The sequence below is a fragment of the Cricetulus griseus genome (assembly GCF_003668045.3).
Source record: "Cricetulus griseus strain 17A/GY chromosome 1 unlocalized genomic scaffold, alternate assembly CriGri-PICRH-1.0 chr1_0, whole genome shotgun sequence".
Lineage (NCBI taxonomy): Eukaryota > Metazoa > Chordata > Mammalia > Rodentia > Cricetidae > Cricetulus > Cricetulus griseus.
In genome coordinates, this window is record NW_023276806.1 from 13,210,033 (window position 1) to 13,281,808 (window position 71,776).

The 71,776-nt window shown below is 44.7% G+C and overlaps 2 protein-coding genes across 2 annotated transcripts; both read right to left on the bottom strand.

Moving 5' to 3' along the window:
* Positions 1–19,394: 19,394 nt before the first annotated feature.
* Positions 19,395–25,647, bottom strand: CUNH1orf52 (chromosome unknown C1orf52 homolog). The gene is made up of 3 exons (XM_027395909.2): positions 25,330–25,647; positions 24,463–24,664; positions 19,395–19,894 (listed from the first exon to the last, which is right to left on the bottom strand). Exons 1-3 carry the CDS (start codon positions 25,597–25,599, stop codon positions 19,821–19,823), a joined length of 546 nt encoding a protein of 181 aa, XP_027251710.1. The 5' UTR covers positions 25,600–25,647; the 3' UTR covers positions 19,395–19,820.
* A 2,452-nt stretch (positions 25,648–28,099) lies between these two features.
* Positions 28,100–43,940, bottom strand: Bcl10 (BCL10 immune signaling adaptor). The gene is made up of 3 exons (XM_027395908.2): positions 43,703–43,940; positions 32,526–32,814; positions 28,100–29,541 (listed from the first exon to the last, which is right to left on the bottom strand). The coding sequence occupies exons 1-3, from the start codon at positions 43,757–43,759 to the stop codon at positions 29,189–29,191; spliced, it is 699 nt and encodes a 232-aa protein (XP_027251709.1). The 5' UTR covers positions 43,760–43,940; the 3' UTR covers positions 28,100–29,188.
* Positions 43,941–71,776: the final 27,836 nt, after the last annotated feature.

Consider the following 71,776-nt stretch of genomic DNA (forward strand, 5'->3'; position numbering starts at 1 on the left):
TTATTCTCTTAAAGGTTAATGTGGATTATCTTGAGTTCCTTAGTTGAGGAGGATGACCCGACCCCTGTGAGCAGCACCATTTCCTGGCTGAGATTCTGGACCACATGAGTGGAGAAGGAGAGCTGAGCAGCCGCTTGAATTCACGCTCTCTGCTTCCTGCCTATAGATGCGACTGACAGCTGCTTCAGTCTCCCAGTCACCTCGACTCCGACTCCGACTCCGGTAGTGGCTGTCCCCCTGACCCGTGGGCCGCGGTGGCTGTCCCCCTGACCCGTGGGCCGCGGTGGCTGTCCCCCCGACCCGTGGGCCGCGGTGGCTGTCCCCCCGACCCGTGGGCCGCGGTGGCTGTCCCCCCTGACCTGTGGGCCGCGGTGGCTGTCCCCCCTGACCCGTGGGCCGCGGTGGCTGTCCCCCTGACCCGTGGGCCGCGGTGGCTGTCCCCCCGACCCGTGGGCCGCGGTGGCTGTCCCCCCGACCCGTGGGCCACGGTGGCTGTCCCCCCGACCTGTGGGCCACCGTAAGCCCTTCACCCTTAAGTTCCTTTTGCCAGAATGTTTAATCACAGCAACAAGGAAAGAAACTAAGACACCCTCCAGCCATGCTGGTTCCCTTCCTATCTCTTGATCTCGTCAGAGCATTTCCTGCTCTGAAGAGACTTTAGGGCTCCTCCCTGTTCATCCTTCAGGTTGTGTCTCTAATGTCACGATGGTAACACAGTGATCGAAACAGGTATGATAAACTGTGAGGATCTTTTTTTTTTTTTAATTGACATTTTATGTTTACTGTCTGTCTTTCCCACTAATATGTGAACTTTGAGAACATAGGCAGAACCTAGCCTGTTTTCCAATCTCAGTTCAAATATTGAATTTTTTCTTCCTCTTCTCAGGGCCTGACAGATAGTCAATAAGGAATGAATGGATGAATACAGAAGGAAGTAGTTTGAAAATAAATATATAAAGACTAAGACATGAGGGAAAAATTATGAAACCCCAAAAATCCCAGCTGGCAATATTTGGCCACTTTTAAACCTCATGGTAATTGCTTTAGAATGAGCAGGGCATCAACTTCAGGTTGTTATAAAACAACTTGTTTTAAGTTCATTCATTCGTTATTAAAATGGTTATTATTGTTATTAATTATATTATTAATATATAACTATATTAAAATCGCAACTGTTTTGTCCTTAATCTGACAACTAGGCAATACTTGTCAATACTCTCCATTTCAGAGTTAATAATAAGAATAAATAATTAAAGCCAGAAAGGATAGCAGTGGTGCACACCTTTAATCCCAGCAGGAGGCAGAAACAGGTGGATCTCTGAGTTGGAGGCCAGTCTGGTCTACAGAGCAAGTTCCAGGAGAGCCAGAGTTACACAGAGAAACCCTGTCTCGAAAAACAAAACAAAAAAAGGAGTAAATAATAATGAAGTCCTTTCAGCTTGAATATATGCCACTCAAACAGTATCCTTAAAAAGCTAATCACTTCCTGTAATCCGAGTACTTGGAAGGTGGAGGATTAGGGAGACTTTACCACCAGAAGGGCTAAATACAGGCAACATTTAAAATGGTTTTGAGATCTGATGACTAAAAGTCCTGATCTTACTTCTAATACCCATTATCCCTACCACCCTACCAAACGACCTCCACAGTAAGAATTTATATTTAAATATCACTTTCAACCTTTAGGCCAATTTTTCTCTGTTTTAGGAATAAATCAGGGCAAAGCTTGCCTAGGAATTCATTCTATAATGAATGACAAAGATGATGCCAAATTTGTGGCTTTTTTTTTTTTTTTGTCTTTTCAATTTCACAAATTGAAAACAGTTCTCTAAACCATCAAGAACAAACTACCACCTGAAATCTGAAATCTGCTCTTTGACACCAGAATGAAGACAGCCCAGTACAGTAGGCAGAGAAGGGAGAGGCCATCTCAAGGAGTTAGGACCACTCCTTCCAGCACAGAGCACCTGAGTCCTTGAAGGTCATGGGACTCCGCCAGAGTGGCTCTCAGAAGCCGAAGCTGTAGGAAAGGCCTTGTTCTCATTGGCTGCTATAAATAAAAATGGAATCATTATATCATGTCTTGAAAGGGTTTTATAGAAATACCAGGCATAGCTTCAAGTACGTCAATTTATACAGCAACTCTCTTAATCCGTGCCTTGGGAGCAATGCTGAGCCATGTAACAAAGGGCACCACTATGGCTGCTGAGGCTCATTTGTGTGACAGAGTAGACAGTTTAGGCACCGACTTACAGGTCAAAGCCTGCAGCCCATGAATGGAGAAAGCCAGAGTTCACCCCGCCTGGCCTGCAGCTCCCAGGCACTGTGTAATCCCACTGAACCTGTCTGGCAGCTTGGTAGTAACGGCTGTTCCTGGCAGATAAGACCCTTTTGGGAAGCCTGATGGCTCTGTCAATAAGGAAACGGCAGAGTGCTCCTGGAACTTTCCAAACCATGAAAAAAAAAATCTCTGGTTTGAAAATGTGCCGATAACCAATCATGACAGAGCTGTTGAACATAACTTTTACTAAGGAACGATAGATCACAATTCTTTGTTTTCTAATAGTCAGTCATATGCAAATCCCACATCTTCTCCCAGATAGAAGCAGCTATTGTTTGCTTACCGGTTGCATCATCACCGGAGACTGAAGATTTCCACAGCTTTCAGCAGCCGTTTGGACAGGGCTAACAAAGCATGGCTAATGTTTCACACCTGGAGAGTAAGGGCAGATTCCATTTAAGTGTCATGAGTGCTCTTCCCTCTAGAAAGGTTGGTTTGGATTCCATCAGGGAGCAAATGACTGTCCAACCCACAGCCCATGAAAAAGCAAGGCTTCCAGCAGGAGGAAGGAAGACTGCCTGGGGCTCTGGAAGCCCAGACGTCGGGGCCCACTGATCGATCAACCCACAGCTCCTTACTAACACTCCCCAGAGATCAGAGAGCCCCCACATTTCCCCCAAGTGCTGCTGAGTCTGAACTCCTGGTCATCGAAAGAGAAAGAAATTGATGAACACTGAATGGCAATAGGTCTATCACTGTGAGAAAAAAGAAAGGTTACTTGGAACATAGTGCTGAAAAAGAGCACAGAGATGTTGCAGTTGGAGAAGTAGAAAAAAACAAACAAACAAACAAAAAAAACCAAAACTGGGTAGACAGACAGTAGTGGGAGAGCGGGAGTGAGAGAGCCAGGGGAGCCGGGTAGGTGCAGCTAGCTGGTTAGCTGAAAACAGGGGGTCTGTCTCTTAGTGTCTTCATTCTGACGGGGGTTATTGCAGCCCTGCTTTCACTAGTGACTGTGCTTTGCTGACAGCACAGCTTCAGTGTAAGGTGGAGTTGCTGGCAGTTATGTAGCCTCTTGTTAATAGACAGGGCTTCACTTGGTTAAAAGAATCAATATATATCAATATATGGATGAACTCAAGAGAAAAATTGCCTGTGCTGGGGATACAGCTCGACTGATGAGGCTCAGTCTGGAGAAAGCCTGAGTTTCATCCCCAGTAGTACAGGCAGACAGCAGAAGTTCAAGTTCATCCTAGGCTGCATAGTGTGAGTTTGGAGAATGCCTGGGATACATGAGACAGTGACCCAACAAACAACTCTGGTGGCTCAGGCCTGAGTCCCTTCTTCACTTTGGAGGCTGAGGCAGGAGGATTGCTGTAAACTGGAGACTAGCATATAGGGATTTCCAAGCCAATTTGGGCTACAGAGTAAAACTTTGTCTTAAAAAACCAAACCAAAACAAAACAAAAAACAGTGATTAGTTGGTTGTGTTTTTCTTTTCTTTTTTTCTTTCTTTCTTTTTCGGGACAGGGTTTCTCTGTGTAGCTTTGGAGGCTGTCCTGGAACTCGCTCTGTAGACCAGGCTGGCCTCAAAACTCACAGAGATCCTCTTGCCTCTGCCTCCTGAATGCTGGGATTAAAGGTGTGTCCACCACTGCCTGGTGGTTGGTTGTTTCTTAATCCCAAGAAATGAGTAATACCATAAGAATAAAGGTAATATATTCATAAGATATGAACATGTCCTCTTCCCCTCATGTTTATGTGATGAGATACATATATGCTGTGTGTGTGTGTGTGTGTGTGTGTGTGTGTGTGTGTGTGTGTGATAGTTACTTCCGTGCTTCTTGCCTGTCTAATCTGAACTACGTCCTGGGGTACCTTCCAAGAACACCAAATAGTTCTCAGTGTTTCATAATGGCTTCATGACTTTCCCATTGTCCACAGGTTGAACAAACCATAATTTACTCAATCAATTTTCCACCTAAAGTCTAATTTACCTTCATCCAATGACAACTGCATGCAGAAAACAGCTTTAACATGTATATTATTTTATACCAGTGTTTTTATGTTAATGGAAAAATTCCTACAAATAGGAATAAAAATCATACATGTTTTTTATTTCATAATTTCAAAGCACTAGAATGCTAGGCCTTATCTTAGGCTTGTCCCAGGAGAGCTTATAACTTAATTTAACCTGTTTCTCTTCATCTACATTTTGCCACAGGGCCTTTTACCTTTCTTTCCTTCTGTATGCCCTACTTTTCCTGCTTCTTCTGTGTCTGGTGGCTGCCTGGCTGGCCGGCCCCAGGCATTTCCTTCTCTTTCTCTCCAGTTCTCTCTTCCCTCAGTCTCTCCAGCCTAGATTCCTCCTGGTACTTTTTCTCTCTGTCCATCAACCCCACAAATCCCTCTACTCCTTGTTATTGGACACTGGGCTTTTATTATACCAATCAGGTGACTTGGGCAGGCATAGCAACACATCTTTACCTAATTACACAAATGCAGCATAAACAAAAGCACCACATCTTTACATAGTTAAAGTAATATTCCACAGAAGGGTGGGTCTTCACTCGTCAGTTGCACCTCTCTGAGAACGTCATCACAGGCCACCCAGAGGTGTGTCCTGAAGGGATTCTAACTCCAGTCCAGTTGACAACAAAGATTCACCACCAGGCACAGTGTAAGGAAGGAAGCAACCTCACCTTCTCTTACCACCTGTGGAGTGAATTATTTGGTGACACATGGGAAAGAGGCTATCCTTAAGAGATGAATTAAAAGTATAGCATTTTATGCATGCTAACTTACTGTGTGTCCCAGCATCTGGGGCGTCTGCAAAATACACAATTAAAGCAGCATGGGCAGAGACCAGCCAGAATAGTTCCGCTAACACAGGGGTGCTGCACAGACCCAGAAGACAGCAGCCCTGCCTCAAGGCTGTTTCTGACTTCTCTATTCTGTTTCGTTGGCTTATTTGTCTATTCCTATGCCAAGTTCGTATTGTTCTAATTTCACAGGCCTTTGGAGTATTTCAAAATCTGAGATTATTAGTGGGTTTTTCTTTTTTCTTGGCTAGTCTCATACATTTATTTTTACACTTGGATTTAAGTCCTGTTTCTATTCCTTTTGTATAGATAATAAATGTCTTCCTCAATTGCTGCCAACCATGTGTTTTAAAGACAGGGTCTTTAGACTGTAGACCAGTTCACTTTGGCTGTCCCACATATCTCTGGGATCCTCCTGTCTCTAGCTCTCCAACACTGGGATTATCGGTGTGCTGCTACTGTTGTTGGATTTTTACTTGGGTCCTAGGGATGGAACTCATGTCCTTATGCTTGTATGGTAAGCACTTTACTGACTGATACATCTCTCCAGACCAAGTCCATTGTTTTAAGGTGAACTCCATAGACTCATCACAACTAAAGAGCTTCTTGGAGAACTAGCTGAGGCCTTTCTGTGAATGTATCCACTTTGAGCAGTATCTCTTCTCTGGTTTTGATCCCATGATCACTCCAAGGAAACCTACTGCTGTCAATTGATGGGGAATGTACTGTGTATGTTTATCTTATTGATTGTTAAATAAAATACTGTTTGGCCAATGAGACAGGAAGTTAGATAGGACTAGGAGTCAAAGAGGATTCTGGGAAATGTAGTAGAGAAGTGCTGATCCAGGCAGGAAGTGACATAGCAAGGAGACTCATATTTAAGCGAAGGAAAAACAGGAAGGGCCGCTTTTCCCCTTCACTCCTGCTCCAGCGGCACGATGTGATCCACCAGCAAGGAGGAACGCCAATAAGGCGTCCGATAAGATAAGTCTTATAAAATATATAGATTTATGATAGTTAAGACTGAGCTAACAGATGAGAATCCTAGTCATTGGCCAAGCAGCATTATACCTAATACAAGTTTCTGTGTATTCATTTGGGCCCTAACTCAGGAGGGCGGCTGGTGTAAAGCGCACACATGATGGTGGGGCTCAGGCGGCTTATGGCGGAAAGATTTATCGTAACAGTCAATCTCTGCATTACCAGTTTCCAGGTAACCAACCTTAGACCTTTCAATCCTTGAAGGAAAGGGCTGGATGCTGACACGGCCAAGTATTTAAGAGAGGAGCAGCTTAAATTTCCGGTGTTGTTGAACACCTTATCAGCCCCAGTGGCCCAAGCTTACAAAAGGGAAACTAAGCTTCTAGATTGTGGTAGTTTTAGTGAGACTGGCCAGCACTGGCTCATGCATTTGAGAGTTTGGTCCTTAGTTAGTGGAACTGTTTGGGAAGGATTTAGGAGGTGTACCCTTGGAAGAGGTATGTCACTGGAGGTGGGCTTTGCAGTTTCAAAAGCCCATGCCAGGTCCAGGCTCTCTCTCTCTCTCTCTCTCTCTCTCTCTCTCTCTCTCTCTCTCTCTTTCTCTCTCTCTCTCTCTGCTGCCTTCAAATCAGGATCTAAGCTCTCAGCTACTGCCTCAGCTGTTTCTTGCATTCTCCCCACCTTGATGGTCATAGACTAACCCTCAGCAACAGTAACTAAGACAGTTGTTAAAACCACTGGTTGTACTGAGAGGCCCTAAGACAGGATTACTAACTTTTGTAATATTAAATTCTCCTATCTAAAACATGTCGAGACATTTTCTTCTCTTAAAAAAAAATCTTATCATTAAAAAAGTAACTTCTAAACAAATTTCATGTATTCATTACTTTTTAAAAAAAACTATGTACTGGGGCTGGAGAGATGGCTCAGGGGTTAAAAACACTAGCTGGTCTTCCAGAGGTCCTGAGTTCAATTCCCAGCACTCACATGATGGCTCTCAACCATCTGAAATGAGATCTGGCGCCCTCTTCTGGCCTGCAGGCATACATGCAGACAGAGCACTGTGTACTTAAATAAATGAAATCATTTAAAGAACTATTTGTTTAGTGTGTATTTGTGTGTCTATATGTCTATATGTGCACACACATGCTATAGCATGCACACAGAGGGCAGAGTTTGTTCTCTCTGTCTACCATGTAGGTTCCGGGGATGGAACTGAGGTCATCAGACTTGGAATCAGGTTCCTTTACTGGCTGAGCCCATCTCCCCAGCTTCCCCTTTCTTAATATATGTCTCAAACCTTTCATGTTAAATTTATTTTTAAAATTGTTTTGTTAATGAGAATGAAGGCTTTTCTCTTTCCTGTTTGTCAGTGTCTACTTTTTCAAAGTAGAAAAAGACATTATACTCTTCTATGGGTGTGTTGAAATGAATTTCAAGAGCATATTCCTTGCCTAGTCCATGGGAGCATTGAGTCTGACGGCCTGAGGACAAATCCTGATTTCACTCCTTTCTTCAGGAAAGTTTCTCAGTGTCTCTGGCTGTCCATTTCCTCGCTACAGGGTTCTGGAAAGGTATTGTGACACAGACTTAGATAAGGTACATTCCAATCTTAAAGACTGAGCTTCAGTGATAAGTCAGCCAGACAGCCTCAGCCACAAGCAGAAAGCACTCTGCAGGGAGGTATAAGAGAGCGCGTTCGAATTTTCTTGAGGTGTGCAAGGAAGGAAGACAGAAGACGGATTTGGTCAGTTGAAAGTGGAAGTACTACCTAGCTGTGGTTTTTCTAATTGGTTACATTTGTTTTCACTGTTCCTGTCAGGTTTTGCTTTAGTATAAGGTAGCACTAGGCTTGGGAGTCATCTCAGCCCAGGGGCTTTCCAACTAAAAGCTTTGAAACAGAACTAGATTAATGTATGCATAGAAGCCCTCAGGAAACATTTCCTATGTTCTAAACCTCAGAAGAACGTTAGCATTTACTGGTCTGATTTCAGTCACAGAGCTCCACATGGTGGCAGGTGATAGTGACCCCAGCTCTCCAAAGGTCGAGGCAGGAGGGTTTCCATTTTGAAATAATAGCACCCTATTTCAAAAAACAAAAAACAAAGGAAACAAGCAAAAGTGCAGTTGCCATAGAAAATTCTAGAAAGAACCCATTGTGATAGACAGCTTTTGGGTTTTTCATTGCAACTTGAACATTTCCATGTTCTCATTTACATCCTGTATTGGAAAAGGACAGGGAACATAATTGTACAACCAATGCCAACATAACAGAGGGTTATCTCTCACACCACATGGCCAGTATGTTCCCCAAAGCCCCCTCTCCCCGTCCCCACCAGGACCCAGCTCAACAGGGATTCGCTTCTTGAGAAGAGACCAGCGTGAGGCCTGGATTGACTGCCCAGAGGCTAGGAATTGGGGTCTCTCATCTTCCCAGCAGACAGGAGAAGCAGACGCGGCGTCTACCACATGCACCCCACACAGCCCACACCACAGTGGTTTCCACCTGTGGTGATGCCTTTATCCATCGCTTTTAGACTTTTGTTTCTTTGGCTTTTGAAACAGAGACTGACTGGCCTTAAACGGGATAAGCCAGCTCAAGAAAGATGACCTTGAAGTCCCCATCTTCCTGCCTCCATCTCCAGCTGGGATTATGGGCATGCAATAGACGCCTGGCTTTTGTTCACTAATTCACTGAAGCGATGGTTTAAAGCATATAATAAAACTTTCCATCAAAGTTGTCCATTTAAACAGTATTACCGTTGAGGTTTATATTCATGACAAAGGTCATTCCACAGTAACAACACTGATAAAGAAACCGTTGGGACTCGCTATCAGTTAAGAACGTCTAGAAAGAAGACAAAGAAAGAAGCAGGGAACAAAAGGACTTTTGCCTAAACTATCTCCTGTCGTAAAATAGTTCCTAGGGTTGTCTCATATTTAGAGATAAGAAAAATGAGACCTGGAGAGCTTCCGCAGTTAGCTGGAACTTATGTTTAGTAAGGTTCAGGACTAGAATACCAAGACCAGATACAGAGTAGCTATGACATGCTCTATAAATGTCAAGACCAAAGGAAACGCCACCCGCCCCCCAAAATTCTGGGGCCTGTGCTGCTCCCCTTTACCAAGGGAGTCGAATGGCTGCCTGTGGTGCCTATTAGCATACCAAATAAGCTCTTCTCAGTTCCTCTCATCCCGCCCCCTTTAAACTTCTCTAGAGCAAGGGGTTCCTCCCTCAGCTCTCCTTTATAACCTTGCCTTTTTTTGTCTTGTGCTTTCTTTCCTTTCCTTTCCTTTCCTTTCCTTTCCTTTCCTTTCCTTTCCTTTCCTTTCTCTTTTCTTGCTCCCCTCTCTCTGCCCCCCCCCCAGTCATCTCTCTTCCTCTCTCACTCTCCTCTCCTCCTCTCATTGTTTGTCCAGTCTGCTGGCCATGTTCAGTGGACTACTTCCTCTGGACTCTTCCGTATGCCACTGGCTAGAATCTCTCTTATGTCTATGATAAAAAACCTTCCTCTCAACCATACCTTGGAGTAATCATGTCATCACTTCATATAATAAACGGTCTAAGATCCAAAGTCTCTACAGACCTTTTCTAGTGCTTAAATTTTGCCTCTGTTCAAGTCAGTCATGGAAATGTCTTAAGGTTTACTAACAATTCAGCTTTCTTGAAAGAGCTACATGTGTTAGAATACAGTAAGACCAGAGCTGGCGAGATGGCTCAGCAGTTAAGAGCACTGGCTGCTTTCCAGAGTCCCTAAATTCAATGCCCAGCAACCACATATTGGCTCACAACCATCTACAGTGGGCTCAGATGCCTTCTTCTGGCATAAAGCCAATTGAGTTCTCATATACATAAAGTAATAGATAAATAAATCTTAGAAAATATATATAGTGAAGCCATACCCTGATTGAGAAGGCTGGTTTTTGTTTTGTTTTGTTTTGTTTTTTTGTTAGCTTTTGTTTTCCTACCATATCCTCATCTCAGTGTGAATGAACAATCTGTGTGTTCAGGGCAGATTTGCTTTTCATCCTCACTCAGGGTTTCTTTCTGGGAATTTCTGAATCAGTTCCAGGGCTTGTCACCCAAATGAAGCCACCACATCCAAGGTCTAGACAGTAAGAAAGGAGAAGAAGACACTGTGAAGTAGGTATACGTAGGCTCCAGCTTTGAAATGTTCATGAAAACAGGAGGAAGAGAAACCAAAGAGAAAATGGCACTGCTTTGTAGTTTGAGAGATGGAGGAGAGAATTTGACAGCCACAAACTTAAAAATTATCACTGTAACAAAATACCTAAGACAATCAGTTTGTAGAAGGAAAGTTCATTTTGACTTAGGGACCAGAGCTTTCTGCCGGTGGTGAGCCCAAATTCTGAACCCCCCAAATCACCAAGAGACCCATTCCGATGCAAAAGCAAAGAGTCTTTTATTGTTTAACGAGCTAATCCCATTAACTCTGGCCCTTCATCAGTCCAGCACAGCAGGCTGGCGTGAGAACACCGCCAAGGGGCTGTGTGGGTGGATTTATTGGGTAGAGCAAGGGGGGGGGTGTCTAGGGGTCTGCAACAGTCTCAGGATTGATGCCCTTGCAGGCTTGGACAACCTGCCCTGTGTTGATTGGTCAACTGGTTGTTATGGCCCATGGGCCCTCCCAGGGCGGTTGCTATGCTCTGCACATCACTGTTGCACCACTTTTACCTTAAAACACTGTAAAGCATGGCCAGAGCCCGGCAGCCAACTTCTGATTGGCTCCTTGCCAGGAGGGTATCTGACCTCCTAGTGATGAGGGCAGCTCCTGCAAGGTCAGAAAGCTGGAAACTAACTTGTGTTCTGCAGCCTGTCATGGAGCCACAGCAGGAGGCTGGGTGAGGGTCTGGCCCCTCCAGTGGTTACTTGGCCCTGTCCTCTAGGATGATGAGGAAGCAGCATAGCACGGGGCTAAGTGCATGGCGGAGCAAAGGCCCTTGACTCACAGTAGCCGAGAAGGACCCAGAGTTCCCTTCATGCCAGTGACCTCACTTCCTCCCACAAGGTCCTGCCTCCGACAGGCGCCATCACTTCCCAGGAATGTCACAGGCTGGCGACCGCACAGTGACATAATTGCTGTCTGCTTTCCTCTCTCTGCACCTTCTTTTATCTTGAGTGTCCTTAGGAGAAGGGAAGCCAGAGGGCTTGTCAGTGAGTGAGCACCTCATGGTTGGGTGGAGAATGAGTGATGAAAAGTGGGCCATGTCTCCATCTTCAAAGAGTTAACAAGATGTCAAGGGCTGAGAGAATTATGGGGCTGAAGGGGGATGCTGAGGCTGAGAATCTCAGCTAAGTTGGGTTTTCTTTCTTTCTTTCTTTCTTTCTTTCTTTCTTTCTTTCTTTCTTTTTTGTTCTTTTGAGACAGGGTTTCTCTGTATTGCTTTGGAGCCTGTCCTGGAACTCGCTCTGTAGACCAGACTGGATTCGAACTCACAGAGATCCGCCTGCCTCTGCCTCTGCCTCCTGAGTGCTGGAATTAAAGGAGTGCACCACCAATGCCCGGCTTGGGTTTTCTATTTAGCTATTAACAGTCAGAAAAAATATTTTCCTGAGTCACATGCAATGGCACACCTTTGTAATCCCAGCACTGACAGCACTGAAAAGCCCAGGCAGGAGATTCTCTAGTTCAAGATCAACCTGTACTACAAAGGAAGTTTGAGGCTACATATTGAGACCCTGCCTTGCGAAACATCAAATCCAAAATATTTCACCTGTTTTGTGTTTTAATAAATAGAATTTTTAAATATACATTGTCATCATGCTGGTCAAAACCCAGAAAGCTATCGTACAGAATGGCAGAGAAGTTTCACGCAGCTGTTCCAAGGAGGACTTTTATTCTGGCTACTGTTAGAAAGAGAATTTCATTCCTAAGAAAGGTTTCAAACAAGGCAAGGGGAGGAGGAGGAGGGAACGCCATGGTGGGGGGGGATTAGAAGGCAGGCTCAAGTTGGTTTTATCTCTGACAGGATGGTGGCTCTTTGCTGTTTCCTGCCTACATGAGGGTTGTGGGATTCTTGCTTGTTTTCTTGAGACAGGGTCTCACTGTTTTGCACATGCTGGCCTGGAACTTGCCATCTAGCTCAAGCTGACCTCAAACTCACAGTGATCCTCCTGCCTCCCATATGAAATGCAAGGCTCTCCTGAACTCTGCCCATGCAATACCCTAAGCCAGTTAGGCAGGTCTGATAGACTAGGAGTGGGTCCCTGAACTAGTGAAGTACGATCCCCTGAGCAGGAGAGAGCCTGGGTCCTGTGACTCCCGAGATCCTCTCTTAGCCCGTTGCTTTTAAGCCCCAGACTCACTTTCCCAGGAACTGGGGCCCTGGAGTTCCCCAGTCGCACAAGCCGTGATGAGCAGGCACCTGGCTGCTGTCCTTTCTTGGAGAGGCTCACGTGGCCTCCTGCAGTGAGGCAAGCCCAGAACTGAGGGACTTCCTAGGCCTCTAGGCAGTGGCGTTTGTTCGTTTGTTCGGTAGCCTCTGGCTCCACCTAAGGTTTGCCTCTGCTAATTGCCACGCTGTTTTAGTAATACACAGTGGTGGGGGTGGAGGTAGGAGCTAGTCCACTTTGTTAATTTCTGGACGTCTCTTTTCACCCCCAAATTTGTCTTTCGTCTCTATCAGACATCAATTTCTACTGCCGGAGGCCAAAGGAGCTGGTTCTCAATGGGAGCTCTGACTGACAAGTACCGCTTTTGGAGCAGTCTAAAAACAGAAGCAGGGCTTTTGAGAAGGGCTAAAAGAGGGCACAGAAGAAATGCCACGTTCTTGCCATAAAGAGCTGGTTTGTGGTGAGAAGCTAACATTTAGGATTTCCAGGTGTACAAAAGCATTGGAAGAGGCTATTCAGATGCAGCCTCAAGAAGTTAAAAGCAGAAGCTGGGCATGGCTGGGCTCACTTGTCATCCTAACACGGGGGAGGGGGAGGCAGGGGATCCCCAGTTCAAGGTCATCATCCATCACTCAGCAAGCTGGAAGACTACCTAGGCTCCAAGTGGCCCTCCCACCTCACCCCCAACAGGAAGATAAGTTAGGAGCATGACTTTGAGCAAAGCAAACAACTCTAAGCGTTTATGATTTCATGTTGGAACCTTAGAAAAGCAGTTCCATGATCAACACTGTTACCAAAGACTGAAATGCCCACCGTAGTGTTATTTATAGTGGTAAAAAAAATTGGAAGTAATTTTATTGTCTGATGGTGAAGGAACCAGCTCCCCATTTCGGCAGCCATAACAGCCCAACACCTACTTGCCTGACCTTGTCTTGGTCACTAGGAGGTCAGATGCCTGCCTCGTGGCAAGGAACCAATCAGAAGTTAGCTGGTGGCGCTATGCTTTACAGATCTGGGTGTGCTTTACAGACAAGTGCACAGCAATGACACGCAGAGCATAGCAACCACCCTGGGAGGGCCTATGGGCCATAACAACCAGTTGACCAATCAACACAGGGCAAACCCTCCAAGCCTGGAGGCACACCAATCCTGAGCCTGTGCGTGCCCCTAGACACTCCCCTTACGCTGCCCTACAAGATCTCTATGCAGTGGCTTCGAGCTGTCTTTCTCCAGCCATCCACCATGGTGGGTGGATGAAAGGCCCGAGCTAACATGGGGTTAGTTAGCTCCTTAAACAACTGCAATAAAGCCTCTTGCCTGTTGCATCAACTGGACAGGACATTGAGTTCTTGGACGACTGTCTGGGTTGGAGATTCCTCAATCTGAGGGTCTTTCAGTGGCTAAATGATAAACTGTGATGCAATGAAGTTTAACATCATAAAAGCTTTAAAATTATTTATTGTATACATCTGTGTGTGTGTGTGTGTGTGTGTGTGTGTGTGTGTGTGTGTGTGTGTGTCTGCCCACGCGCACGTGAGCCTGAGTGTATATATATGTGTGGCACAGGCATGCAGGTGCCCTCACAGGCCAAAAAGAAGGGCATCAGAGCCCCTGGAACAGATGGTTGTGAGCCATTCAATATCGACGATGGGAACAGAACCCAGGTCGTAACTGCTGAGCCATCTCTCTAGCTCCCCAAAAAGAGTCTTTTAAAGAATCCACCTGGTGGCACACGCCTTTAATCCCAGTACTGGGGAGGCAGCGGCGGGTGGATCCCTGTGAGTTCAAGCTTAGCCTGGTCCACAGAGCTAGATCCAGGACAGCCAAGGTTACACAAAGAAACCCTTCTCAGGGGGAAAAAAGAGAATTGTTCCGGCACTGAAAAAGTTAAATGTCAGTAAGAGAATAGGTATCTTGTCTAGCATAAGTACATGGTATATGTAGAAAATTAAGAGAATATGGTATAACAGATTTTTTGCCTATGGTTTCCCTGTTTCTGTTTTTAAAACTTCTACAGTGACAAAGTATCATTTTTTGTAATCAGAAAAACTTTTGTGAATATTAACATTACAAAGAATTTATATGTAAGATTGATATAATGAGAATTAATTGAAGCAACTGGACTTCAGAATAATAATGTGTATTTTGGGTGTAAAATGGACTTAATGACGTGTATTTTGGGTGTAAAATGTTCTGGTTTTTGAAAAGACTAAATATGTTTGTAGCAAAATAACAACAGCAAAACCCAAACACAAGCACGCAGGGCTGTGTGTGTGCGTCTGTGACATTCGGGTCATGTCTATAGTATTCAACATTTCTGTGAGGACGCTGATAGGCCTTCTCAGTTATTCACCGTATTCTCACAATTCTTATTGGAAAACTTAGTTGAAAATCATGAAAATAACAAGAAAAATTGAATGTACCATCAACTCCTCTCTTTGGTGATCTCTAGAGAGAGCAAAAGCATGCAACTCCCCAGCCTGATGACACAGGATCACCTTCCTAGGGTTATAGTGAAAATAGAGTGGAAAAACAACAGGAAAGCCAGGTAGCTCATAGCAAGCCAGACCCAGTGGGTGAACTCAGCATCCTCTAAGACAGTTAAAAATATATAAGGCAACAACCAGTTTATTAGAAAAAGCCATTTACCACATTTTAATGTTTTCAGTTAGCATCTCTAGTTGGCTCAGGAGGAACCTAGAAATATATTTTCGAAAAGCACCAAAATTTTTCCCACCCCGAAACATCAAGGCTGGGGGTCACTTGGCGTGTGGTGGTGAATTCCAGGTTTCAGTTCAGCGCTGAGCCACTTATCTCTGGGTTCCAGAGACCCAGAGACCCACAGTAAACCTGTTTTCTGGGTGGCCAGAGTGAAGGGAGCCTGAGGATCTGAAAGGCTTATTACCTTTCTTTCCCAACTATGGAGCAGTCAGGAAAAAAATACCCCTCTCATTTGTTAACTCAATAACAGGCTTTAACTGATCTGAGGCCTGGATGGCACAGATAATTGCACTAATTAGTGTGGGATGGAGCGACAGCAGGGTAGAGAGCTTTGGGGAACTCAAGCAATTAAGCTGAATTGAGGGAGGAGGAAACCAGAGGAGTAGGAAGGCAGAAGATGAGAGGAAGAGGAAGGGGACAGGAAGGAGAAGAGGGAAGTAGGAATAGAGGAGGAAGAGGGAAGGAAGAAAGACGGGGGGGGGGGAGAGATAGAGTGAGCTGTCTTACAAATTTGGCATATGGGCTCTAGATGTCTGGAAGAAATTCTACTGCAGGGCTCCCTGGCCACTTCTCATACTTAGGGCAGGATCAGAGGTGAAGGTCCAAGGATGAACATGGTGAGGAAGGGAGCTTTATATTAGCAGTAAGAGAAAGCCACAGGGAACAGTGTGTGTGTGTGTGTGTGTGTGTGTGTGTGTGTGTGTGTGTGTGTGTGTGTGTGTGTGTGTTCACACCTGTATCTAAAGTTACAATTAGGAAAAATAGCAGCAGAGTCTTAAAGTTTCCACAGTGCCGACACCTCTAGTGATGTCTACATTGGCTTGCCTGTTCTTTGTTGGCAAAGTCACTTCCTTAGTTGGAAGTGATTGTTCAGTAATCCCATGGCGCTTTCCCGTGGGATTCTAAATTTAAAATGTGAAAACAAACTCCAAGGCATGCCAGAGAGGGTTGCTACGAGTTGAGTCCTCTTTAGAAGCAGAGGCAGGTAATTATGCCATGAAAATAGCTCTCCACTTTCTTCAATGTTATGCATCAAATCCTGTTTCTTTTCCTTTTTCAGGAAATGGTAAACAGAGAAAGAGAGGGGAGTTCCAGACCCAGGGTACCAGAATACTACAGACGAAATTTCAAGTCTGGCTTGGTAAGCCTGTCATTTCACAAGCCTAAAAAAGCTAGACGATGCTCACACCAAAGACAATACCAGCTGTGGGAAGGCTGTCCTCATAGATTCTTTGGGTGCTGGTGTCTAGGTGCTATGATTTTAAACTTAAGCCATAATTAGAAATGAAAGAGGAAAACCAGCAGACTCTCAGGGAAAGGTTGTGGCTACCTGGAGACTTGACTTTTAAGGACAAAATGAGGGCTAGTGACACAGCTCAATACACGTGTCAGCCTTGGGTTTGATCCCAGCACTGCCATAAACAACGTGAAATGCCAGATATACATACATACATACATACATACATACATACATACTTTGTCTGTCCGTCTGTCTGTGGTGGAGATTGAATCTAAGGCCTTGTAGACCTTGTACACACCAAACAAGCACCACTGAGCTACATCCCTTCTCTTGAAAACGATTATTGGGGGCATTGGTGGTGTATGCCTTTAATCCCAGCACTCAGGAGGCAGAGGCAGGCCGATCTCTGTGAGTTCGAGGCCAGCCTGGTCTACAGAGTGAGTTCCAGGACAACTTCCAAAGCCACAGAGAAACCCTGTCTTGAAAAACCACAAAACAACAACAAAAACAAAAAAACAAAACAGAAAACTATTATTGGAAGGAAGATATAGTCTCAGACTTGCTGCTTTCAGGCTTTAGTTAAGGATCTTTAAAATGAAAAGTCTAAGTCCTTGAAATAATTATTAACTTTCCTAAAAACGTTGCATGTTGACTTTTTATTGAACTGGTCCATCTGAAAGATGTTTCTGGTACATTAGATCAATACTGCAATATGGCTCTTCTGGTCAGTTTGGATTTAATTTTTCTAGAAGTTTATTTAACTTCACTTTATGTGCACTGGTGTGAGGGTGTCAGATGCTCTAGAAATGAAATTATAGACAGTTGTGAGCTGCCAGGTGGATGCTGGCAATTGAACCCAGGTCCTCTGGAAAAGCAGCCAATGCTCTTAACAGCTGAGCTAGCTCTCCTGCCGGATTTGTTAGATCTTTAGATATATGAATACCTCAAGGGTAAGATGTGACATTTATTTATAACAAATAAAGCTTACCTGAAGATCAGAGTACAAAGCTAGCCACACTAGTTAGCCATAGAGGTCAGGCAGTGGTGGTCACACTTTTAATCCCAGCTCTCGGGAGACAGAGGCAGACGAATCTGTCAGTTCAAGGCCACCCTTGACTACGTGAAATTGATTCAGTCTAAAAGAGAAGCAGAGCTCACACAAAGGTGATCTCAGCACTTGGTATCCCACACCTAAGCCCCAGCACTAGAGATGAATACAAGGCAAGGAGAAGACAGGAGCTCAGTGAGTTCGAGCAACAGTGCAGCTGGGAGCAGTTTTGGTGGATCACCCCTTCTGTCTGAGCATGGGTAGAGGTGAGAACTCTCTAGTGGCTGGCCGCTTTGCTTCTGTGATCTTCAGTATTAACCCCAATAACTGTCTCTGGGTTTTTATTATTTGTGCTACAGCAAGACATTCATTGAACCAAATACACAGTACTAAACTAATTACCGGCGACTTCTGGCATTCATGTCTCAGTTATCTGGCCCTGGAGCCATACTGCCTGGCTCTTCCTTGAATAAATGTATTTTTAATTTTAAAAACTTTGACTGTTATCCCCCCTACTCTTTAAACATAACCCCGGTTCAGTCCGTTGTGATGGGGAAGGGTACACCCGAGTGTAGACTGGAGGACAATTGTGGGGACAGGCTCTATGTGGGTTCCACCAATTGAACTCTGGGTTGTCCCGTTTAGCAGCTTCCTAAACCCACTGGGCTATCTCCTCCACCCTTGAGTAAATTAAGTCTTTGTTCCTCATTTCTCCTCTTAGCAAGGTAAACACGTCTGTGAATCTTGTAAAGAACAAAGCCGGGCCTACAATAGGATCTGGCCCATTTTGGCTAAGTCAGTGTTGAAGAGAGTGAGGCAGTGGGCAGGTAAGAGAGAAATGAATCCAAGAATACAAAGGAGGGGAACATGTGAACTCTTTGGAGAGCTGACTAGGTCACTGGAGAAGAGGCAGACCAAGCAGAAGGTATAAGGCGGAAGAGAACTATACATCTGAACGGCTCACCGGGGCACTGTAAACCATCCCTGGCAGCTGGATCATGAGCTTTGAGAGAACTTGGACTTGGTAGATACGACAGTATGTTTCCACCAGACCTATGAGATAATACAGCAGGGGGCTGTTTAAAAAAGCAGGGGGGAAATATGGGAGATGTAGATTTTAACACAGTATGGAGACTTCAGACAAGTGGAGCTAGAGAGCTGGATACACAAACCTGAGGCAAACCATGACAGCGTTCCCCATGGTGGCAGCTTCTGCCATGAACTGGTAGGAAGAATTACAGCATAGGGTATGCTGGCCTCAGGGAACAGGCAGGAGACAGAATAAAGAGGTTCCTTTTGCTTTGCTTGTTATACACAGAACTTTAACATCGGAGCTGGGCAAGAAAGCACAAAGCACAGCAGGCAAATAACTCGCCTAGCATGGACAAGGTATGGGCTCACACTCGGCCCATAAAATAAACAAGATGCTCAGTGAAATTGGAATTGACTTTTTAATGTGTCTCTTCTATCACATATACTCAGATTCAAATTTAACTGGATACCTTCTGTTCTTCTTTGCTCACAGAAGAGCCTAGCTTCGGTGTATTTAATGAGGAAATGAACAAATAATCACACTGTAAGGCATTACGGTAAGTGCAGCTGAATAGTCAGGTCAGGAAAAGACACCCGCCCCCTCAACAGCAGAAGTGTACATGGAAGAGATGATAATGTTCTTGAGTCTGATGAGAAGTCAGGCAGTTTCATCTGATTCTCCAGAGTCCTGAGTTAATCTGCTTGTCTTCACTCACTGAGCGCCCCCTCCAGTTCTTCAAGCTCTTAGTTACAAAATGGAAGATACTAATAACGTCTACTTTACAGAAGTAGGTACAATGCACCTAAACATGGGAGGTTCTCCCTACATGCTAATCCCTACTGTGAATTAAAAGGTCACAGGGCAAACAGACTGCTCGTCAAATACTCGTTAGTGGCATACAATAACAGCAATGTTGAAGTAAGTAGTTTTATTTCCATGATCATTTATTTACACTGTACAGACACTAATGAAAAGCACCCACAAGTTCACAGTACATTACAATATATTTACTTTAAAAATATATTCCTTTATAAAAGGTTCAAAGAACACTGGCATGTCCACGTGACAAAACTCTCAAAGCCTGTCACCAATTCTGTGATAGCCAGAATGCTTCCAAGTACTGTCAGTTCACAATCACAGGCCACCATTAGAGTTGTAAATACATACAGGTTTTAAATAAAAATGAATTCTATAGTGGAAAGTCTTGAGGCGATACGTGTTAGTTCATTAACATAAATACTTTCATGGAGATGTCTGTCATAATAGCGCACAATAGCAAACACTCCGCCCAAGCCCCATCTCAAGAGCTCAGCAGCCCATGTGTTCTCGTCACGACTCTCTACTTCTTCTTCTTGGCTGCTTCTCCTGGCTCCACTCTTCGAGTTTTACAAGCACGCTCATCTTTGTCATCATCTTGAAGTGGGAAAGAAGAGGGCTTCATTAGTAAGTCTTTAAAAATCACTCATTCATTAGCTTTACACCACAACACTCATCAGCTGTTTGAACGCTTACCAATATAATCTAAATTCTAATTTTCAGAACCCTGATATTAAACTACATATGAAAACAAACTTTTTTTTTTTTTAATTTATAGCAACACACCATTTGTAAATGAACTTTTAGGGACTTTTATGTGGCTGAATTTATCTTTTTCCAGGAAAAACAGCTTTTTCTGAAACGACTGGTCTCAGAAAGTTTCCAGTGCATATACTGCAAGTATTTAGATACACAGCACACTTACAGGAATAGAGCAAATTTCCTTCCACAAAACATGCATCTCTTCTTAGCGATGCTATGTGGCCACCAGCTGTACTTTTCCTCTTCCAGTCTTATTATCAACCCACTACCTGCTCTGAGGTTAAAAGCACAAGTGAAGGGTCAGAGAATCTACAGGGGTCTACTGGACCATTCCTTCCTGGTGGTCAGAGCATCTTAACAGCAGGGTAAGCAGGCTCCACCTTAACATTAAGGAACATTAAGGAACATTTCCTTAACATTAAGGAAAATTTAGATGGAGGAAGACTATAGAACCATACAATAAACAGTACCTCCATTCCCCACCATTATTGTTTATGGCCATGGAAAATTTCCATGAACAAAAATGTCAAACCTGAAAGAGTGGATCTTTTCAACTATTTTTTAAAAATCCAATTTTGTGGTTCAATATACATAGGCTAGCACAGACTAATTGCTAATTCATATCTCCCTAAACAAATGTGTGATGTAAAAAATTCTACCCATGTGGTGGTGGTGGGCCTGCAGTCCTAGCACTCAGGAGGCTGAGACAGGAGGATTGCTATGAGTTTGAGGCCAGCCAGCTATACACAGCAACACCCCAGAAGAATTCCATATAGATACACAAGGCTTCTGACCTCCTTACCTCCACGGTACCAGGGACCAAGTCCATAGCCTTCCGCCTTCCAGACGACCATTCTATACTGAACACCCTTAGCCTTGGCTTTATTCTGCTTTCTCTCCTTTCCCTGCTCCTCCCTTTCTTCCTATGCAGCCTAGACCTTCCTGATTTCATAATTCCCTTACCTCAAGCTTCCCAGGTACAAAATTATGGAAACAAGCCTCCATGCCTGGCTGAATTTTATTTTCTTAGTCAACAGGACTACTCCAATAAAATATTTTGATGTTTTAAGACCTTTACATTAAAAGATCAAGGAAACTGCCAAGGTCAAATCACAAATCATGTGACAAAAAAATGTGTAACCCAGGCTGGGTCCAAATGCCTGACTCTCCCGCTTCCACGAGTGTAGGAATTATTGGTGTGAAGCCACCACACCCACCTCAAACAAACAAATAAACAAACAAACAAACAAACTCTGGATTTTAGCTGGAGCTTCATGATCAAGTTTCAAATTATTTTCAGAAATAATAAAAGTTGAAGGCATTTTTTGAAGACTACTATCAAGCAACATTATTAACACACACTGAAAAGGGACATTTCTGCTTTTATTCTGCCACTTACTACAGGTCAATCTACTGATAAACACTGAAACCACAACATAACACTGCAATTGGAAAAATGTTCCCATGAGTGATTGGAGCAGGAGAGCTCCTGCCCCCTAGTGTCAAAATAAGGTACTGCCATAAAAACCAGCAGGGGAATAGCTTTGTTTTTTTTTTAAAAACCCTAACATAGCACAGATATGCTGATATGAAAACAATTTTTCTATTACACAACTTGAATCGCCCAAGGTAAACAACATTACCTTAACCTGTGTACTTTTAAAATAAAAACAAAAGTTAAATAGAAATCGTTTGCTCCAAAAAAAAAAAAAAAATTAGTGCCGGGAGTTGGTGGCTCACGCCTTTAATCCCAGCACTCGGGAGGCAGAGGCAGGCAGATCTCTATGAGTTCGAGGCCAGCCTGATCTCCAGAGTGAGTGCCAGGATAGGCACCAAAGCTACACAGAGAAACCCTGTGTGTGTGTGTGGGGGAATCATTTGCTCCATTTGCTGGCTTTTGCAGTTACTTGCTAACAAAGCTTTAATCAAAGTTTTACTTCTCCCCTGATAAGCAGTGAGGCAAGGTTGGATTTAACCTTTTATCAGCTCCTCTAAATTCTGAAAGTGGTAAAAAAGGGCAAAGAAGAATATGGGCTAGACAAATAAAAGCAAGGTCGCTTAATAATTTAGGATATAGGTAAGTGTGTAGACTTTTTCATTAATCAGAAACTATAGGTAAACAATGTCAAGGCCAGGGAGATGAATCCCAGTAGTTTATGCAAAAGTCTGACCAATTAACATGTCTGAAACCTCAGATATTCCATGGCAAGGTGGGAGGGAGAGAGAGTGCCCAGCTCAAAGGCCACTAGACACAGCATGCTTGCATACGTAGCAGAGGAACTTCCAAAAAAGGCAGAAGACAAGGACCGACACCTAGGGTTGTCCTCTGGTCTCCACACTCACACATAAAAAAGACATGCTAATCAATACTTCATTACTAAAGTTAGATCCAGTAACCAATGCTTAAGCCCAAATTAAGAATTTAAGAGTTGCCAGTCAGTGGAGGCCTATGCTGGGTGGGATTCTGGGTCCTCATGCCTGTGAGGAAAGCATCTGTGAATGTGCTATTCCTCAGCCTTGAGCCACACCACTCAGTAACCACCCCCCCCCTTTTCAATTGCCGATTCACCTTCTGATCAAAAGGACTGGGTGGGCTATGGGAATGTGGGTGTCCCGTGTCATTTACTCGGAATTCTGGTAAATGAACCCAAAAGTTAGAAAAAAGATGATCCTTGCTTTCTTGTATAAAACTTCTGGCTTTATCCTAAGGGGACAGAGATGGAAGGGCACGAGACCACAGCAACTTGGATTATCAACTCTGGTCCCTTAAGAATGACAGCTTTTTAACTGTGAAAACACAATGGGACCAAACATCAGCTTAGTAAGGCACATCCTATTTCAAGGTTGAATTTGAAGTCCAATTTTGTCAGTTCCCAACATCGTGAATGTAGGCAAATTCTTTCATGCCAGACTATTTTTCTCATCTACAAGACAGTGCAAATGAAGGATGGGTCTCCACTGTGTCAGGTTGCTCAGAATGTTAAATTAGAAACTTGGATGAAGTGTGAACTGTGACCTTGGACAAGTCATAAGCTCTCATCTGTATTTCCCTATTCTGGTTTTGTAAGACTGTACAAGGATTCTCTATTCAAAAATACTTTTTAGTCAAAGTGTCACACAGTAAGAGGCATTAAAATTCACACGAAAAACCTATGCCTATAGTCCCAGTGCTAGGGAGCTGAAGGCAGAAGGAACTTGAGTTCAAGGTCATCTTCAGCTACAGTAGAAACCCCTTAAGGTTTCTCTGTAAGCCTGGTCCTTGTATTGGAAGATCAGAAATCTATTAAACCAAAAAGGCAAAAGCTCAGGATCAACTCAACAGTCATCCACTCACAATACGGCACTAGCATGGTACCACACACAGAGGGCCAGATCCGGCCTTTCAGAAACTAGAGAGCCTTATGAACAAACCACCACACAATGACATTGAATTGAATGAGCAGTACTGGCACGTCCAGGTAAAGGAGAGTAGACCAGTGTACTAGAAATTGTTTTCATGTTGGATTTTATCAGCCAACAGTTTAAAATGTTCAGTCTAGACTAAGGTGCAATGTACATCCAAAGGCAGGAACCCATATGACAGTGTGGTCCACTCAGGTCTGATTTCAAGATCTTAAAATGCTGGAATGGAGGCCTTCAAAATGATGGTGCTGGGTGGGTCACACCCAAAGCTCTCTCCTGTCCCAGGAGCTTTGGAGCAAGCCAGTTACACAATCAGACATGAATTTCAGAAGCTGGAGACACAGAGAAGTGGGGGTGTGAGTTTGCAGGCAGAGATTACTGTGGTAGCCCGAATAAAAACTGGACTTATGAGATTACCAACAAAGAAAGTCAAACCACCGCATGCCGGTTCCGTGCACAGCCGATTTCACTGCCACCCTGATTTCAGCTCTAAACCACAGAAGCCTTAATAGAAAATGAGGCCTTCAGCACATCACAGCTGCAGTTACAAGAACCTGTGAACTAACACCCGCTGCTCTAATGAGGCACCTTAAAAATCACCAACACCGGAGGTCTGTCTTAAAAATAGAACAGGTACTGGGAATGGTGGCCCATGCCTTTAATCTTACCACTGAGAGGCAAAGACAGGCTGGCCTCAAAGCACACCCAGCTCACACAGACCTTGTCTCACACAAAATAAAGCCAAAAACCTGCAAGATGGAAGTGACTTCTTGTTAGTATCCAAAGTCAAGTCTTCCGGTTCACTAGGGTGTAACTTTTGCTCACTGAGTATCTCCTCCTCCCGGGACAGGGATTCTCTATGTAACACTCCCGGCCGTCCTGGAACTCACAGAGATCCGCATGCCTCTGCCTCCCGAGTGCTGGGATTAAAGACGTGAGCCACCACCTTATCTCCTTCTTAAAGCGAAGCAACGAGGTCAAAATCTTTACAGCCCTCTTACCTGACTCCACCGTCTCCTCCCCTTCCGGCAGAAGCCGGGCTTTCTTAGCATTCTGTGGGGCATCATCACCATTGTCCTCATAGATGTTCGACCATTTTATTGCCATGTCCAGCTCGGGCGGCGGCGGCGGCTTCTTCTCGGCAGCGTAGGTCTCTGGGGGCGGTACGTAGTTGGATTTCCAGACTTTGAATTCCTTTGGAGGCTGTTAAGGAAGCACATTAAGAAACCCTGTGAGGAACCGAGGTTCCTGCGACGGAAACGAGCGCATGCACCTCCCTGCCGCTCGCTCGCTCGCTCATCTTTCTGGCTGGCTTTTTAAATTTTATTTCCTTTTAAATCCTTTATGCTTTTTAAAAGACAACACTCTTTTTTTTCTTTTTTTGTAATTTTCCATCAACATCACAACACCGTTAAGTGAAAAGTCAAAGGGTTCCCTAGATAAACAAAGCTCATAACTTTTAGTTACCAAGGAAGAGTCCAGTCTCAGATACTACGGCCAGGCTGACCCCTTCAGGAGGCTGCGGCAGACACTGTCTTGGCGGCAGCAGCAGGCACTTCGGCGTCAAAGGGAAGGGGTCTCGGGGAGAAGCTGCAGCGGGGGCGGGGAGTCACCACCGTTAGTCGTCGCCGGGCTGGGGCCCCGAGCGCGGGGGGCCGGGCGGAGGGACGGACGGACGGGTGGACGGACGGACGGACGGGAGGACGGGCGGGGCGGGCCCGGGCTGACACCCCCGGGCTCCCCGGGCCCCGGGCTCCCGGGCGGCCGTGGGGCCGTGGCGGCGGAGTGCGAGCGGGCGGGGCCGGGCGAGCGGCGGACCCCGCGGGGCCGGGCGGGCGGCGGGCGGGCGCGGGCGCGGGGGACCTCACCTCCTCGGGCGCCTTCACCACGTGCCGCTCCCAGTCGATCTGCTTGTTGAGCGGGTTGTAGAGGAAGGCCGGGCGGCTCACGCTGCGGAACAGCTCGTCGGGGCCCGGCAGCCGCTTCTCCGCCTGCTTGCGGCCCGTCGTCGGAGCCGCCGCCGCCGCCTCCCCGCGGCCCCCGTCTTCCGGCTCGCTGCTCTCCTCGCCCGACGAGTCGGAGCTGCTGCTCCCGTAGGCCGCGAAGTAGCTCAGCGGGTCCTTCTCCTCGGCTGCCATGACGGCTGCGGGCGGCCACCCTCGCTCGGCCGGAAGCCGGAAGCCGGAAGCCGCGGCAGGCCCCGCCCCGTCCCGTCCCGTGCCTACACCGGCGGCGGGCGCCTTTGCGTCCCCTAGCGGCGGCGCTGCGCTCCTGCTCCCGGGCCGAGGGCAAAAAGAGGCCGAGGCGGGGACCCCGCAGCCCCCACGCCCCAGGGAATCCTGGGATCGGTACCGGGGGCCACGCCAGACTCTCCGGGCTGGCAGTTACGGCACGGGAAGCCGGGCATGCTCAGGCTTGCCTGTCAGCCTGGTTGAGGCGGGTGGGCTGCTGCAAACTGGAGGGCGGGAGCGGTGCAAACGAGGGCTCCCTGCCGCCTTAGTGCTGTGCAGGAGACACCGTCTCAAAACAACAGAGCCGGGCGGTGGTGGCGCACGCCTTTAATCCCAGCCCTCGGGAGGCAGAGGCAGGAGGATCTCTCTGAGTTCGAGGCCAGCCTGGTCTCCAGAGTGAGTGCCAATATAGGCTTCAAAGCCACACAGAAACCCTGTCTCGAAAAACCAAAACCAAAACAAACAAGCAAAAAAAAAACCAAACAGAAAAACCCCAAAAAACCAGTAAGAACAAGCAAGCAGGAGGGAGTGGAAACACACACTCCTAACCCCAGCACTGGGGAGGATGAGTCAGGAGAATTGCCACAAACTAGAAGCCAGTGTGGTAATTTTACCTCCTCCCTGTCATTCATTGTAAATCTTCAGATCCCTGGTAAAGGTGGCACTCATTAGCAACTTGCCATTCTGTTGCATTCTTACCTCCTAAATTCTACGGGACAATGCTGTGAGTTTGCCGATGGAAGGGGTAGACTGCCTTGTTGACGTTTACTTTCCTAGTAACTATTTCAGTGGCCGTGTCCATGGACTACATCTATGGATACCGTTGGATTATAATTTATGAGAAATAGGGAAATAGGTCTGAGTGTCCCTAAAAGAAGTTCCATTTAAGTACCTAGACTGACAGAGATAAAAATGTTCCCGAAGTACAAAGTCCTGGGGTCCCCCAAATCATCCTCACTTCTGGTGTGGTGGTGCAGTATTTGTGCTCAGTCCTGGGGAGATGGCAGGGAATGCATGAGGCTCAGACATCCAAGGCCTCCCTTGTTTACAGAGTCTGAGGCCAACTCAGGTTATTGTGAAATTATCTCAAAAACAAACCAACCAGGAATGAGAGCTAAGTGGACAAGTAAACAATAGAACTTCCAGAAAACTTTCAAGTAGCAAGGTCTCTTGGACAGATGAAAATCTCTAGCACTCAAAGTAAAGACTCAAGGAGCAGATTTTCAGGGGCTGGGGAGGTGGCTGAGTCAGAAAAGAGCCTGCTGGACATATGATAGCCAGAATTTGAGTTCTCAGCGCCCACATAGAAGCTGGTGTAGTGGAATGCATTTGTAAGGCTAGGGTGGGGGGGAGCAGAGCCAGGAGGATCCCAGGATCTGCCAGTCTAGTCAAATGGCGAGCTCCAGGCTGAGCGAGTCGCTGTCCATCTTGTCTTTTTGAGACAGCGACTCGCTCAGCCTCTGTACACAGGCACACATATACAACATACTCAGGCACAAACACACATATATACTTATACAGAGTTAAAACAGGTGAAAATGCAAACAAAAACTAAAAAGCAGGATTAAAAAAAAGTGCCTACCTAATTTAGTAACTGCCACTACCCTGGCCTGATTGATCCCTAAAGTACTATGCTAAGTGAGCCTCTTCATTGAGGAACACACCCTGAAATGCCTGAGGGGGTTCTGTTCCTTATGCAATGAGATGTTCTAGAAAAGGTCAGTGTTTGCTAGGGCTGGGATGGAGGGGGAGCTGAACAGCTGCATCAGTGAAATCAACTATTTGGTTATGACACTTTTGCAGCAGATATGTAATACACATTTCTAAAAACTTGCAACTTAGACAGTGGAGGACCCAAATATGGACTTTAGTTATTAACAATGTATCAATATTGGTTCACCAATAACAAGTCAGCACATCAGTAAGTATGTGAACCAGGAAGAGGGAGGTGTTTAATACTCCGCTCATTTTTTCTGTTAAACCCACAACTGTACAAAAAACATGCTTTTCAAAAACAAGCAAAAAAAAAACAAAAAAAAAAAAACAGGGAGGTATGATTTTTATACTGTTACTCTGTATTCCTGAAAAGTAACTTTGACTACTGTATCCACGACCTTAATATCAAATTATATCCTGCTGAGTCAGCCATCCTGTCAATTTATGTCCCCTCTTCTTCCTCTCCCCTCCCTGCTGCTGAGACCCTCATGACTACGGGCTCTGGCTGACCTTGAACTCAAGTGTATAACCTCAAACTCACTATGCTCCTGGTTCTACTTCCCAAGTGACAGAACTGTAGGCATGCACACCACATTTGGCTTTGAAATGCTGTTTTGTTTTAAAAACCAGTATATAAAGGGTTAGACACTTGAAACTCAGATATTTTAATTTTTTGACTCTAAAACATCACTACCTTGAAAAAAATTTTTTATTGTTAATAGCAACTTTTCATTTCTTAATTTTTAAATAATAGAAATACATAGGAGGTGGATGTCAGGAAATATGTAAAATTATAATTTAAATGAAGACAATCAGTTTTCAAATGTGTAAAGTCAGTCAAACTTTGTAATATAATAAAAACATAGTTGTAGCTAGTGGCTGCTTGATACAAATATTAAAAACAAGATTGTCACACAACCCAAAATCAATTGTTTTAGTTATTTTATCCATAAAGCAGTATTCACTGATAAAGAATAAACGGCCCAGAAGAAGTATTTTTAATCTATTACAAGTAATATCAATTAATTACAAGTAATATCCTATTGGGATAACATTCGTTTTTTTTTCCTCTGTGTAGCCCCGACTGTCCTGGAACTCACTCTGTAGACCAGGTTAGCCTTGAACTCACAGAGATCCACCTGTCTCTGCCTCCCAAGTGCTGGAATTAAAGGTGTGCCTGGTTTAAGACAATATTCTTTAGGGTAGGAATGATGACACAAAATTCTGTAAAATCCAAGGGCAGTCACATCAGTGGGCAAGAGCAGTACAAAATGAATTGTGGCTCAGTGCCATCAGGTGTTTCTCAGAACCAAGGAGCGGGAGACTCTCCTTAGTGTTAGGCCGCTCTCCCAGGGTCTGGCTTTATGCAGGTCAGAACAGTCTGCTGCTGAAACATACTGCCAGGTCATTGGAAAGATGGTCAGACTGAACATTTGTAACATAAATGTGCGAAGAAACATTATTCTCAGCTCAGGAGCTGATTTCTCAAATTGAGAAATAGTCTCAGAAAATCAGTCTTATAACAAACACAAAAAGTTCGAAATACTAAACATCTAAAATTTAAAAAAAAGGTCAACATGGAAAACCATGCTTTACATCCAGTTACTCCCAGAGTGTGCTTCTTTATCTAACAAATCCTATTTACAGAGAATGTGTGCACTGTGATTTAAAAGACTTAGCAAATGTGAGTGAACTGTTACAGTGGCTTTTATAAAAAAGATGATATCATTTACAACATTTTTTCATTACTATTAAAAAAAAAAAACTAGGCTGTGAGGTGTCATTGGCGTGAAAGAGCTCGTGATCGTAAGGGGAGAAACATTTCACTGGAGTTTCCATAAGTTCCTCCTTCCAATCGCAGATCTGGGGGCAGAGGGGGTGCCCCGGGGTCCCCAGGTCGAGGAAGTGTGCCTGAGGAGAAGCTGCCGTTTTCAGTTCTGCCAACTTCTAGGACTGGCAAATTCAGAGAGGACTCAGTAGAGAAAAAGGGAGCGGTGCTAGACTCTCCTTCCGGGTGGTACATGACAGTGGACGCTCTCTGTTTTTCAGAGAGATTACTCTCTTCCGAATTGGACCTAGAGAGGTTGTTGGTGGCTCCAGCTGCAAAGGGCTCACAGCTGCTACACTGCAGGCCTACGACAGAACAGAGGCAAATGAGAAAGGAACCAAAATATGCCCACCCCTCCCACCCAGCAACTTCTCCAGGACTGTGAGCTAGTTACAATACAAGGACAACTTGTTTGGAACAGGGTCTCATGTAGCCCAGACTGGCCTTGAACCCACTATGGAGCCAAGGCTGGTTCCTGCCACCACCTCCTAAGACCTGGGGTTACAGGGTGGTATTGATGCTCAGCACTAGGATTTCAGTTGCAATTTATAGATGCTCTCATCAAACTTACACACTTGCTTTCCTGACAAGAATACTACTATTTACATTTTCAAGCTAAGGACACCATCTCAAGGAAGCTAAGTGCCACACTGCTCACATTCAATAGTTACTTGCATAGTTAATGGCTGAAGGATGGGGTTGGGGGTGGGGAGGCCAAGAGATGGCTCAAAGGTTAAGAACCCTGGTTCAGTTCCAGAAGACCCTGGTTCAGTTCCCAGCATCCACATGGCGGATCACAACCATCTGTAACTCCAGTTCCAGGAGATCTGATTTTCTCTTCTGGCCTCTGCAGGCACCAGGCACATAAGTGTAGGGAAATAGCTCGGACATATAAAAATAAATCCTTTAAAAAAAAAAAAAAAGCAGCTCCTATAATTTTTCATAATTTTTCCATTGAGAGAGGGTTTCACCATGTAGCACAGGTTAGCTCTGCACGTGTTAAGCAGCCCAGAATGACCTAGAACTCAGATTTTATCTAAGCAACATTCTGTAGCATTCTGGCTTGATACTCTTACGTGATAAAAACAGAATGTAATCAGGAACATACTCAAATCTTACAAGCCAATCAATGGCAACTACGGTTCTTGAGTAACCTGGTGTTAGCACTTAAGCAGATTTAGTGGTCACCTGAGACACTCGCTGTTACTGTTAGGGTTGAGAAAACAGGCACTGAACAGGTGAGCCATGCAGGGTAAGAACTCCAGGTAGACAGTGCCTGTCCTGGTTCTCACACCAAAGAATTCTATCATGTCCTGAGGGTCTAACGGACAATTACCCCAGGACAGGATGGATACAAACACTGTCTGTTACACTTACACACAGTGCATGTGGCTGTCTACAGGTCTAATGGACAATTACCCCAGGACAAGATGGACACAAACACTGTCTGTTACACTTACACACAGGGCATGTGGCTGTCTACAGGTCTAACGGACAATTACCTGTTACGATAAATCTTTCTGCCAAAAACTGCTGAGCCCCACCGCCACGTGTGAGCTTTACGCCAGCCGCCCGCCCAAGTTAGGCCCAAATGAATACACAGAAACTTGTATTAGGTACAATGCTGCTTGGCCAATGACTAGGACTTCTCATCTGCTAACTCAGTCTTAACTATCATAAATCTATATATTTTATAAGACTTATCAGATGCCTTATTGGCGTCCCTCCTTGCTGGGATCACATCTTGCCGCTGGAGCATGAGAGGAAAAAAAGGGGCCCTTCCTGTTTCTCCTTCGCTTAAATATGAGTCTCCTTGCTATATCACTTCCTGCCTGGATCACACTTCTCTACTACATTTCCCAGAATCCTCTTTGACTCCTAGTCCCGTCTACTTGCTGTCTCATTGGCCAAACAGTATTTTATTTAACAATCAATAAGATAAATATACACAGAAATACTTCCCCATCAATTACCCCAGGACAGGATGGACACAAACACTGTCTGTTACACTTACACACAGGGCATGTGGCTGTCTACAGGTCTAATGGACAATTACCCCAGGACAGGATGGACACAAACACTGTCTGTTACACTTACACACAGGGCATGTGCCTGTCTACAGGTCTAATGGACAATTACCCCAGGACAGGATGGACACAAACACTGTCTGTTACACTTACACACAGGGCATGTGCCTGTCTACAGGCACAGGAGCCCCTCCTTGGGCTGACAGTCATAGGTAAAGTCAAAGATGTCTAAAAGTGAATTTGCATGTCATCTTTTCTGCTAACATTTTCAATATTAGATACACCCTTTGGCCCATCTCTCTGTCTCACTGGTTTTTTGAGACAAGATCTTAGAGAGTAACCTAGGTTGGTCTCAAAAATCACAGCCCTTCTGCCTAAGTGTCCCAGGTGTATTTCACCAAACCTGACTCAGACACTTTTTATAAAGCTCATGAAGGGGAGACGTAACAAAGACATACAGATTGCAGTTTCTTATGGGCTGATCCTTAAAGGACTGACTTCTCTACTGCCAATGTCAAGAGCAGCAGGCGCACAGCTATATCCTAAGCTTGTGTGTGTGACCCAGTGCTCTGGAGAAGTGGGGGAGGGAGGGAGGGAGGAGCAGTTGGGCATTTACACTGAGCAGGCAGTTGTACATGACATCCTATCAGAGGCCGTGGGCTGAGGGTGAAATGGGAGGTGACCTGATCCTCTTCTGGCAGCCTCAGGTCCTAAGCCTCTCACAAAGACTAGGTTCAGACTCAGTATACTTTATGTGTGAATCTTATAAGCATGTGCCAATTACTGCTTTTGGCCACCTGGTGGGAGAAACCACAAAAGCTCAGCTAAACTTAAAATTTGTCACCTATAGATTGTTCTTCAGTTGTTAGGACAGGACAGGGTCTCTCTACATACCAGGCTGACCTGGAACTCACAATGTAACCCAGGCTAGCTTTGAACTTGTGGCAATCCTCCTGCCTCGGTATTCTAAGTCTAGGAATATAGGCATAAGCCACATAGCTCCTCTTCTTAAAATGCAATGTAATGGTGTTTTCTGAGCTTATTTCTGAATGGATTAAGCTTATGGCATATTTTAGAGATAAACTTCTACAAGCACTTTTGTTAAGTGAATACAAACACAGCCAACTGGGTTTATATCACTTTTGTAACGTGATAATGTATCTGGTAAGAAACATAAATTGACCCGTAAGCTTCTGGGGAAAAAAGGTCAGTTTTGACGTGTGAAAAGCGCTGTTAACTCTTTGCTGTACAGCATCACTCACCTTTGAGATGCTCCAGTTTTATATTCCGAAGCTTTAGCACTTCATCCGTTATCTTCTGAATCAGGAAGTTCTGTGTTTTCTCCCTGCGAATGGATTCCACCAGGGTGTCCAGTCCCTTGGGGTTTTCCTGTAAGTAGTCTAACAACTTCCCAGCTCTTTTCCTACTTGAAGTTCGGCAAGAAATTTCTTCTGTGTCTTCTCTACTGAGTATTTTCTTTGCACGCAGATGATCAAAATGTCTCTCTGCTATGATTTTCTCACACAGGTAAACACGTAAATTTTCTAAAGCCTAAGAGACAAAAGAAAAATATGCTCAATGTTACTTTGTAGCATGCAGGAAAATCACAGTGGTGAGTGGTTATTAGTTAGGAATCTTAACTGACGTCAGGAGGGATCAGCCCTTTAAAATGCACTAAGTAAGATGATGTCCAGGAAGACCCAAGGGGGGCCCACAGTTCTCACAGACTCTGCCCAGTTCTGTTTCATATTTCCTCACACCTGAAAACTAAGACCCATGGGTGGAAGGAGGGCCTGCAGAGACAAGCAGTCTGCACAGGGTCCCCTAGTTCAGGGGAGAAGATAAAACACATTTCTTTGTATTCTAGTAACCATCAGTTGAATTTCAGAATTAGGACGAGGGAGGACAACTTGGTGTGTGGACTCTCATAACTGGCAACTTTCTAATGCTTGTTACTTATTATTACAACACCTCAGTGTGAAACCACTAAAAACACTCAAAACCCAAATCCCTGGAAGGGCCTGTATGTGTCTACCTTGAGATCAGTTAGAAAAACTACAACTCAGTGGGTCAGTCTTCGTGGAAGGGAGAGGGAAGGGATGTGCGGAGAGGAACATAAAGAAACAGGAGCGACTGCTGGGAAAATGAAGAAAAAGGAGACTGAAGCAAAGCCTAGGATAAGGGAAGCTGGTTCAGGCCAGTCTTTAGTATGCATTTAACCTCAGTCTTCATTGTTTCCCCCCCCCTTTGGTTTTTCGAGACAGGGTTTCTCTGTGGCTTTGGAGGCTGTCCTGGAACTAGTTCTTATAGACCAGGCTGGTCTCCAACCCAGAGATCCGCCTGCCTCTGCCTCCCAAGGGCTGGGATTAAAGGCGTGCGCCATCAACGCCCAGCTCAGGCTTCACTGGTTTTAACTAAACCACACAAACAAAAAAGTGCAGACATCAGTGAGGTAGCACTGATGCTCATACACACACTGTGCAGTGTTGTCTTAAGAAATGGTGATGATAATCTGTTGTCAGTCATTTCAGATCCATTCCTGTTCACTAGACACACGACTCTGGGCAAGTGACTTAACTGTACTCTACCTGTTTCCACATGTGATGGTTCAGAGTAATAAATTAATATATGCAAAGTGCATATAGAAATTTCAGGGTACATAGTAGGTGACCGATCCTGTTAGGGACAATGATCATGGTGGTGAATTTGACTCAATGAGTTACAATGAGTTAAGGCAGTGGAGGATTTTAGTAGAGCCTCATTAGTAAATAATGGTGGGAAAGTTGTCTCAGTGAAGGTTTCTCAGAGGTTTTTAGCTACTGAATCCCCACATACATTTATTTATCCACACAGTAAAATTTGTATGTGTAAGTTCCTAGCATGAATATAAAAAGATGAACAAGACTTTAACCCTGTATACAAAAGGGCTCTTGGCTTAGCTGGGAATACGCAAAAGCTTAGCTGTGAGCACACACAAGCCAGTAATTACCAGACCATGTGATACAGCTCCAAAACGAATGACTGCTGATCAAGAACAAGGAAAGGGCAGGTGCAAAACTCCTGCAGGCGCTGGGAAATTTACAGAGGCATGGAGGCGTGCAGCAGGGAAGATGCCGAGCCACACAGTGAGCATCTGAGGGTGGTAAGGAATGAAGCTGGGGAGGAAAACGGAGTTAGATCATGGAAGACTTTTACAACATGCTGAGGAATGGTTTCTTGTAACCCAAAGGAGCAGTCATCAAACGTGTATAAATAAAAGCAACAGGGAAACTTTTAGAAAAGGACCGGGGGACCCAAAATTGGGGTCCAAGGAGACAATTAGAAAATTGCAACAACGTCAGCACCGAATGCATTTGAACATACCGAACATACTGTGGGTGTGGGGTGAAAGATTTTATTTGAAAGATGAACCTGAAAAACTCCTACGGTCATTTTGTTCACGTTTATGTCTGTGATCAAGATGTTTTCCACTTTGACATCTCAAGGCACTTCCAATTCAATGGTAAACTACATTCATCTTCCTGAGAATCACTGCCATCCAGTCACCCAGTTCTCTCTCACTCCTGCAGATCACCATCACCCCACACTGCTCCTCACCATCACCCCACACTGCTCCTCACCATCACCCAGCACTGCTCCTCACCATCCCCCCACACTGCTCCTCACCATCCCCCAACACTGCTCCTCACCATCCCCCCACACTGCTCCTCACCATCCCCCAACACTGCTCCTCACCATCACCCCACACTGCTCCTCACCATCACCCCACACTGCTCCTCACCATCAACACTGCTCCTCACCATCCCCCCACACTGCTCCTCACCATCCCCCAACACTGCTCCTCACCATCCCCCCACACTGCTCCTCACCATCCCCCAACACTGCTCCTCACCATCCCCCCACACTGCTCCTCACCATCCCCCAACACTGCTCCTCACCATCACCCCACACTGCTCCTCACCATCACCCCACACTGCTCCTCACCATCCCCCACACTGCTGCTCACCATCCCCCACACTGCTCCTCACCATCACCCCACACTGCTCCTCACCATCACCCCACACTGCTCCTCACCATCCCCCCACACTGCTCCTCACCATCACCCCACACTGCTCCTCACCGTCACCCCACACTGCTCCTCACCATCACCCCAGCACTGCTCCTCACCATCACCCCAGCACTGCTCCTCACCATCCCCCACACTGCTGCTCACCATCACCCAGCACTGCTCCTCACCATCACCCCACACTGCTCCTCACCATCACCCCAACACTGCTGCTCACCATCACCCCACACTGCTCCTCACCATCCCCCAACACTGCTCCTCACCATCACCCAGCACTGCTCTGTAGGGACTGCTAACAGAAAAGCAACATTTTCTAAGTTCCTCTTCTTTCTCAAATCTCTCATACATCTGTTAGATTCTTACAAATTTTCAGGAGAAAACAGAAATTTGACTTGTCACATAAATTATACCAACAGTGTTCTGCCCATGATTTATTGGATATCCCTGAACCACAAAACAGGTAAGATGTTGAGAGCACTGGGACTAGAGAGATAGCTCTTTTTCTTGTAGAGGAGCTGGGTTTGCTTCCAAGTGTTCACATGGAGGCTCACAGTGATGTACAACTCTAGCTCCAGGGATCTGACTTCTGTGGACCCCAGGGACAAACATGGTATATATACATTCATAGTGTCAAAACACCCATATTGAAAAACAATCTAGAAAGTAAAACGAGTATGACTCTGGAATAAGATAAATAGCTCTTGAAATCCTGACTCCGATAGATGGTACAAATTACTCAACCACTGTACCTTCAGGGTATTCTTTGACAAAATAAGGATAAAGAACTACACCCATCTAGGAAGACTAACTAGGGTGATGTACATGAAGTCTCAGTCCAGTCTGTCTCTGTCTCTGTCCTCTCTCTCTCCCCCCCTCTTTTCCCCTCCCTCCCTTCCTTCGAGACAGGGTTTCACTGTGTAGTCCTGGCACTCACTCTGTACATCAGGCTGGACTCAAACTCACAGAGATGCGCCTGCCTCTGCCTGTCAAGTTTAGCCTAGTCTCTTATAGACAGTAAAATTCAATGACCAGTGAGTACTGGATCATGACAGGCAAGATTCTCTATGACCTACCTCTCTAGACTAACCCGGCAGTACTGTGTCCCAGGACTTTTGGTCCATCTACAAGTGGAGACTGACACTGTTTCATGCTGCTATGTGTCTGATTCAGCTCCTACTCATCGTCTAAGACTGAGGTCACTGGTGGGTCACTTCTGGAGAACCTCACCTTAACATCCAGGATGAGTGGACACACCTACCTTGCAGCACCAGGTTCCTACTTCTTTACCTCATTTCCCAATTCATCCCCAGATATTTCCACTGTGTCCCAATGCTCTTCCCAAAGTCGCCAATGACCTCCTCAATGGACAGCACCTTTCCACCTTCATGATATTTGGCTTCTCAGAGTAGGGGCACAGCTGATGACCCCTTCCTCCAGACACAACGTCCTTGCTGAGCAAGTACGACACTGTGCTGACTTACTTCTGATGTCTATGACACTTCTCTCTGCACCCCTCACCCCCTCTGGGGTCTTGCTACATAGCCTGCCTGGCCTCAAACTCGTCATCCTTCTGCCTCAGCCTCCAAATGATGGGACTGTAGGACAGCGCCTGAAAACGTCTTATAGGGCCTCAAACGCCTCATGTGCTAGTTCTCACGTTTCTCGATGTCAAGCTTGTATTTTTCTACGTTAAAGCTCTCTTCTGATCTTCATACCTACTCTTCCTCAACTTAAGTTTGCCACCGAGTCCCATTATTTCTATGCTCCTAAAATGTACCTCAGACTTCTATTTCATCCACGCCTACTGCCCTCACCCTGGTCCAAACCATCATCTCTCCACACGCATTTATTCACGTCTTTTCATGCCCTTTTCCACTTTTACTCAGCTCCTAGGTCCACAGAAAAGATTTTTAAAAGTCAAACAAACAGCTCTCTGTCTCTTCTCCTCTCTCCATGGCGGTCAGCCATTAACTTTGTTTCTCTTCTCTCTTACCCTCTCTACTCTGCCGGGCCTATAATGAACTGGTTAATGAAAGAAAAAAAAAAAAAAAAGCAAACAAACAAAAATCCTATCAATTCCTTAGCAAGTGTCTTCTAGCAGAAAGAAATCAAGTCCTTCACGAGTTTCCTTAGACCAGCTTCCTCATTTCATCCTGCCCTCAACACTCTGAACTTACAAAGATCTTGACTGGCTTAGATCCATGTCAAATTCCTGTCTCCCTCAACTTCTCCTCCTCCAGCTCTGCCATAACCTTCAGGAATCAATTTCAGGCACATCTGACCATCCTAGCCAAAGTACAATGCTCTGGGGCTTGTCTTCATGGCACTCACTGAATTTATAATTGTATGAATGGTACTGTATTTTTCAGCTTTAATGACTTACATGTTTAGAGCAAGTAGGAAACAGGAATGTTCCGTTTAATGCTGTATACTCTGCATGTCAGAGTGCAGTGTTTTGGATGAATGAAAAATCCATTACAATATCACTTTATGGCTATTTCTCTTCATTCAAGAAATTGAGCTATTTTAAAAACAGGATTTTCTCTTGGTTCTCAATTTAACTGTTAGAACCAAATTACATTAACAGGGTACCATGGAATCTCTGTTTGTTAAGATGAACCAAATTCAACCAAAACCAGGACATATTAAATAAACATGAAAAAGGGGAGGAGCATTGGAGACACAGGTGTAACAAGAAGTCTTTCTGCCCGGCCGCGCAAGTTCTGTCACGTTATGGTCCCAAGTAACACAGAGAGAGTTACATTAGGTACAAATGCTGCTTGGCCAATGACTAGGATTCTCATCTGCTAGCTCAGTCTTAATTATCATAAATCTATATATTTTATAAAACTTATCAGACACTTTTTGCTGGCGCCCTCTGTTGCCGGCGACTCCAGAGCAGAGACCAGGAGGAAGAGCGGGGGGGGGGGGGGTGACTTCCTTCTTGCTCTTGCTTATATTTGAGTGTCCCTGCTATGGCACTTCCTGCCTGGATAACAACGCTTCTTTACTACATTTCCCCAAATCCTCCTTCACTCCTAGTCCCGCATAAGTTCCTCCTCATTGGCCAAACAGTACTTTACTTATCGTCCAATAAGACGGACACACACACAGAAGCACTTCCCCATCATCTTCTCTTCTGACTAAACAAAAAGAAGGGTAACTTATCTCTTATAATAACTGAAGAAAACTATAACCATAACTATCTGTCTTCAACTCTATCAAAGACCACAGAAGGATAATATATAAACTCTAGAATTGACAGAGACATCACTACCTGGACAGTCACCCAAAGTTCCTCTGTAACGTTGGGGCATCCATCCTCAGCCCATAGGCCACAGTGTGTCTGGCACACTTCTCCATTTCAACAGGAACCCTTCAGGACTGACTGTTCATCTTGTTTTGTAAGTTCAGCAGTCACTTTCTTGTGGGTCCTGCATGTCCATTTTATACAGCAACAAACAGTCCAGGCAAGAGCAGTTTCTTGCCCAAACGGCTAATCTTGCCATGTTGAAGGCAAACTCCATAAGGAGTTTCTTCGATGCCCATCCTCCTTTGTGACGTAATTGGTGTGTCAGGAGCAGCTGTGTCTTGATTATTGGTAGAGAAGGACATGACTTAAAGCATTTAAAAATGGCCCTTAAAGGGGACAAGGACTTAAACAGTCCATGAATACTATCTGCTGAAGCAGAAAAAGAGTTACAATGGGTGGAAAGCAGAATACTGGATGCACACGTGGATCTAGCAGACCCTAATCTAGACTGAATTCCGGTCACTTTACAATCCAGAGAATACCCTTCTGGAATTCTGATGCAGAGAGAAGATATTATATTGGAGTGGATATTCCTGCCACATAAACAGAATAAAAAGCTAAAGACATATATAGAAAAGATTTCTGATTTGATTCTAAAGGGCAAATTAAAGACTTCGTCAACTGCCTGGAAAAGATCCAGCAGAAATTATAAACCTTTAACTAATGAAGAAATTTCCTCCTTGTGGAAGGACAATGAATACTGGCAGATAGCTCTTATTGACTTTTTGGGAACGATCGGCAACAACTATGCCAAAACTGACAGAATTAAATTCATAAAAAAGACAGTCTGGATTCTTTCACATATTATAAAAAAACTCCTACTTCTGGAGTCCTTACCTTCTACACTGATACCAACAAATCAGGTAAGGCAGGTTAAAAATCAGGAGAGGTAAGTAAAATAGTTCAAAGTCCATATACATCTGTACAGAAGGCAGAATTATATGCAATTCTCATAGTACTTGTGGATTTTACAGAACCTCTTAATATAGTTACTAATTCTCAATATGCAGAAAGAGGCATTTTACACATTGAGACTGCAGATTTCGTTCCTGATAATACAGAATTAACTTCTCTGTTTTTACAATTACAGGAAACAATCAGAAACAGAAGTAATCCTCTATACATTACACATATCAGATCCCATACGGGTCTGCCAGGCCCACTAGCACAAGGCAATGATGAGATTGATCATTTATTGATTGGCACTGTGCTAGAAGCCTCAGAATTTCATAAGAAACATCATGTAAATAGCAAAGGTTTGAAAAAGGACTTCTCTTTCACTTGGCAACAAGCCAAGGAGAAACTGTCCTGCTTGTTCCTTTTATAACCAAACTCCACTGCCAGCAGGCTGTAATCCTAAGGGCATTCGGAGAAATGAGGTTTGGCAGATGGATGTCTTTCACTTTACAGAGTTTGGAAATTTGAAATATGTGCATCATACTATAGACACATTCTCAGGGTTCCAATGGGCTACTGCTTTTAACTCTGAAAAAGCTGATTCTGTTATTACACACCTGCTAGAGGTGATGGCAGTTATGGGTATACCTGCACAAATAAAAACTGACAATGCTCCAGCATATGTCTCTACAAAATTGGAACAATTTTTCAAATATTATAACATAAAGCATGTTACTGGTATACCACACAATCCTACAGGACAAGCAGTGGTTGAGAGATCTAATAGAACACTTAAGGAGATGCTCAACAAACAAGCTTGGAAGACTAAACCCCCCAAACATAGGTTGCATAATGCTTTATTAACACTAAACTTTCTTAATGCCAATGAGAAAGGACAAACAGCTGCAGAAAGACACTGGACTATGGAAAAAACTGCAGAACTGAATCAGCCGGTATACTTCAAAGATGTACTAATCTCTGTATGGAAACCAGGACATGTGTTACGTTGGGGAAGGGGTTTCGCCTTTGTTTCCACAGGAGAAGAAAAATTTGGATACCATCAAAGTTAATCAAAATTCGAGTCAAAAACGAAAAACCTCTCAATGAGGAAGAATGACAGGTAACATACCAAGGTGTATCTCATAAACTGTATAGAAACCTCCCAAAGGAAAGGGTTTTTCTTTTATCTTCACAGGAAAACTCATCTCCTGAAGGCAAAGGACACTGCATGGGTAGATACTTAAGAAGAAAAGGTAGCTATAACCATCAAACAAAAGTGTAGGGAGCCAGTTCCTGCATTATCCATTACAATAATGGTGCCTGAAGACACCAAGATGTAAATTACTTCACAGGCGCTGGGTTTCTCTTTATTTCCTAGTCCCTATTCAATTAAACCAATGCTGGCTTTAGAGGTGGATTTGGCTTTCCTCCTCTAAATCCAAGCACTTTGTTAAACTTCAGAGTTTCTGTACTATATCAAGAAGTCAATTGATGTAATACAGAATAGAGGAAAGATCAGGGACTGTCATTTGTCTTTTCTTGGCCTTTTTCTCTCAAGGTGTACATCCTTTCATAATTCTTATTTTCCCATGGTTGCCTTTCCCGGTATGCATACATATACAAGCAAATATTTCTCTGCTAACATTTATTTTTGAGTCCCACACAGCCAATGAAGACCTGTTGACAGCAACCCCTGGATGCTCCAGAAAGAAAATGGGCCACACCTCCTCAATTGCACTGGATCCATCTTACTTATTTCAGCTGACACTCTGGCCAGAACTTCGGGTACTGACTTCAATCAACACAAGAACTTCAATAGAGACAAGGACTTCAACCTGGACCTTCAATCAGGCACCTCCCACCAAACATGGACTGGATATAACACATTCAGGACTTTCATTACACTAACATTTCTTCCCACAGGACCCCACGGGGTTGTCACTGTCATCCCAGTTCAGCAGGAAGTAGCATGGAGAACACTGCATCCCCTTTCCCCACTGTTTACACCTAGTCTGCTATTATTTAAGGCTGGGTTTGGAAGGAGGTGTTCAAGCTTGGACATCTCTTTCGGATGACTTTAAGGTTTAGTTGGGATAGTTATAGTTAAGATGTGACATTAGTAGATTATTATAACCTCATGTAATTTACCCTTATGATTGTTTATAATAGATAATTTACACTGTTAAGTTTTAATCCTCTTTTAGACTAAAAGGGGAATTATAGGGGAAATGTCAGCCATGCCCTCTTGGGTGCTGACACAGGTAACGCAGAGCACGCACACTAGGGTATGGTCAGTGATGTAGCAAGACCTTAAATATGAGGGTCGCACTCAGGCGGCTCTCTCTGTTCCATGGTTCACCTTGTTTAGAGGACTGACTGGTTTCGTGAGTACTTTTAAAACATGTGCTCGTCAAACTTGGTCGACTTCTTTGAGGTACACATTATTTGTGCCCCACTTTACACAGGTGTCCCGGGGGATCAGCAGCTGGACAATGGTCCCCAAGACTCAGGGGATGTCTGAAACTCAAGGTACAAATCTCATACCCAAGCTCTCTGCCATAAAAACTCATCTCATAGTCAAGGCAGCTGCCAACAGGCAGGAAAAGCTCACAGTGTGATAGACTAGGGATGAGGTGTGACTCATGCCCCTGGTCAGATGCAGTGAGTGGTACAAGATTATCATGCTACTTAGAGCAGTGCTCAATTTGTACCATGTAACTTGTCAAATTCCCGTCCAATATCTTTGGACCATGGCTGACCACAGGCAACAGAAGCCACAGAAAGGAGACCCTGAAAACAGTATCATGTGCACAACTTCCCATTATTTATCAGGACAGATAGTACAGGAGGAACAGCACGAAGTCTGGCAGGGGTATTGAAAAGCTCCATTTTTGAAAATGTAAGAATAACTTGTATAATATTAAAACTTGATTCCTAGAAAACACTTGGAATAGAGGTCTGAGGTTGAGAAAGAAGGAGGTTCAAGTTATGTCGACAAATTTTTAAGCTTGTCATGAGCAGCTTTAATAATAGGATATCTGAGGAAAAATACGTTCTATAGACACCTTGAAGCTCATGCATAGTTTCTCTACAGTTGTGAACATCTGATACAGGGCTAAACTGTTAATGTCATAACGAACCAACTGGGCAGTGACAAAGGTCTGCAGTACTCATGTGTGTCCACAGACAGGTCTTGTCCTGCTCTGCCAGCTATAAAATGAAAAGCAATTCTCTTCTTTACAGGTATTGTGAGAAAATTCAAAACCGTGTGAAACGGAACTGGAAGCATAGCCGCCATACTTTAGTACATGGTTTTACTGGCATCTTAAATAAGACTATGGTAGCTATGAAAGACCTAGTCCCAAGTAGAATGTGAAGAAGCTCTCTGGACAGGATGTGCCCTACCAACAACACCGAACAAGGGAACTACGTGGGGCACGAACCCCACTCAACTACGCCAATTTTAATCATGGGTGCAATGCAATAAACCTTACAAGGGATAAAGTACGGCAGAAACAGGGATCTGAAGCAGAAACGACCTCAACAACTTGCTCTCAAGTTCGCAAAGACGGTTTTCCAACAGCACTACCTACGGTGCTAAGCAAAGAACGAGTTACTGTCTTTAACGTGAATCCACGTATATGATCTAAGTGGCGCTTATCTGACTTTCTGGCAAAACTCGTAACTGGAGTAAGAGAAGAAAGGAAGCGAGCGCATCGTGCCTCGGGTCACAAACTCTAAGTAAGGTGCCTGTGCCGTTCCGCCCGGTCTCAGCACAGGCGTGCGAGGCAGCCGCTGACTGTTTTCAAACGTGTGCCTGGCAGCCGAGCCTCGCTCGACGCTCGCACACCCCCCTGCATTGAAATGCGTGGGCGTCTGACGGCGGGGAATTCCGGGCTGCGCTTCCAGCTGGGCGAGCTTCACCCGGCCGCTCCTGCCTGGGGACCCCGGGCGGCGCTGGCCTAGCGGCTCCCGCGGGGTGAGGCGGGCGGGGGTCGGCAGGATGGGGAGCCCCCGGCGGGGAGCGGAGGGCACACAAACACCCAAGCCGGCCCCGGGCCCCGATCCAGCCTTCTTCCGACACCAAGCTCCCGGTCGCTCGGCTCCGGGTTTCGGGTTTCCGCTTTCCTCCGCCCGCCCCGCTCGCCCGCCGAGCTACTCACGTCCTTCTTCACTTCAGTGAGGTCCTCCTCGGTTAGGGACGGCGCAGGAGCCTCCATGGCCAGGGCCGGGATGGCGTCCTTCCGGCCCGCGCCGCGCCGCCCCGCCCAGGCTGAAGCCTCCGGTCTCCGGGACGCAGGCCACCGGTGACTCTGGGGGACCAGGACCAGATCCGGGGGAACCGCCGGCCGGCTCCCGGAACGCGGAGGTGCGGAATCTCAGCGCCCCACTTCCGGCTCCGCCCCTGAGGCCTGCGGAGCCTCGCTCGCCACGCCCCCTCCCCGTCCCTAGGCTGGAAGGCCTAGCTCAGGCTCCACCCTCCAGGGGCGGGTCTACCGTCAGCCCCCGCCCCCAATAGGGCCAGCCAATCAGTGCTAGCCCGCGGTTCTCGCTCCTTCTTCCGGAGTGGCTTCGCCGACAGGGGCCGCCTCTCTAGCCACGCCCAGGATCTATTTGCATAAGGTTGCGGATTGGTCTGCCGAGAAGGACTCGTTTCCGTGGGCGGGGCCGTGGCCGCTCAGTTTAGCGGGATCTCCCCGCCCTCGCAGACTCCGCATTTGGGTGGAGCGTGGGCCGAGTCCGCCGTCAGGTCCTCTGCTTTGCTTCTCTTTTCCAGATGTTGCGCAACGATTTCCTGTTGTTGTGCTGCTGCTCCAGGTTTTATGATTGCTCGATCGTGCACAAACGCTTACAGGTGTGCAAAGCATACACGCGCACATAATATAACTTCAGTATTGAAATGTTTGAGGGCCTGGTCCGGGCCCGCTGACACCCACAACTAGGGAGACTGGAGGAGCACGAGGATCGTGAGACCAGAAAACAAATCAAAATAACAACAACAAAGTAAACAAGTAAATAACGAAAAAAGGTGTTAACTTTAAAAACATCACCTGCAGTCCCACTATTTTAGCACCTAAAGCAATGTTTGGAGTACTTTTAAGTCACTGTTAGGAACGTATCCCCTTACTAACCTAGCAATAGAGATAGATTCTTCTAGGGCCTCCTGGAATATAGTTAAGGTTCTGAAGTTACTTGGTGCACAGTTGCACGCTCGTGTTTGTTTTTATCCATTATCATTATTCACTAGGCAAGTGTTTTAGTCACCTTGTGATGGGGAAGTTCTCTTATCGGAGACCAGATGGCTATTCCCAGGATGGTATTCTAACTGTAGCAGCGTGTGCAAACCATAGGACATAGTGGACCAGGAGCTCCAGATAGAGTGCTACGCCAAATAGGATTATGTGTGGGTATTTAACATGTTACAAGCTCATAAATGCTAAGAGGAAAAATAGAGAAGGGAAGTAGGAAGGGTGATGGTGCAGACTCACTGAGAGAAGGGATAAATTTCCCACCTTCAGGAAGTGAGGCAGGAGCCCTGTGGACAGATGGAGAAAGATCTCTAGGAGTGGAGTGCCCCACCAGTGAGCAGACTCCGTGTGACAGGGAGATGAACTCTGTGTGTATAATCTGACTTTGCTCTGAGTCATGCAGGTTTACTCTGACTCAGAAGGGACGCCATGGAGACTTCAGAGCAGAGGAGTGACAGGTGCCGTCTATGATTTGAGGGTCTCTTTCACTGTTCTAGGAGGGGAGACAAGCTGGGCGGCTCCGGTCTGATGTAAACCCCAGGAGGTAGCGGTTGGGCTAGGTGGGCGGTGCTAAGTGGGAGCTGTGAGAGACAACGCCTGGAAGAGAAGGGGCGGGGAGATTGGATTTTGTTTTGAAAGGCTCACAGTAGCTATCAAAAAGAATAGACTGGAGAAGGGTGAGAAAGAGAAACAGCTCCAAGCTTTATTCTCCCTCCACCCAGTACCATTGTGAACACTCTTCACCGTCACTTTTGGTCATGAAAAATTGTCAACAGTTTTCCTTTTTTCTTCCTTTGCAATCAGGTCTATATTGTTCAGGCAAGTGTTGAAGTGGTTTCAGGCCGTCCTCCGACCTGAGCCTTGTGTATGATCGTATCCTGTAGTTCTCAGTCCTCGGTTTCTAACGCATTCTCTTCCTCCATTAGGAAACTTATTTCCCCTTTTCTACTAAATCACAGGGCAAGACTATAATTGCCTCAAACAAACATGCCTGGCCATTCTTTGCAATAAGTACCTCTTCCCAACCCTGGGAACCAACCTACATTGCCATCTCAACTTGTAAGTGTACGCATGTCCTACTCTGAAACCGGAGATACCTGATCCTGTTCTGTAGATGTGATTTGGAAGCTGCAAACACAGGGCACTGAGATAATAGTCCATGATGCTGGGACAGTTTCTCAGAATGTCTCCTCGTGGTTAAGGGACACAACACATGAATGTATTTTCAAATAGGATCACGTTCTGAGGTTCCAGTTGATGTGAATTTTGGGGAGATGCTGACATGTGTTCTGAGAACAATTAGTAGAAATCAATTAGGGAATTTTTCTAGGGCTGTAGGGGGAGGAAGAATATATCATTTACAAGTGGTAAGATGTAAGACAAACAACATCTTAAAAGCAAAGCTTTAAGCTGAGTGGCAGGATTTTATCAGTGGAGCCTTAACAACTTAATGATTTATCCTGAACTTCCTGTTGGATATAAGATACTGTACTGAACAACACATTTAATTCCAGGTGATTGTGAGCTAGAAGTTTCTTGTAAATAGAAAATGAAAGTGACTATCTCTGAGATATATAGATATTCCTGGGTGTTAATGGCAAAATAATGTGTGGGGAAAATCCCCTGTCCCAGCATGGGGACTTTGTGAAGGAGACCCGGGAGGTGCCATGTGGTGAAAATGAATGAACTTCCACAATGTTATCCTGACAACTGCCTCTAGGGAGACTTACTATCTTCCCTTGACAGCTGGGGAATCTAAGGTTTAGAAAACATGATTTGCTTAAGGCCATTCTCCCAGCAGGTAGCAGAATCCGGATTTCTACTCATCTCTGATACCGAGACCGGTGTTCTCATCACCAGTGGTGCACCGACTGACTGTCAGGACACAATCATTCAGGAAGGCTGCTTGAGCAGATGCTGGAGCAAGGCAAAAGTGTGTAATGTCCTCAGGTCTATTGTCTAGGCAGGCTAGGAAAGGTTGTCATGTGGTTGTCTGACTTCCTAAGAGACAATGAGCGACTTTAGACTGGCTGGGAAAGGAGCTGTAGGCCCCTTAGCGGGTTCCCAGCTGACTCTGACTGGATCACCCTGCAGACTGTAGGGCCCCTTAACGGGTTCCCAGCTGACTCTGACTGGATCACCCTGCAGACTGTAGGGCCCCTTAACGGGTTCCCAGCTGAGTCTGACTGGATCACCCTGCAGACTGTTGAGGTAGAAGGGGCCAGAAGTGAGCTCAGGGCTTAGGAAGGTAATAGATGGAACTGGACACACAGGGCATTGGCACTGTGACGAGGAGGCCACAGCTTAAACTGTAACAGTACTTTATTCCTTTTCTGTGGGCAACTCGTATTCCAAGCATGGATAGGCCACGTCTTATTTATGTCACTCTGGGGACATTTGGATTCATTCTGCATATTTTGACAGCCATGAATGAGTATTGTGGACACACACATAAAGTTGTGTGAGCATATGCTTTCATTTCTTTTGGGGACAGCCTTAAGAGTGGAATTTCTGGGTCATGTGCTAACCATACTTAGCCTTTTAAGTGGCAGTGGCAGTTTCAGAACTTCTCAGTTGGTTCTGATATTGAACTGGTACCTGGAACCAGTGACATCAACAGAGTTGTGAAACTAGGGATCCATCCTAACAACTCTGGGGAGACACTCGCAGAGTCCTCCATAAGCAGCAGGGGTCTGTGTAGAGGAGGAAGGTGGCTTCGAAGCTGATTTCTGGCTGCTTCTAAGATATGAAGGATTATTGAGCCCAGGCAGCCAAAGTGTCTTAGTGCCCACACTGTTCCCAGTTTTGCTTGCGTTCACATTTACACCAGTGGCTTGGTCACGGGTAAACACTGGAAACGAGGGTTTTCAAACTTTTGTGTGTATGTGTGTATTTGTATGTCTGTGGCTCCATATTACACGTGTGCATCCATGCATCTGGGGCCAGAGGGAAATCTTTGGCATCACATTCTCTCTCTCTCTCTCTCTCTCTCTCTCTCTCTCTCTCTCTCTCTCTCGTGTGGGGTGTGTGTGTGTGTCATAGTTCATGTGTTAAAGTTGGAGGGCAAACAGTGAAATTGGTTCTTTCCATCCGCCGTGTGGGTTCTGGGATGGAAAGCCAGCCCGGCATGGCAGCAAGTGCCTTTACCTTTGAGTCATCTTGTTGGCCCCACCTTGTCTTTGGAGACAAATTCTGTGATGACTGTGATGACTAATACTTAGTGTCAGCCTGGCAGAATCTAGAATTGTAACCCTCTGTGCGCACCTGAGAAGAATTCTGTGGATTAGGTTAGCCTCTGGGCCTGCCTGTGACAGATTATCCTGATTAGGTTAATCGGGGCAGGAAAATCTGCCCTGGCTTTAGCAGCACCATTCCTTGGGCTGCAGCCCTGGGCTGAACAAAAAGGACAAAGGGAACTGGGCACTGATGCTCACCTCCCTCTGGTCTCTACTATGGATGGATGCTTCCAGGTCATTCCGCCATGACTTCCTCCCCATGTTGTATATATCCTGGAACTATGAGCTAAGTAAGCTCTTCCTTACTGACTGACGTTGCGTTCACTGGGGATTTTATCATAGCAACAGAAGATCTCTCACTAGCATAGGCTAGGCTAGCTGGTCAGTGAGCCCCAGGAACCCAACTGTCTCCACCTTCCCAGCACTAGAGTTACCAAACTGGCTTCTTACAAGGGTGCTGGAAATTGAACTTGGACCCTTATGTTTTCTGGGCAAGCGCTGTGTGACTCAGCCATCCCTGCAGGCCTCCAATTTCCCCCCTAATTATAGAACCCCCTCTTCAATAAAGTCCTCATGGAAGCTTAAAGATAAAACAGAAAAGATGGAAGTGATCCACATGTCACCGAGGAGAGGCTGGGCCTGTAGAAGTTTTCTTTCTTGCATGCCTACCCTTGCCTTTCTACCTTTGAGCACCTCAGAACAAAACATGGCTTACAAACATTGCTTATGCAAAAGGGCATTTTCTCTAACTTGTGATAATGCAAAGTGGAGAACGTAAAGTAATTGAAAGGACAGGCCCAAAGCTAAAATGAGTTGTAGTAGAGAGCAGCAAAAAGGGAGTGAAATGCAGTGAGAACTAGAGTGCTTTGTAGTGGGTTCCCTCAAGAAGTGGTGTTTTCTTCACACCAGACACACACACACACACACACACACACACACACACAGAGAGAGAGAGAGAGAGAGAGAGAGAGAGAGAGAGAATGGGGGAGAGGGAGAAGGAGAGAGAGAGGGAGGGATGGGGGTTGAGATAAGGTAAATCAAAAGAAAATGGAATGTCTGGCCTAATGGTTTTGACAGTGCTTGCAGCTCCAAGCCTTTGAACTCATCTTGTCAGAGCCACTTGTACTCAGAAAACTGTACAAAATGGCAGAGGCTTGGCCTCAAGAGTACAAAGCTGCTATTTCTCTCTTTATCTTAGCCTGGTACCATATGAGAGAACAGGGTAAGAGCTTGCCTATTTGACTACTGTCCACTCTACTTTTCCGCTAGACCATAGCCTCAGTAAGGCCAGCTCCTTCTCTACCTTTCCACCGATGCTGAAACAGTGTCTGGCATGTTGATAAATGAATGCTGAGTAACCAAACAGAAAGATGTTCTTTTTGAAATCTATATTTATTTATTTCGGGAGGTCTGAAAGGTTCAGACATTAAGCTGGCCTGCCCCTGTTACCTAGCGGAACAGGCAGTACCCTGGTCAGCCCAGGGTTCCATGGGAACTAAGTCTGCACGCAGGTGCAGAGGACCCCTTTAAAAGACAGATCTCTGCCCATTTACGCTCTCTCTACTCTTTATGGCGGTCAGCCATTAACCATGTTCCTCTTTTCTTAGTCTCCCTATTCTACTGGGCCTATAATAAACTGGTTACTATGTCTAATATGTCTCATCCTATTTCTCATCTTGTGCCTCCTCCTCTTCTTTATCTTTAATTTAAACAAAATTCTAACAAGTTCCTGGGGGTGGAACTTAAGGTTTCTCTCATACTAGGCAATCACTGTATCTCTGAGCCAAATCTCCAGACCTTTTCATACTCTTCTATTTTAAAACAAAGTCTCTATAAATTACCTAGGCTGGTCTTGAACTACTCTGTAGCCCAGGCTCATCTTGAACTCAAATTGACCCTCCTGCTTCAGCTCCCTGGCCAGCTAGGATACAGGGCTGTGCTAGAAGGTTCAGCTGAGAAAGATATTCTGGACCCGTCGGCATCAAAGTGCTTTCCCCATACTCCATGGCTCTGCTGAGCTGCCATGGTGACCCACCACAAAGAGGTGTAGAGAATTCAGTGTTCTGAAAGTCTTCTGGTCTTAGAGCTAACACACTTGTACCCACCAATCCCTCAACCCCTCCTCCACCCTGAGCTCTCTCCTCCATCTGGACCCCACTCTTCCACTCTGGGTTCCTTCCACCCTGGACTACAACCTAGGCTCCCTCCTCCATCCTGGACTCCCTCCTCCACCCTGGGCCCCCTCCTCTACCCTGGGCCCCCTCTTCTACCCTGGGCCCCCTCCTCCACCCTGGGCCTCCTCCTCCACCCTGGGCTCCCTCCTCCACCCTGGGCCCCCTCCTCTACCCTGGGCCCTCTCCTCCACCCTGGGCCCCCTCCTCCACCCTGGGCCCCTTCCTCCACCCTGGGCTTCACCCTGGGTCCCCTATTCCACCCTGGACTCCCTCCTCTATCCTGGGCCTCCTCTTCTACCCTGGGCCCCCTCTTCTACCCTGGGCCCCTTCCTCCACCCTGGGCCCCCTCCTCCACCCTGGACTCCCTCTTCCACCCTGGGCTTCACCCTGGATCCCCTACTCCACCCTGGACTCCCTCCTCTATTCTGGGCCTCCTCTTCCACCCTGGACTCCCTCCTCCACTCTGGGCTCCCTCCTCCACCCTTGACTCCTCCCTGGGCTCCCTCCTCCACCCTTGACTCTACCCTGAGCTCCCTCCTCTACCCTTTACTCCACCCTGGGCTCCCTCCTCCACCCTGGGCTCCCTCCTCCACCCTGGGCCCTGTCTCTGTGGTTTCTGACTCACCTCATTTTCTGGTTTCCAGCTTTGCTTTCCTCTGTCTTGAATCATTCCTTTACCACTTACTGTATCAAGTTCAGGCAAGTTACATAACTGCTCTGTGCCCAGGTTCCTCATCTACTCAGCAAACAATGCTCAAATAATCGAGGAGTAAACACAAAACGCTGGAAACAGAAGCATTTGGACAGAAGGAAACTGCAACCGGGTCTCACAGGTTGATGGATGTAAAAGGCGTTCAGTTTCTCGAATGAATCCTGCTGGCAGATGTCAGCCATTGTTGCTGTCTCATTATTTTTTGAGACTTGCTATCGTTACCAACACATCTTTCAGATCTTGTGTTTCTCAGCCCCATTTTGACGATGACCTTGGTTCCCCTCTCCTGCAGGTTTTCCTCTCTGCTCTGCTGCCTTGAGCAAGCCTCACCTCCATCTCTCGTTCTATACCAGTTCCTTCTGGCCAGTGCTCATACCACTGGCTGGCCCACAGAGCAGAAGCAAAACCCACTGTTGCTATTGCATTGACATTGACCCTGAGCTTTTGATGGAGAGAGCTCTTGGGGATATTGTTTGCTTTTGGCCACGTCAAGCTGATGAATGTGAGGGTGTATTTTCAGCGCCTCGACTTCTGGGCAGCGAGCTCACTTTGCATGACATAAACTGCTGGGTACTAACTCTGAAAGTCAACCTAGGCTGCTGTCAATATTCATTTCACTCCATCAACCACCAACAGCCTTGTAGAACCTGCTGCTGATGTAGGCAATACAGTTCCCAGAGGAAGTGTGTCAACTGGCTTTTAATGGGGTTAGCATTTTGATTTTGTTTCACCAGGAAAAACTCATGTGCTCTTTCTAAGTAGGGGTCTACCAACAGGTGGGCCATTGTTTCTCATGTACATATTATCAAGGTATCTTTAGGAAGCATATTGCTCAGCACTGGAGAGAGAGCTCAGTGGCTGAGAGCAGTGGATTGCTGCTTTGTAGAGCACAGGGTTCAATTCCTGGCACCCATATCAGGTGAGTCCCCAATCACCTACAACTCCAGTCCCAGGGGATTTGCCACCCTCTTCTGGCACTGCTTGATGTGTGCAGCACACACACACACACACACACACACACACACACACACACACACACACACACACAAATAAAAATATTTTAAAAAGTTTTAACCTTTCTTTTTCTTTTCTGTGTTCTGCCTGCATGTGTGTCTGTGTACCACGCGTATGCCATGCCTGCATAAGCCTGAAGAGGGCTTGATTCCCCGGGACTGGAGTTTCAGAGGTTGTGAGCAGTCACATGGGTGCTGGGACTTAAACCTGCACCCTTGGAGGAGCTGCAAGGGTTCTTAACCATTGAACCATCTCTCCAGCTCTCAGTACAAATGATTTTAGGAATTAAGAGCATATTGCTGATTTAGGGTTCTTATTTTAGAAGACATTTCAGTGTTTGAAACGTATTAGTTTTTAGTTTTTGAAATAGGATCATTCACCCTCACCCACCATCCTCCTCCAAACTCCCTACAAGGCAGAAGCCCCACAAGATGGGAGCTCCATGCAGACAGGAGCCTGAAAGCTGAGGGGTTGTCAGGCATCTGAGCAGAGGTCACTGCATGGGGACAGTTGAGAGAAGAAGATGAAGATTGCAGAGAGAGGATGTTCCAGACTCCTCTGTTACCTTAAAAAGAAAAAAAGAAAGGAAAAGAAAAAAAAACATACTTATCATTTTGTTGTGCATAGAATTTTCAGGATCTTGTGTGTGTGTGTGTGTGTGTGTGTGTGTGTGTGTGTGTGTGTGTGTGTGATACTTAAGATGGAAATCTCATATTGCCATCTTCTCACCCCTATTTTCCTGCCTCTAATGCTCAAGGGTTTCCTTCCAGCCCTGAAAAGGGCAGTTTGGTCTCCATATTATAAAACACTACTGCCTTTTTACATTCATGGCTAACAATGTGGTCTATTCTAGAATGTCAGCACCACAAGGGACAAAGGTCTTTGTTTTATTTTTGGAGGTATTTAAGGTGTTAGTAACAGGGTTTGGTTTGCAATTATGCTTTAAAGAAGCACTTATTGAAATGGAATGAGCAAAGACAAGGCTGTTCCATGTGTTGAATACTGCAGATAACTGCAGTAGGGAGAGACCAAAATTCCTGATTTCAAAGCAGAAGTTCATTGGTAGCCTTAGAGTAAGTGACTTTGGTTGCATGCATGGTGGGAACCAAAATGAAATGTCACTGCTGGTATTTAAACTCACTGTTTGCACAGAGTAAAGCAGTTTGGCTGGAGTATTTTGTTCACTTGTCTGGCTCATAGATATTGAAATATATTAACTTTTACTCAGTGAAATAAAGGATTGAGGCTAAAATATGCCTGGAAATACCTCACAGGACTACTCCATTTTGCATAGGAGAATCGGAGGGCAAGTGTAAATAAGAAGGAGATTTCCGTTTCATCAGGCAAATTCGGGACAGGAGAATTGGTTCATCTGTGCGGAGGTTTTGGGGTCAGGCTTCTTCTAGGGACAATTCAGTGCTGATGGATGTGAAGTCACCTCTCAGCTTTGCTGCACACCCAGACAGAGCTGGCTTCTGTATTTGGCATCCTTGTCAACCATGCTCTCAACACAGCAACAACTATAGGATGTGGATCTCCACAGCTCATGGGTTTAGTCTTCTGTGTTAGACTGAGCTTCTAGAAACTGACCTGGGAGCAGGTAGTCTATTGGTCTGTTGTGGGACAATCTTTGTACATTGTAAATATGCATTACTTTCATTGGTTAATAAAGAGCTGACTGGTCTGTAGCTCGGCCGGAGAGATTGGGCAGGAGAGTCAGACCACAAGAATTCTGGGAGAAAGAAGGGCTAGCTGAGGAGTCAAGAGCAGACCCAGAGAGAAGCAAGATGGGCATGCCATACTGAAAAAAGGTACTGAGCTACGTGGTAAAGCATAGATAAGAAATATGGATTAACATACATGTAAGAGTTAGCTAGTAACAAGCCTGAGCTATTGGCCAAGCATTAATATTAAGCCTCAGGGTGTTTATTTGGGAGCTGCTGGTGGGACAAGAAAACCCCACCAACATTGGTCACATAATCCCAGAAATGGAGGAAAGAAAAGTCTGGATAAGCTGTGTCAGTGGAAGAATCCACAACAGCCAGTTAGGGCTCAGTCCCGTGGAGAACGCTCTGTGTCTCTGTCTGTCTCTGTCTCTGTCTCTGTCTCTGTCTCTGTCTCTGTCTCTCTCTGTCTCTGTCTCTGTCTCTCTGTCTGTCTCTGGCTCTCTCTCTCTCTCTCTCTCTCTCTCTCTCTCTCTCTCTCTGTGTGTGTGTGTGTGTGTGTGTGTGTGTGTGTGTGTGTCCATGTGCAAGACAGAGGACAACACCAGGTTGTTTGTTACTCTGTACCCGTGCACTTTACTCTGAGACAAGAGTCTCTCACTGGCTTTGAGCTCATTGATTAGACTAATCTGGTTGGCGGGTGAGTCCCAGGGATCCGAATGCCTTTTTCTTCTTACTTGATCACACTACCAAGCTTGGCTTTTTACATGATTCTGGGAAAGGATTTGGGTTCTTATGCTCGCCTGACAAATGCTTCTCCCCAGCCTGCATGGGGAAGCTTTGAAGGATAGGATAGAACTTCTTTGACCACTGTGGTAACCATTAACCACATCTGGCTAGCAAACATTTGGAATGTAGTTATTCAGAACTGAGTTGTGTTCCAAATGTCAAATGCACATTAGAGTTCTAGCACAGTACTACAAACAAACAGAACAAAATATCTTTGTTAACTTTTATAACAATTATGTAACCTTATTATATTTTAGACTTGTGATGTTAAATAAATTGCTGAACTCAACTGGTTCATTATTTTTATTTTTTCTCTCATATATTACATCCTGAATACAGCTTCCTCTCCCAGCCCACCCCCCCATCCACTCCTCCTCTGTGTGTCTCTTCAGAAAGGAGCAGGCCTCCCATGGATATCAACCAAACAGGGCATATCGAGTTGCAGTAAGACTGGGCACAACCCCTTGTATTAAGACTGAACGAGGCAACCAGTAGGAGGGAAAGGATCCTAAAAGCAGTCAAAAGAGTCAGGGACAGCTCCTGCTCCCACTGTTAGGAGTCTCACAAGAAGACCAAGCCACACAACTGTAACATATATGTAGAGGGCATAGGTCAGACCTATGCAGGCTCCCGGATTGATGCTTTAGTCTCTGTGAGCCCCTATGAGCCTAGGTTAGTTGATTCTGTGGATTTTCTTTGGGGTGCTTAACCCCTCTGGTTCCTATAATTCTTCCTCCTCCTCTTCCACAGGATTCTCCAAGCTCCATCTAATGTTTGGCTGTGGATGCATCCGTTTCCATCAGTTTGCCAGATGAAGCCTCTCTGATGATGATTATACTAAGATACTGGCTGCAAGTATAGCAGAATATCATTAGGGGTCATTTCATTGACTTTTAAAAAAATTGCCAGTCCTGTTTGGTTCTGTCTTGGGTCTCTGGGTTATCCAGCCTCTGCTTCTTGGCCCTCACCAAGGTGGTACCGGGGGTTGGTTCCTCCATGGGGAATGGGTCTCAAACTGGAGCAGTTATTGGTTGGCCACTCCCATCATTTCTGTACCACTTTTACCCCAATACATCTTGTAGGCAAGACAAATTGTAGGACGAAGGTTTTGTGGCTAGGTTGGTATCCCAGTCCCTCCGCTGGAAGCCTGGTTACAGGAAATGACCGGTTCAGGCTACATATCTCCTATTACTGGCAGTCATATCTAGGGTCACACGTGTAGATTCCTGGGAGTTTCTATTGCACTAGGTTTCTAGCTCATCCCTGAGATGTTCTCCTATTCCTGTTGTCACTCCCAGTCCTCTGCCTCCGTCCTCCCCCCACTTGTTCCCTCCTGTTCCTGTCCTCATTCCTGTCTGTTCTACCTCCCCTCCTCAGGGAGATTCATGAATCCCTTCATTGAGCACTCCTGGTTACTAAGCTTCTCTGGGAGTGGATTATAGCATGGTTCTCCTTTATTTTATAGCTACTATTCACTTATAAGTGAGTACATACCATGTTTGTCTTTCTGGGACTGGGTTACCTCATTCAGGATGTTTTTTTTTTTCCTACTTTCATCCATTTGCCTGAAAATTTCATGATCTTTTAATAGCTAAATAATTCTCCATTGTATAAATGTACTACATTTTCTTTATCCATTCATCAGTTGAGGGACATCTAGGTTGCTTCTGGTTGGCTCATTTACTTTTTTAAATGTGGATACTAAATGTGAAATTATGTAACACATTATGCTCCTTTTGAACAGTGTCTCAGAGTTATCCATTGAAACTCATGTCACAAGCTGGGCGTTGATGGCTCATGCCTTTAATCTCAGCACTTGGGAGGCAGAGGCAGGCAGATCTCTGTGAGTTCGAGGCCATCCTGGTCTACAGAGCGAGTGCCAGGCTCCAAAGCTACACAGAGAAACCCTGTCTCGAAAACAGGAAGAAAGAAAGAAAGAAAGAAAGAAAGAAAGAAAGAAAGAAAGAAAAAGAAAGAAAGAAATATCACAAGAGCAAGGTCCCTTGGTCAGCTCAGCGGCAGGACATCATAGTTTGTCCCTACTTGCATGGAACTAAGCCAAATTCAATTACTCCTCCCATCTGCTTTTACATGAAAGCCCACATCTGTCCTCTAGTCCAGTGAGAAATCACATGAGGCAGTTTGACTGAGATTGGTCTCCACAAACTCATATGTTTGAGTACTTGTTCCCCAGTTGGTGGAACTCTTGGGGAAGGATTAGGAGGTGAGGCCTGGTTGGAAGAAGGTATGATACTGGGGGTGGGCTTTGAGATTTCAAAAGCCCACACCATTTCCAGTTAGCTCTCATGGCCTTGTGCTTGTGTCTCAAGCTCTCATCTGCGGCTGCAGCACTACGCCTGCCTGCCTGCTGTCTGTCATGATGGTCATGGCTCACCCTTTGAGACTGTAGCCCCCAGTAACTCTCTCTTCTGTAAGTTGCCTTGGTCACTGTTTCTTATTACAGCAATGAAAAAGTAACTAAGATATCATGTGGACAGGAAGCTGTGATTTCACAGTACAAATCCTTTCTGTGTGCCAGCACAACATTTGAAAGACCTAATCCTGTGTTCCCACCTTCCCCAGCTCTCACACCCTTTGCAGATGGTGGCCTCTGGTTGTCTTCACTTCACCCTGAGTTCAGAGATGACTCATTCATTGTTTTAGGGAGCTCTTGAAGAGTCTAAAAGAAGTAAATCTGCCATATATAAGTTCAACAGTCAGAGGTGACAAGTGCTGGGTGCATAATAGCAAAGACAGCCTGTGGCGAGCAGTGCTGTGGGCTGCAGACACAGTGATGATTGGCTACACCCAAAGACACCCACCTGTGCTGTCCCCTTTCTGTTTAGGCCTCTGCCCCCACCACACCATGTAGAAAGCCCTCCTCCCCCACTTCCTTTCCAACAACTCTGGTCACTTGAAAGTAGCAGGATGGAAGATTTTGTTACCTAGTTTTCGTGGAACTGTTCCAGGGCAAGATGGTGTCAGAGAGACCCAGTCCCAGCCCTCTCAAGAAGCCAAGATAGTGGTGGCCACACACCTGTGACATACTCCTTGGAGTGAGAATATTTCTCTGAAGGAAACATTTTCTTCAGAAATGAAATGCATCTCTCCATAGTTGCAATTTCTGACATTGATGTTGTATAACAGCGTCTGCCACATAGATTGAAGGCCCCACCATCATGCTACCTTCCTGTCAGTCCATCAGATGAGCTTCTCAACAGAAGAAAAGTTGCCTTAATAAAGATATCAATCAATAACAATTACAAAACCCAGGCTGTGGGCTTTAACTTTAACATAGTAAAATTAAAAAAAAAAACAAAAACACCAAAATCTGATTTGGCCAATAGCCAGGCAGAATAGAGCCAGGTGGGAAATCCAAACAGAGATACGGAAAGACTGTAGAGTCAGGGAGATGCCATGTAGTCACCAAAGGTGTAAGATGCCAGAACATTACTGGTAAGCCACGGCCACATGGTGATACACAGATTAGTAAAATGGGTTAATTTTATTGTGAGAGCTAGTTAGTAATATGCCTGAGCCATTAGCCAAACAATTATAGTTAATATTAAGCCTCAGATTGTTATTTTATAAGCGGCTATGAGAACTGGCAAGCAGGACAGAAAACAGCCAGCTACAGCTGTGAGTTTGTCTAGTTTTGTCCTGTAACATATTGGGCTGAAATGTCAGAAAACCTGCCAAATTCTGACTGAAATCACAGAGGCTGTGTGAGCTGGTACTGTTACCTACGAGAAGTGTGTTCTCAATGCTCTGAGGACAGACTTGGTTTTTGTTTGGTTGAAGTTGTTGGACTCACATAGGTGCATTCCTGAAGTTGTTTTCTCAGGCAGTGAAACTGAAACGGAGATGGAAGCTGCCTGAAGGCTTTCTGCAGCACTGGGCTTCCCTAGACCCGTGGGGAGTTCAACAGCTCCCTGCCATTGTCCTGTGATCTCTGCTTTAGTTTCACTAACACCGGAAACAAGTGTTTGATGACCTCAGTGGCCCTGCATATATTTCAGAGACTGGCTTTTTATATTTTAAAATTCTGGCGCTAGATGACAGTGCATTAATGACAGGGAACGGATGAATGACATCTGGACACCTGAGATGTAATGACAATAAGCTTCTCAAATATCGGTGCCTGAATTATCTACCATCTGTGAGTGAAACAAAGATGATCACTGTCTTCTTGAGTGCTTCCCAGCCAAATAGCCCCTTTTCTGAATTCTGTACTATCACACCCAAATAATGTGATCAGGCCCTCCTAGAGTGTCTTTTTGCCCCTGTTCACAAGTGCCCATTTGTATATACAGAACAAAGCTCATCTCTGCTGGCATGCCTATGGGCATCTGTAAAAACTGTGCTTCTCACTGTTCCATCAGAATCTGTCTGTTCTTAATGCAGATGACATGGCTGGAACCACCTGCAGGAAGGTTCCCCTCACAGGTCACCACATTCCTTATAGTATTCATTTCAATGTTTAAAGAGCAAAGAGTTGACACATTTCTCACTTTCTTACATATTCTCCCAGTAAAGATGCATTCTGCCCCCTACAGTCCATGTTAAAGATCTAGGAAGCCGTGTCTACAAAGGGCACAAGAACACAGCTTCATTCCTTCTAGGTTTACAGGTAATTTAGTTGCTTTTTTGATCACTGTGATAAAAGTACTTGACAGGAACAAGTTAAAGGAGCAAAGGTTTCTTTTGGCTCATCGTTTTGGAGGGTTCAGAGAAGGTTGGTCCCATGTGCTTGGGAAGAACATTAGCATGGAAGGATTATATAGTGAAGAAGTTATTCACTTTGTGGCAGACAAGAAATAGGAAGATACTGGTAGGGACCAGGGACCATGGACCAGGGACCAGGGACCAGTTATAACTTCATGAGATATGCCCCCAGTGGTCTCTGTTCTTCAGTTGAGCCTCACCTCCTAAAGTACCAACCACCACATGAAAACTAGTTCCCCCGTCTGAGGACCAAGCACTGAAAATATGAACCTGTGGGTGACATGGGATGTCCTTCTATATGCCGAAAATATGCATTGCTTTTATTGGTTGATGAATAAAGCTGTCTTGGCCAATGGCCAGGCAGAATGTAACTAGGCGGGAAATCCAAACAGAGTTACAGAGAGCAAAAAGGCAGAGTCAGAGAGATGCTATGTAGCCACCAACGGGGTAAGGTACCAAATATTACTGGTAAGCCATGGCCATATGGTGATACACAGACTATTAAAGATGGGTTAATTTATAATAGAGTGCTAGCCCGTAATAGGCCTGAGCCATTGGCCAAACAACTATATTTAATATTAGCCTCTGAGTGATTATTTCATAAGTGACTGCAGGGACCTGTGAGTGGGAAAGAAACTGGTCCAGGGGACCAGTGGGACAGAGAAAAATATTCAACTACATGTGGGACATTTCGTATTATAATACAGCACCAGATCTTTAGTGTATCAGTTGAATAGTGTAAAAAGAGAAGTGAGACAGGCTTTCCTGTCTTTCTCCATTTATTCATTCAACTGATACTTGCCAGGCACTTCCACTTGCCAGAACCTACTTGAGATCCTGAAGGTTCTCATGGGGTTTATGTTCTAGTGGAGGGAGCCAGACAATAAACAGCCAAAATAGTATCAGACCAAGAAGACTGGGAAGTGGATTCAGAGTGACTGTGTATATGTGAGTGCGTGCACATTTGCTTGTGTGGCCGCACCTTAGGAAAGATGTCCAGAAGTGGCATTCTGAGTGGTGACACTGAATAGAAGTGGGAGTAAGAGAGAGGGGAGCCAGCTGGAAGTGTGCAGGAGCAGCTTTCCAGAAGGGGACCAGCTTTCAAGGACGGATTCCAGGATGCTGGGACTATATCTGCCCCACATTCCCTTCCTTCTTTGGCCACCTTTCTAGTCATTAGGAGACAGATGGAACAAATCCAAAGAGCAGGACAGAGTTGTTCCCTGGGAGAGATCCACAGACTGAGGTAGGAGAAAGAGAAGCAAGCAATCAGAATACAGATGGTGTGCACATCATGGGAGAAAATATACAACGTTGTTGCAAGGATGCGGGGGACACAAAGTTCTCAGCACCCATCTAATAGCTGCGTCCTCCAAGAAGGGGTAGGTCTCCGAAGAATCAGAAAGTTTTCCCCACACTCAGTTCAACTCTTTATGTTCTGGGTGCCCTAAAAACTTTCACAGTGTTGGAAGCTTCTTTGGGCAATGCAGCAAAGATTGTACAACCCTAGGGAGAAGTGAAGTCACTTCAGGTTAGGAGACAGACACAGGAAAGGTGAATTTTACTTACAGACCTAGGATATCAATACACACACACAAACACACACACACACACACACACACACACACACACACACACACACACACACGGGAAATGCTGACCACGCCCGCTTGGGGGCTGGCACAGTTGACGCTGTCCACGCCCACTAATTTTAGCAATGCTGGTTTTTTTTTGTTTTATTTATTTTTAAAGATTTTATTATGTATACAGTCTTCTGCCTGCATGCCAGCAGAGGGCGCCAGATCTTATTCAAGGTGGTTGTGAGACACCATGTGGTTGCTGGGAATTGAACTCAGGACCTCTGGAAGAAGATTCAGTGCTCTTAACGGCTGAGCCATCTCTCCAGCCCTTAGCAATGCTGTTTAGCAGATAAAAGATCACGTGGCCAGAAAAAGGTAAAGATTTACAGTAAAGACAGATTCTGATGAAGAAAAACCTCTAAAGGTTTACAGTGTGTTTAAAAATATATGTAGGCTTGTGAGAGAAAAGAAACAGGATAAAGTAATTAAAAGAAAGGAAGGAAGGAAGGAAGGAAGGAAGGAAGGAAGGAAGGAAGGAAGGAAGGAAGGAAGGAAGGAAGGAAGGAAGAGAAGCTGGTGGTAGTGGTGGCACATGCTGGTAGGATTCGCTGAAGGAAGCAGAGGCAGGCAGATTTCCACAGAGAAACCCTGTCTCAGAAAAAAAGGAAGTAAAAGAAATAGAATAATAAAAGCCATGTAAAGATGAAAATACACAGTCTGAATACTATATGCTATATTGTTGTCTTTAAATTGTTTGCCTGCTGAGGAAAGAGCTACAGCTGTTACAATACATTTTATTTTCAATGCTGCTAAATTAATCCAACTTATATATTTTAAAAATGCTTTGACTTATAAATTTAAATATAAGGACAGGTTATGTGGTTAAAGAGTTTTTGCTTGTGTTTCCACAGAAAATGGAAAGCTATGGATTCCTTACAGACTAATATGGTTTGATCAAGAAGACCCCCTGAAGCAGTGGCCCAACTGATCCTACATCCAAAACAGCTGAGACGATGCAGTCATAGATGACTACAGCCAGATTTCTGTGTTTTGTCATGATCCCCATGGTATGGACATCACCCCCAACCAGCAGGAAGTAGTTTGGAATGAACGACACCCAAATTCCCAAATATTGCTTATAAATGTTTGTTTTCATTTTAATGGGGTTGGTTATAAATGGTAATTATCACAGTCAATCTCTTTTTAAAGAAAAAAGGAAATAGGATATAAAAATGAATACTTTACATTGGTATGGATTTTCATTTATTGATACAAATTTAAGGTTAATTTTGTTATATGTAAATTTCTCCTCTTGTTTAGGTATTGTGTTTATACAGGTCTTTTAAAATGTAATGCATAATTAAATACAGATTTTATAGTCACCTATAATAGTCAGAACTTATAATTAGATTAGTTAGGTTTTCTAGATATACAGAGACGTATTTGAGATGGATAGATAGTCTTCAAACCATTCAAAGACCTACAGAATATATGGCGTTTAAATGGTTTAGGGTTTTTCAACTGCTCCTGGCACACCAATTATATCTGAGAGGAAGATGGGCATAGAAGAAACTCGTTATGGAGTTTGCTTTCAACATGGCAATACTGGCCATTTGGGCAAGAACTTCTCTTGCCTGGACTGTTTGTTGCTGCATAAACTGGACATGCAGGACCCACAGGAAAGTGATTGCTGAAAATTACAGTCCTTAAGGGTTCCTGCTTCATGGAGAAGTCTGCCAGACACACTGTGGCCTATAGGCTGAAGATGGGATGCTCCAACATTACAGAGGAACTTTGGATGACTGTCCAGGGAGCGAGAGTTCTCTGTCAGTTCTAGAGTTTATATATTATCTTCATGGTCTTTGATGGAGTTGAAGACAGTTATGGTTATAGTTTTCTTTAGTTATTACAAAATATAAGCTACATATAAGACCTTAGACTCACAAAGATAAGATAGATGATAGAATATTTTCTTTAAATCTTGCTAAATGTTAATGGACTAAATATCGTAACTATAATTCTTACTTGATAACTGTTTTGTTATATATTTTACTTTGTTAATGGTAAAGCCCTTTTTATTTAGACAGAAAAGAGGAGATGATGGGGGAGGTCTTTCTGTGTATATGTTTGTCTTATTGGTTGATAAATAAAGTACTGTTGGCCAATAGGGAAGCAAGATAGGTGTGACTAGGAGTCGAGGAGGATTCTGGGAAATGTAGTAAAGCGAAGTCTTGTGATCCAGGCAGATTCAGAATATAAGCAGGGACAAGCAGGAAGTCACTCTCTTCCTCTTCTTCCTTCTCTCTGTGGAGTCACGATGTAATCCCTGGGAAGACAGGATTCTAAGGCTGGCGTCCTTGTTAAGTCTTATAAAATGTATAGATTAATGATTATGGCTGATAGAGATAGCAGATAGCAATTCCTAGTCATTGGCCAGCAGCATTGTAATTAACATAAGACTCTGTGTGTGTTATTTCAGGTGCCCATGTGCTGGGGTTGGGGAGGATGGCGGGGGGCGGGCTCGGGAGGCTTGACAGAAAGACTTATCACTTATCATTACACACACACACACACACACACACACACACACACACACACATTGGTCACAGATGGCCTGGGGGCAAAGGGAAGCACTGGCAGCCTTCCTTGTGAATGTGTAATCCAAGAAGTAAAGTCTCACAGACAAGGACAAACACACAAGTGAGAATGAAGCTCTTGGTATTTATGTAACTGATCAAAGGTTTAAAGCTAAAATGTGTTTTGACTTAAAAAAGAATGATTCATTCAGATGGGACAGACTTTCAAACACACACACACACACACACACACACACACACACACACACACACAGAGAGAGAGAGAGAGAGAGAGAGAGAGAGAGAGAGAGAGAGAGAGAGAGATATTAGATTTTCCATTTCCATTCTTGGGCTACAAGACATTTAGTGATATTTAAGTCTAAAATTATGGATGCCTCCAACAGCTCATGTGTGTAAGGGCAAAAGAGGACAGATTATATCCTTTAAACTACTTAAAAGGAAATGTTGGACTCCTCAAGGCAGTGACCCCTTTGTGCCCTCAGACTGGTGTGAGTAGGTGTTGGGTGCTAGGTAAAGGGAAGAAGTAACTACAGTGCTGGAAGAGGGAATGCCAGCCAGAATGGGCTCTAAAGAGAGGTTTTTACTCACTTTCCTGATTACAGCAGAATGCAGGGTGACCAGATGTCCTTCTTGAAGAACTCTGATAAACATTGTCCTGACAAGACTGAGAGGAAAGAAAGGTCCTTGGCTAGGTTTGGTTCACAGCAGAGTTGCTTCTGTGCTCGTGAGTCTCAGAAGGAAAGATGTAGCTTGGTCCAGTGTTTCACTTCTCCTCTTGGGGATGTGCTTGTCTACTGTGAGCCCAGGTTTATTCAGCTTCCCAGGCAGCCTCTGACCCCATAGAGCTCTCACCCTGGCTCAGCAGTGCCTTCTGCAGTCATTCCTAAATGTGAAGCTCCAATTGCTTCCAGCTACAGGAAGGGGCTTCCCCCTGTGCTGCATCAGTACCAAGGACAACATCTTGGACTTGAACTACTTGGGTGCATTTCTCAGTGGCTTGGGGTGAATTCAGAGTAGAAGGGAAGTGTCATTATGGAGACACCTTGGGGACATCTCACAAAGTCTTCAAAGCCCAGTACCTGCCAATCCGAAGACACTATTCTTATGTTTAGGACACAGGGTTTACAGCAGTATTTATGATTCATTTCTCAAGCCATATGTCACTAGGGCAGATGCTTGAGTGCTGGGTCATCGTTGAGCTGCTCACCAGAGGGGGGTCTAGATCACGCACACCAACGTGTGAATCCTCACTCAGGTGAGTCATATTTGTATTTCAGCCATGCTGGAAAAGCAGCTAGCTTCAAAATGGTGCCAGTTCCCAAACAGATTAGAAGTTAGAAGTTAGAAGTTAAACAGTTAGAAGCAACTGACCAATTCACTAACCAACCGACCAACTCACTAACCAATCCAGCAGAAAAGTATCCAACCAAAACTCCAAGATAAACCCAGCGTTTTAACTGATGGTGTTGTGACACACAAAGGGTGGTTCCTGTTCCAACACTAAAATGATGAAACAAGGGTTATTGTGTGCGCGTGTGCGTGTGCGTGCGTGTACGATGTGCACTATATACATGCATATATTATGCTAATGCATATGCCCGTGGTGGTCACAGTTCCACATTGAGTATTCATTACTCTCCACCTTGTTAAAGAGAGTTTGTGTGTATGTGTATGTATATGTGGGTACCCATGGAGGGCAAACGCAGCAAGTGTTCTGCTGAGCCATCTCTCCAGCCCATGCCCAGCTTTTTATGTGGGTCCTGGGAATCTGAACTCAGATTTTATGCTTGTGTGACAAGTGCTTTACTCATTGAGCTATCGTTTGGGGGATATTCGATCACACTGTGAATCCCGAGTTTACATTTATGTAATTAAATAGAATTAACCTTGGGTCAGGAGGCTGAGTTAGCAGCTAGTGTGAGAAAGTCATCACAGAGCCTCAGAGGGCATCTGGAAGAGATGGAGCGAGGAGCCAGAAGTAGTAGGGAGGGATTTGGAGAGACACAGCTTCTTTTTTGTTTGGCAGAGTGATAGGAGATGATTCGTAGCCTGAAAGGTTAAGATAACTTTATTTGGATAAACATCAGCCAAATGCAAGCCAGATCATGCCAGGGGCAGCAAGGCAGGGAAGCCAGAGAGAGGGGCTCCCATTTGCCTTGCAACCCCTTAAAACCCTATCACACCTCATCCTGACCTCACCTTAACCATGTCCTGACAGGCGTGGTCAGGCATACCTATAGCCAGCTTCTAGCAGGCGTGGCTTACGCTGTCCCCCACAATTCCCCTTTTGGTCTAAAAGAGGATTAAAGCTTAACAGTGTAAAGTATCCAAAATTAACAATCATAAAGGTGAAATATAAGAAGATACAGTAATCTGCTATGTCACATCCTAACTATGTCTACATCTGCTAAACCCTAAAGTCATCTGAAAAGAGGTGTCCAAGCCTGAATACCTCCTTCCAATCCCAACCATAAACAATAGTAAGATATCCCTAACTAGACTTACACTACCCTAAGAGACAATAATGGGGTAAGGAGGCATAGAATCCTCCAAGTTACTTCCTGCTAAAATGGGACGGCGGTAGCCTTGTGGGTCCTGTGGGAAGAAAATGTTAGTATAGTGAAAGTCTCTAATGGATTATATCCAGTCCATGTTAGATGGGATTTGCTTAACTGAAGATCTAGGTTGAAATCTTCAACTTGATTGAAGCCAGTACCCGAAGCTCTGGTCGGAGTGTCACTTGAAATGGAATAAGTTGTATCCAGTGCAGTCTAGGAGGTATGGCCTAATTTCCTTCTGGAGCATCCAGGGATTGCTGTCAGGCAGGTCTTCATTGGCTGGGTGGGACTCAAACATAAGTGTTAGCAGAGAAATGTTTGCTTGGTTATGTATGCATGCTGGGAAAGGCAACCATGGAAAAATAATGATTATGAGATGGTGTACACCTTGAAGAGCCAAAAAAGACAAAGACAGTCCCCAAATTCTCTCGTTCTGTATTACATCAATTGGCTTCTTGATACAATACAGAAACTCTAAAGTTTAGTTAAACAACGTGCTTGGATTTTAGAGGAGGAAAGCCAAATCCACCTCCAAATCTAGCATTGACTTAATTGATTAGGGACTAGGAAAATAAAGAGAAATACAGTTCTTTAATAGACAGCTGTAAAGTTTGCCGTATGGCATGTTACTTTTGTTTGATGGTTATAGCTACCTTTTCTTCTTAAGCATCTACCCATGTAGTGTTCTTGGATTTCTGGAGATGAGTTTTCCTGTGAAGATAAAAGCAAAACACTTCCCTTTCCTTCAGGAAGTTTCTATTTAGCTTGCGAGATGTGCCTCAGGTAAATACCTGTCACTTATCCTTGTCGAGAGGTTTGTCTTTTTCAACTCGAATCTTGATCAACTTTGATGGTATCCAAAGTTTTTCTTCTCCTGTGGAAACAAATGCAAAACCCCTACCCCAACGTAACACATGCCCTGGTTTCCATACAGAGGTTAGTACATCTTTGAAGTATACTGGCTGATTCAGTGCAGCAGTTTTTTCCGTAGTCCAGTGTCTTTCTGCAGCTGTTTGTCCTTTTTCATTGGCATTAAGAAAATTTAGTGTCAATAAAGCATTATGCAACTTATGTTTGGGGGTTTTGTCTTCCCAGCCTGTCTATGGAGCATCTCCTTAAGTGTGCTATTAGATCTCTCAACCACTGCTTGTCCTGTAGGATTGTGTGGTATGCCAGTGACATGCTTTATGTTATAATATTTGAAAAATTGTTCCATTTTTGTAGAGACATATGCTGGAGCATTGTCAGTTTTTATTTGTTCAGGTATACCCATAACTGCCATCACCTCTAGCAGGTGTGTAATAACAGAATCAGCTTTTTCAGAGTTGAGAGCAGTAGCCCATTGGAATCTTGAGAATGTGTCTATAGTATGATGCACATATTTCAAATTTCCAAATTCTGTAAAGTGAAAGAATCCATCTGCCAAACCTCATTTCTCCAAATGCCCTTAGGATTACAGCCTGCTGGCAGTGAAATTTGGTTATAAAAGGAACAAGTAGGACAGTTTCTCACTATCTCCTTGGCTTGTTGCCAAGTGATGGAGAAGTCCTTTTTCAAACCCTTGCTATTTACATGATGTTTCTTATGAAATTCTGAGGCTTCTAGCACACTTCCAATTAATAAACAATCAATCTCATCATTGCCTTGTGCTAGTGGGCCTGGAAGACCTGTATGGGATCTGATATGTGTAATGTATATAAGATTACTTCTGTTTCTGATTGTTTCCTGTAATTGTAGAAACAGTGAAGTTAATTCTGTATTATCAGGAACAAATTCTGCAGTCTCAATGTATAAGAAAACTCTCTGCATATTGGGAATCAGTAACTATAAAGAGGTTCCGTAAAATCTATAAGCACAATGAGAATTACATATAATTCTGCCTTCCGTACAGATGTATAAGGACTTTGAACTACTTTACTTACTTCACCTGCTTTATAACCTGACTTACCTGATTTGTTGGTATCAGTGTAGAAGGTAAGAACTCCAGAAATGGGAGTTTGTCTTATAATACGTGGAAGAATCCAGACTGTCTTTTTTATGAATTTAATTCTGTCAATTTTCAGATAGTGGTTGCTGATCGTTCCGAAAACGTCAGTAAGAACTATTTGCCAATATTCATTATCCATCCATAAGGAGGAAATTTCTTCATTAGTTAAAGGTACTATAATTTCTGCTGCATCTTTTCCAGTCAGTTGATGAAGTCTTAATTTACCCTTTAAAATCGAATCTGAAATCTTTTCTATATATGTCTTTAGCTTTTTATTCTGTTCATGTGGCAGAAATATGCACTCCAATGTGGTGTCTTCCCTTTGCATCAGAATTCTAGAAGGGTATTCTCTGGATGGCAAGATAACCAGAATACAGTCTAAATCAAGGTTTATTCTATCTACATGTGCATCCAATATTCTGTTTTCTACCCATTGTAATTCTTTTTCTGCCTCAGCAGATAATATTCGTGGACTGTTTAGGTCCTTATCATCATTAAGGGCCATTTTTAAATGCTTTAAGTAATGCCCTTTTACCCTAATAATTGTCTGTAATTGAGAAATTTCCCCTTGCAGCTTCTGAAGACTATTAAGAGTTTGAAAACTATCCCTTCTAATTTGTACCTTCTGTGGCCTGATTCTTTTGTAAGTCTATCTTGTAACCTAAATAGTTAATAGAATCTCCTCTTTGTATCTTTTCTGGGGCAATCTGTAACCCCCATTTAGGCAGCACTTCCTTCACCATTTCAAACATACGTTCCAAAGTTTCCTTATTGGAATCTGATAAAAGAATATCATCCATGTAATGGTAAATGAGGGATTGTGAAAATTTCTTATGAATTATTTCCAAAGGTTGTACGAAATGTTGACATAAAGTAGGGCTATTTCACATCCTTTGTGGCAAAACCTTCCACTGATATCTTTGAACTGGCTGTGAGTTATTAAGAGTTGGTACAGTAAATGCAAATTTCTCTCTATCACTTTCTTGTAATGGTATAGTGAAAAATCAGTCTTTCAGGTCAATTACTATGATCGGCCATCCTTTGGGTAATAAGGAAGGCTGTGGCATTCCAGGCTGTAGAGAGGCCATAGGCTGAATTCCTTATTTATGGCTCTCAGGTCTGTCAGCATTCTCCAGTTACCTGACTTCTTTTTGATAACAAATACAGGAGAATTCCAAAGGCTCATAGACTCCTCTATTTGTCCAGCATACAGCTGTTCCTGTAGTATTTTTTCTAGAGTCTTTAGCTTCTCAGGGGTCAAAGGCCATTGTCCTACCCAGACAGGTTTATATGTAAGCCATTTTAATGGCAGGGCCTTTGGTTCCTCTGAAGGTCTATCATTTGTATTTAGTTTCTGTACAGCATGGATGGTTGGCAAACGTTTCCCATAGCGTCTTACCAGGTCTTTTCTACTATCCATTGATTGCACATAATTTGTATCTGACACTGGAGGGATATTAATCTGAGTGTTCCATTGCTGTAAGAGATCACGACCCCAAAGATTTATAGCTATATTTGCCACATATGGTTTTAGTTTCCCTTTCTGTCCTTCCGGTCCAATGCAGACCACCAAGTGAACACTCTGTTGAACTCCACATAGAGTTCCAGTTCCCCAAAATGGTACATTATCTTCCCTAAGTGGTCACTTCTGCAGCCAGGATTTTTGTGTAATGATAATGATGTCAGCACCAGTGTCTAAAATGTCATTGATAATCTTATTATTGATTTTTACTTTTTTAAAAGATTCATTTATTAATTTATTTATTTATTATGTCTTCTGCCTGCATGCCAGCAGAGGGCACCAGATCACATTCAAGGTGGTTGTGAGCCACCATGTGGTTGCTGGAAATTGAACTCAGGACCTCTGGAAGAACAGTCAGTGCTCTTAACCACTGAGCCATCTCTCCAGCCCAATTTTTACTTTTAAATGAGACCTTTTATCTTTGATGGAAGTCTGCCAAAATATGCGCTTTTTGTCTTGTCCAGTCTTATCTGATTCTTCATCACTAGTCAAACTACCATTTATAGCAGTGTCATCGTTCACAATAGACAAAGAACTATCTCTTAGTCCTGTGAGAGATTGTCTTCTACTGCTACTGGAAATGACTGAACCTTTTTCGATGTGGGGGACTTCTTGAGTCCCCCTTTGGAGTTTCCTGGCCTCAACGGGTTCCCTTGCATGTCCCTGGTGGATATACACTCATTAGTCCAGTGTCTGCCCTTACCGCATCTCCTACACAATCCAGAAAGCAGTGGCCTTTTGAGTAAGGGATTGTTAGAAGTTCTTTGCCTACAATTTCTCTTTATATGTCCAATTCTACCACAGCTGAAACATCTAGGTTCTTGACATCTTCATGGTCTCCTGGAGTGGGCTTTTCCTACCCGAGGTTCTGGTTCATAGTAGTGATGAACCCTGGCCTCTTGGTACCTATATTGATCCCTGTAAGGTTTTTCTCTTTCCCAAGCCCTTCCATCGTCACCTCTAGAACTCTCAATCTCCTGCTGCCTTTTGAAACCTCTAGAGATATCTTCTCCTGCCCAGACTCCAGCATCTTGCACACTATAGTCAGTGTGGGCTGTATGCAAGACCCATTCTTCTAGTGGAGCTGATCTGATCTTTAAAGGCAAAAGTATTCTTTTGCATATTGGGTTTGCATTGTCATAAGCTATTGTATATACAATCGAATGTCTTACTGCCAGATCTGTTACTTGTAATTCTACTGCCCTGGTAAACCTTTGTAAGAAGTCCCGGAATAGTTCTATTGGTCCCTGTTCTATTGTGGTATAAACTTCCATTCGTTCCTCTGGCTCATGAGCCTTATCCCAGGCGTTTAGTGCTGCTTTCCTGCATAGGGACAGCATATGGTCGTCATATTCAGCCTGAATCTGTGGGTCAGCATAAATAACCTCACCAAGAATCTTATCCAGGGGGGCATTATAACCGTCTCTTATGCCCTGACACTCAAGAAGCTTTTCTCTTTCTCTTACCAATGCCTTCCACTGGATTTGACAAGAATTCTCAAGTACAGCTGATACCAATTGTTCCCAATCTATGGGCATCACCCTGTTAAAGGTTATGAATGTAATAGCTGTTTTACGTATGGGCTATGGAGACCATATGAGACAACTGATTTCTTTAACATGCTTAGGATCCTTCAGCTGTATAGGTTGCCATACATAAGCCACCTGTCCTTGGGGGTGTTTTTTAGTAGGTGGCTTCTCTACCATTGTTGCTGGGTAGATAAATGGTGTACACGTAACTAAAGTTGTTGAATGATCAATATAACTGGGTGGAGTAGGTGCTTCGTATTGGAGTGATTCTGTCTCCGAGTCATCCCAACGATCCTTGAATCTAGTAATGATATCCTCACGAAAAGTTTTAATCTTCTTAATCATAAAAGATTTTGGGCATGACAGCGAATCCGTAAATCGCTGTAACTGCTCTTCCACATGGTTTTCTAGGTGTTTGATACGTTCATCTCTAGCTAGCATCTGGGTGGCATGGAAACTGCCATCCACGAACTGAAGTTTAGACTCGAGGTCGTGATTTTCCTCAACAATGGACCTGATGGACCTCTCTAATCTGTCAGACCTGTTCTGTAGGTTATCTTCCAAACATTCAACTCTATGAACTACCCTCTTGAATTTTCCAGCCATTGATTTAATAGCATTATCCAATTGTTTAGCTCTATCCTGGGTATCTTGCATCTTAGTATCCAGATTACAGGACAGAGAGCCTATCTGAGTTTCCAGTTGGCTACATTTATTCTTTAGTTCATCACAGTCCTCTGACGGCTCTGCCTGTATTGTATAAGACAGAGAGCAAAGCCTATCATCTAGCTTCTGTTCTACGTGCTGCATAAACGTATCATGGGTCAGTCTGGTCTCCAAAACCTCATTATGTAACGCTTGCATGTCCTGTAGGCCTCTGGCTAGTGATAATGCGTGCATT

Excerpts from the sequence above, each read along its gene's own strand:
- CUNH1orf52 (XM_027395909.2), bottom strand. The coding sequence starts at position 25,599 with ATGGCAGCCGAGGAGAAGGACCCGCTGAGCTACTTCGCGGCCTACGGG. Across the intron at positions 24,665-25,329 it reads TGGTGAAGGCGCCCGAGGAG|CCTCCAAAGGAATTCAAAGT; the intron begins GTGAGGTCCCCC and ends CTTCCTTAACAG. Across the intron at positions 19,895-24,462 it reads GGAGGAGACGGTGGAGTCAG|ATGATGACAAAGATGAGCGT; the intron begins GTAAGAGGGCTG and ends TCCCACTTCAAG.
- Bcl10 (XM_027395908.2), bottom strand. The coding sequence starts at position 43,759 with ATGGAGGCTCCTGCGCCGTCCCTAACCGAGGAGGACCTCACTGAAGTG. Across the intron at positions 32,815-43,702 it reads TCACTGAAGTGAAGAAGGAC|GCTTTAGAAAATTTACGTGT; the intron begins GTGAGTAGCTCG and ends TTTGTCTCTTAG. Across the intron at positions 29,542-32,525 it reads AAAACTGGAGCATCTCAAAG|GCCTGCAGTGTAGCAGCTGT; the intron begins GTGAGTGATGCT and ends GTTCTGTCGTAG.